Genomic DNA, 72089 nt, shown 5'->3' with positions numbered 1-72089 from the left:
AAGGAAAAAACTGTACTACATCGCTTCTACTCACAAAAGCTTGTTTTTGGGCAGATCTCGCTCAAGTATGTCACACCTTTCAGTTGAACGTTAAAGTAGTATCGTTGCAAGGAATTAAATCCTATATTCTTCTGTTACTAGTTCTCTGTTCTGTTTTCGATTATTGCAATGATCGACATTGCACTGTGATCCCATTGGCCGTTGCAGCCACAGTACCGTCTATAGCTGGAATTGGATTAACGTTTGTTCCAAGAGATACGGAAATTTAGAAATTTTGCGTCCGAGCGGGCGTGAAAATGCAACGCATTAAATAACAACGTCTCAGAGTGATTATTTCAATGATCGACGTTGCACCGTGATACCATTGGCCGTTGCAGCCACAGTACCGTCTATAGCTGGAATTGGATTAACGTTTGTTCCAAGAGATACGGAAATTTAGAAATTTTGCGTCCGAGCGGGCGTGAAAATGCAACGCATTAAATAACAACGTCTCAGAGTGATTATTTCAATGATCGACGTTGCACTGTGATACCATTGGCCGTTGCAGCCACAGTACCGTCTATAACTGTAATTGGATTAACGTTTGTTCCAAGGGATACGGAAATTTAGAAATTTTGCGTCCAAGCGGGCGTGAAAATGCAACGCATTAAATAACAACGTCTCAGAGTGATTATTTCAATGATCGACGTTGCACCGTGATACCATTGGCCGTTGCAGCCACAGTACCGTCTATAACTGTAATTGGATTAACGTTTGTTCCAAGGGATACGGAAATTTAGAAATTTTGCGTCCAAGCGGGCGTGAAAATGCAACGCATTAAATAACAACGTCTCAGAGTGATTATTTCAATGATCGACGTTGCACCGTGATCCCATTGGCCGTTGCAGCCACAGTGCCGTCTATAACTGTAATTGGATTAACGTTTGTTCTAAGGGATACGGAAATTTAGAAATTTTGCGTCCAAGCGGGCGTGAAAATGCAAAGCATTAAATAACAACGTCGCAGAGTGATAGATGGGTCGCATGCCGATCGTTCTTGTTGGCAAGGCGGCTCATTAAAGCGTGTGGGTCCAAGTCTTGGATCTGACTCGCTTTTACAGCCGCGAGCTCTGGCGTGGAAAGCCCGAGTGCGAGAGAGCCCGAGTTATCAACCGGGCCGAAGGAGAAAGGAGCAAACCTCGAGCCTTCGGGATCTTAGCTCGCAGTTAATTGCCAGCATTTAATGAGCGTTCTTTGACGCGCCGCGCGAACCGCCGCTGTAACACTCGTAATGGCCGGTGCTTTTGTAACGACTGCCTGTGTACCTGTGTACCAGTTCGAACTGCCAATGTACGTTCACCAAGCTGGCCACGTGGGCTGCATGGCCGGTAAATGAAAATGGCCACGTATTATCGGGCCGTACTCGTGTACTTACGTACTCGCATAGGTGGATGTCGAGGTACCGACGAAAACCACTCGGACGATTGAGATATTAGCCGACTATACCGCTGGAGGGAAAGAGAAGAAAGGACTGCGGAACAAGTCATTTCAACGAGCCACTTGGGTCAAGAGAACTCTCCACTGTTTTGTATCTTTTAGACCATCGGTTCAGCTTACGATCGGACAGTTCGTTTGGGCGCATCTATCGGACGGACGCGTTGAATTTAATTATTCATAAGCGGCGTGGAACGTAATATTAAGACAAAGTGTATTGCTGTACTTCTGCTTCATCAGAGATAGACGCATCCTAAAGAGGTTCTAGTAAACTGCTTTGAACAGTCCTGTGGACCGTTTTGGACTGTTTGGAATTATATATATGTATATGGAAACCAAATCTGAAATTATATTTATCTCGGAGACAAAATATCGTTATCCTGTTTATTGGAAAAATGACGACATTCGACCGTTTCCCGTTATTCAAATCATTACTCTACTTTGTAGATAGAAATAGCAATTTCAATTCCTGTTTATATAAAAAACTTTATAAAATTTAGTTAGTATTGGAAACAATGAGCAATTTACTTATGTAAGTTATTAATATATATCAGAGCGAGATATTACAATGGACGAAAGTTGTAGTATAAAGGCAAACTTGAGTGAAAACAATTTTTGCCATTCAAATGCCAGCAATTGGAACTAAATTTTATTTATTGTGCGAATCAAGTTCCGATATTATATTTCCAAATTATATACGCTAGAAATTATAAGTATTGTCTTAACCCTTATGGAATCATTATTACATAAAGAGTACTACATTACTATAATACATAATGACGGACAATTTCTATACCTTTTATTAAGGAACCAAACAGATATGTAAATAATACATAAACAAAGATAGAAGAAATCGAGAAGGTATTCCAAAAGCTATAAAAAAATTGGCTAGAAATAATATTGCATAATAGCATGTAGACGTAGGAAAATGTGTCTGATGAAATCAAAAGATAAAAAAGTACTTATACTTCTATCAACAGTACACAATTCCAATAAAATGGAAATACAAAAGAACAACAGAGTAAAATTTATTCCACAGATTATAAAAGACTGCGATGGTAAAATCAGTAAAACTGATCAAAATATGACCTAATATCTACAACACGAAAAAAATCAAAATACTAAACAAAATAGATGTCTAAAAAGTAATGCAAACGCCGTTTTGCTATTTAATATGTATATATGTACATATAGCAGATTAAAAAGGTATCCGTACGCTATATTATAAGAAAATTTTTCCTAGCTATAAGTCTGATTTTAATGAAAGTTTGTGTACGCGTAGAGCATATATGGAGAAATTTTTTTGTCGACAGAAAATTTCTTTAAGAAGGTGAAATCAAGTCTTCAAAGTTTCAATGTATTTTTTTTATCTTTAATTTCTTTAATGTAACTTTTCACAGGACGTTTTGCAACAGAATGATAGAGCACTAAGAGTTGAATATTTTTCATATGAAAAGCTTTGTTTCATTACGAAGTTGTATTTGAAAAATCGAAACTTGTAAAGACTTTCATTTTCTTTATAACTTCATAATCGTGCGAGATACAACCAAAATTTTCTTACAAAAAATATTCAGTTTTTAGTGCTCTATTGTTCTACTGTGAAAAAGTTCGAGAAAAGAATTGTATTATAAAAATTGAAAAAATGATTTTATTCCCTCAAGAACATTTTTTTTGACAAAAAATTATTTAATTAAAATCGGATTTGCAGGTTAAGGGAATTTCCTTATGTTATAATGTACGAATACTTTTTTGAGCCACTGCATATTTTTATTCTACCTTCAGTGTCAGTTTTAACTGAATTGAAATAATACGAACGATTTGGCAGTGAGTTTTACGAGAATGCGTTATAGTGACGCGTTACGAAAATGGTACAAGAAATTATTGAGCAGCGTTATGGGAATGAATTTTACAAACGCGACATAGGTTTTTGAGTACGATTAAAAATGAAACGATAAAGTGGAAAGTGGTATACAAATAACTTACCATGATAAAAATAAGGAAGAATGAGTAAATTGAAGATTAAATCAATGCTCATTTAATCTTGAGGCTCAAGAACACATTTGCAGTTTAAATTGGAATTAGTAAATATGTTAATATCAAAGTATCAATCGCATCAATCATTAGGAACCGCTCAAGTTAGCGAACCATTCGTTACTCTGACATCCCTGCGTTTAACAGATAGGCATTTTATAGAACTACATACTGAATCAAAAAGAATTCCAGGAAAACCATTGCCTACTGTGTTGTGCCAGACTAGTAGATGAAAACAAGTAAGAAAAGGTACAAGTATCATTGATACAATTGCCCGGACTGTAATGTTAATTTCTGCATACCTTGTTTCAAAATGTATCGTACTAAACTTAATTATTAAAAATTAATTAATGTAACAATTTCACTAAGTTTTGGATCATGTTAAGCAAAACTTTTAATCAAATAAATGCTCCTTGTCTATGAAAGGCAACAACTGGTGCTGATTAATCACATTTCTCAAGGCGATTACCTTAAAATAGCAATCTATTTTCATACGTACGCGCTGAAATATTAACGGTTATTTACCTTTCTAACGATTATTAGTATATTGTATTCGTTGTAGTCTAAATATGTTTGGATTAAATAAACGTGGTTTTAGAACCTACCTATTCCGTTATTTCATACACTCTAGATTATTTTCTTTCACATTTTTTTCTATTTATATTTATTTCTCTTTATTTTACTTTATCCATGGTTGTAGATTGCATTTAATAATATACTTTCAAAAAGAGGGGATATCATTGTCTTTAACAAATTTATTTTATATTATGTTCGACCTAAGAAAATTTTATTTTTGTAGAAAAGACTCCAAATAATCCAGTCACATGTTTTACGGATTTTTAAAAATGTGTTTTTGTTTCGAAACTTGAAAAATACAAATCTGTTTATAATCGTCACATGGTAGGAACTATTGTTTGATTTTTCTCGATGAAAGTAAACAAGAAAAATGAAATTACATTTGAATCTAATAACAATTTCTAATATCGGAAGCAAAATTTGCAACACTCTTTTGCCTCGCATAGGCATGATATTGAGGTAGGGACAGGTAAGGATGTGTTTTTTGGGCGTCAGTAAAATAAGATGGCGCATCAACTAATATGCGATGGTTTCGAAAGATTAGCCGTACGCGTGGCCAAGGCGGCGTAAATAATTCTAACCAATAGGACCCGCATAACTTCGAAGTTATAATTCATCGCTCCAAAATCTGAAATCAAGTGTTTTGCTCGTGAAATAAGTGAGAAAAATAGAGTTTGCAGCAAAAGTAATGACACGTCTTGGAAGCCTTACACAATACTTTGTTTGTAATACTTCAATTTATGTATATGTTTAACAAAATTATAAATATTCGTTGTACAAGAAAATGTATTCATTAATTATATTAGAACAGGTAAATACATACAATTGGCGCGACAAAATGATAATACTTTCTAGACGGTGTAATTTGATTTTAGATTACGGAATCTAAACATAGAAGTAGAATTTCATAATATTATATACGTATATTATTCGATCTGTCAATATATATTAAAAGCTCTTTACTATGAAATTAAAGTTTCAATATACATTGAAAGATCTTTAATATGAAATTAAAATTTCAGTATAGGTATATTGAAAAATTGAATAGTACATAGATTGTCTCATCAGGAATGGAAAAATTTAAACATTTAATTTTCTTTCTTAATCAGAGATCATTGTTCGCTTCTCTGTCTTTCTTCTTTTATCTGAGATATACATTGCTGAAAATTAGTAACTAGTAAATAAATACAGTAATAAAATAAAAAAATTAATAATAAATAAGAACAAAAATTTTATTCAGTATGTGACAGCGTAAAAGTATTCGGAAAACTGAAATTAAAACGTTTTTCGATGAGCAAAGATTTAGAAAACAATTCAAATTCGTTACGTTAAATACCGTTACAAACTGTACCTACATATTTTTTATATTTAATAGTAATTGTGAAAACGAAAATAACATTATATATACGTATACAAAATAAAAATTAGGGGAAGCAAACTTATTAAAAAGAAATTATAATCTTTTTGATCATGAGAGAAAATTCAATTCATTCTTTTATTTGTAACAAATCTACGACGTTTCGGTCATGTTTAGAGGTTTTTTATACAGTTATGTTCAAACAAATCATTGTTTCAGATTTCAAAAATAATAAGTTTTCAGTATTATCATTAATTTCATTTTAGTTTTATAATCGTTAGTGTATAAGCTTACGTAAGAATAACATTTTTCTTTCAATATTCGATTTGTGTTTTCTAGTGTTTGCAAAGTAATATTTTATTAAATAAACATTTGACACTCACGATCAGTGTCAATAATCGAACTTGCAGTTTCTGTGCATATTGTAAGTTTTAAACGAATTCTTCAATGTCCTAGTGATTTTTCCTTCTGGTTTAATAAATTTCCTTTTAATTGTCATTTTCTTTTTCTTTTTACACGTTCGTTTTTTCTTCTTATTCAGTCAATTAATCACTTATCTTCTAAGGTTACTTGTACGTAAAACTGAAATAAACTTGAAGAGAACCCAAAAAACATGATTGAAACGTCTTTTAAGTTATTACAAATAAAGAAATGAATTGAATTTGTTCTCAAACAAAAAATGCACAATTTCCTTCTTGATGTATCAAACTGATATCAAGAGAAAGAAAAAAACAAAAATAAAATATATCATACCTATCACTTAAACTTTAATAATTTGAAAGATCTCCATATTTTTCTAACGAAATATAACTCAGATTGTCGAGTTATAATTAATTTCAAGTTAATGTTCCATCGGCAATTATCATAATAGATCGATTCTTTCAACTATGTGTGTACAAACGTCTTATTCATATTCATTTATTAAAGCAGCCCGTACAAGTGAAGTTTCCAATATTTTCATTCCTTATTTTAAATTTTTTTTTTAAAGTATTCAATATAAATTAATTTAATAAGAAAAGGAATAACTAGAATTAGAAAATAGTAAAATTGATAGAAGGCCTTAATAATTAAATATCCTTAAAATAAAACTTACACGTTCAAAGTTATTTATTAAATCCATACTAAAGAAAAAATGTGTATAAATTTCATAACAAAGTTATATTGTACAGCGGAGCATATCTTACCTTAAATACTAACGAGTTCTTCCTATCCCAAAAAAAATGCAATAATCTAATTTAAATGAACAAATCTGTATAATAGAAACCTTTTTAGTCTGTATAAAACACAATAGTAACTTGTATCGATAAGTACCGTTATTGAGATTTAAAGAGAAACGAATGTTATTTGTTCTGAAAAGAAACGAATTGAAATCGAACAAATTGGAGATTTATAAGAACAGAATTTAGACGTCAATACAGTCCGAGTCATTTTCCTTTTTCAACTAGATAACGCAACAATCTTTCCGCGTTGATACTTCAACATCCGGTCCTTCTCCATCGCTAGTATTGTTGGATTCCCTTGGGATAAAGATCTTCGTTTCACTGTTTGAAATCTCGAGAAACGAAGTTTTGCTGCTCGTGGAAATGTTCCCGGGAGACGGTGATGTACCTAATTGTTGTCAATTCACCCCTTTTCTCACATCCGGGTGAGGTTCGTTCGTCTCCCATTTTTCTACGGCCTAACCTCGAAGAGGGAGCAAATACTATTACTCATGCATTGACGTATTTTGACAAGACTCTCGGTGTCATATAGTCGAGACAGTTTACCCTCCTACCGGCGCGGCCATAGTCCCGAACAATTTGCTCGCAAGGAGCCCATGGGCGTGATTTCGACGAGGATTAATTTTACGAGTTCCAGGATTTTGTCCAAAATCCCTGAGACGGAGCGTACATATCGGAACGCGGTGAAATATTCGAAAGATTAGCAGAAGAAAATATTCGAGGCGCGCGCAGCTTAGTGGGAAATTGTTTGAAATATTAATATCTCGATAGATTTAAGTACGAATAAATAGTTGTTCGTAATAAACGATAAATACAGAAATTGGTAATAACGGTGCGAATTATTAATGGAGAGGAATGAATAATAAATAACTGTTGCACGAATAAATACGCATAAGCATTTTTAGGAGTTTCTAATTGTTTGGTCATAGACCGATTGAAAAGATTTATTTCACTTTCTAAACAATCGAGTTTCTATCGGCAATGAAGTTTCTAGAAATAAACGGTATAAAGTGCAATGTTTGACAGATATGGTGAACATGGAGGTAACGACACAACAATGCCATTTGTAAATTGTTCTTTGCAATAGGGTACCTTTCATAAATATTAGATATCTGATTTATTGTTCCAGACGCACATTTTCTTTTCCCTTTTCAAAGAGAAGCATTTAGCGACAAAAAAGAAAAATGCTTATATATTATATATGGTCTAGCGTAATCGCAGTGGTCAAGAGTTTCTTTGTAATTTACTAATAATGGTCGTTTTTCCACTAAAACCTGTTTGTAGACGATCAAGCTATTCGTTGTAGGTATTTGCTGTCATAATTTGATTTTTATTTAAAAATTCAAAGTGAACGATACCTCTGATTTTCATTAGGTGATAATCCACTTTTCATTGCCAGTAATAATCCGATCGAGAAATGGACGATCGCTTTATCGGTCTCGTAGTCAAACACAAATGTGTAGACGTCGATAGTTCATTCGGTGACCATCTTTCAAGTTTCAATATTTTCTTCAGTTGTTTTAAATGTCTACATATTGTACCACTGCCACTATTCAATCTGTCTGCTGTTTCCGATAGTTAAACGAGGTTTTGTCTCGATTAAAGCCTTTAATGCATCAACATTAAACAGTACTGATCGACCTTGGTTCATCAGAATGATCTACTCAGTTCCGCAACTTTGAAAACCACCTTTGACACTTTCTAAAATTTAAAACATGTTCATCATATACTCTACAAATATTTTTTAATACTAACTGTAATTGTACTAGCTTTTTTGAACTCACACAGCGTGATGCAAGGTTGCAAATGGGTTTCGCTTACATTCGATTTAAAATGTTCTTTTGAATAAAAGATATCGATTTTTTTCTTCAAATGTATGTCGTCGAATTTCGAGACAACATTCTTTAAGGAATATAGGAAGAAGTCGTATGAACATTCGTATGAATATACATATATACATTTTCATCGACTTTCATTTGTTTCGACTTATTTAAATACTTTTCTTACGAATTGCTGTTTATTCCAATTTCTATCATTATTACGATATATCGAGCTCGTAGTCACGAAGTCGTCGAAATTTTATTATTTACCGACACGTGTTTTACACTTTCTAAATTGGTACACACCATAGGGTACACACGTCTATGGACATGTTTACATCGAATCGTAAAATAACGAACTCCGGATACGTTTTTTGGAAACTCTTGCCGAATCAATCCCGACAGACCAATTGATCATTCGAGCTGCAGGTGTCGGGAGATCTTGTCAGGTTGCGGGTTAGGTCTTCGCCAAGGTTCGTGGGACTCTTTGGAAGTCGCTCTTGGGACTGGCTGCCAAACTTCGAAATTGAAAGATGTTTGTTCATCGGTGATGGAACTTGCTCCGGAGAGTTCTACTCTGATTGTCCAGCATTTGACTAAATGGTCTTTTGTCCCACTATTGACTGCAAGAAAAGTTTCCAAAATCTTCTATAATAGCGATACTTGTAATCCTTCGAGACTCCGACATTATTTATGTCGTTAGGGTTTCGTTCTTCATTGAACCTCGATTTTACTGTCACATACTGATTATCTCGTATAACAGTAGGTATCGTCGGTTTTAATTTCGCCGAATTCATGCCGTCGCTCTTTATTTCACGGTGAAAGTATCCAACATCTATTTGCCAATAGTTGTAATTTTTTTTATCGTATTCGCGAATGTTTCCTTAATAAGGAACAATAGGAAACACCCTGAGAGTTTCGTGCTACGGATAAGTCTGTGATAGTTCGAATCAAGCTGATTGGTTAAGCGATACTGGAGTAATTTCAGGAACAGTCCAGTAGCAATTGGTCAACAGAAGTATTCATTTACGTCTACGTAATTTCGTGATAACCATTCTTTCGCAAACGCAAAATATTCGGATGGGATTTCGTCAATTGGACAGTTTTCATACAGCTGTGGATAAACCTGAAAAGCAAATGAAATTTTATTACCGTTCTGTGTAAAACGCTATTTTTTTAAATACAGGCTAGTAGAATAAAAAGATTTGCAATCAATAATTTATCATTTGCTGAGATTTGTGCAATAGTCGTAGAAATTTGAGTGTTGATCTCAGTGTAGATAATAGCAAGAAATTATACGCAATGTGTGCAATTCGTTTCAATAAGTGTGATAAAGAAACGCACAATTACAACAATCTATGCGGTAGTTCCGTAGATGTAAATACTTTATATTGTTTACCTCGTGTTGTTATTGTATGCTAATAACGAAACGTATTCGTATATGTTTATTTTAATTTTCAAGAAAAGAAATCAAAATACTGTTTAGTGTTACGAAATTATCCGGGTCGGCCCTACTTGAAAAAGTTTGTCAGACTAGCTTAGAAACACTCTGCCTAATAACAATAACATTGTGAACTGTTACTAAGCATCGGTAAATTTTTCAAGAAAAAAAGACCGAAATTTCTTCTCTCCTTCCTTCCATTTATTTTGGACGGAAAGGAATGTAACACTTCGAAACTTACAGAATTTTGCCAAGAAACGTGGAATAGTTGTCGCGGGTAACGAAATGGTCGTTGGGAAAGTAAAAATGAAGGGTAAGTATCGATACGGACCAATTAATTTTGTGGACGTACGCAGCACGGTTTCACTTGAATCAGAGCCGAGACTGAAGGAGCCTCGCGGAAGGGCATTTTACGTGAAATTTATGCGCCCTCTCGAAGAAGCGAGAACGAAGCGCGGAGTCCACGATCGGACACGCTATTGCACACCGCTGCTCGTCATTAGAGGGATAATGCATATCTTAATGATTACGAAACGAAACACTGACACTGCGGTGGATACGTAAGTGCGCCGGTGAATGGCGACGTGGCTAGCGACTGGGCCCATCCACAATCCTGCAACCGTCCCACGCTCTTGCAATCAGCTCCCCATAAACTACAATCACGACACGTGCTATCTCTCTGGTGCACCCTGCGCTCCCTATAAACAGACGATAGCTGCGAAGGATTAAATCCCCTGGGATATGAATTCAGAACGTTTGCGAAACACAGTGAACCGCGGTGAGTACGGTGACACCTTGGCATGCAATTAATAGCAATTCTGTGAACCCTTTGACAGTCTGATAAAAGGACAGAGTCCGATTCTAAGGACGCGTACTACGTTGGTGTTCTATTAGATGGACGTAAGCCTTAGCTGTTATGTTAAGTGTTAAATGCTAAATGCTAAATGCTAAATGCTAAATGCTAAATATTTTGTTTAACAGTTTTTCGTTCGTTTCATGTTTGCATTTTTTTCGTAACTTTTCTTATGGAATTGTTTTTATTGCGTTTCCCGCTTACTAGGTGTGGCTTAGGATACTACTGACCTACTATTTTTATATCATATATGTTTATGTATCTACCAATTATATTTATATTGTATTTCTAATTTATTATTTTGTTCAGTTACGTACACACGTAACGGTTAATTTATTTTCCTTTTTACCAAATCTTCGAAAAGTATTTAATATTCCGTGTACGATGGAAAATCTCTATGCGAAATGGTTCAAATTCAGTATCTTTCCCTTTAAGGTAACATTAGGACATATAACGTTTTTAAAACTTCATATATTTTATCCAAATAGTTTTCATGTGTTTTTACACATTCCTCAAAGATCACTTATCTACATTATACTAGTTTCATAAAAATCACTAATTTCGAAGGCCAAACACTCTTCAAATATTCTTAACTTTATATCGCAATTCCCCAAGAAAAGTCGATCCTCCGTTGTGACTTTTAGCTGGTGGAATATTTATTTTTACAGCGATTTCTCATTTAGAGATCAAGAATCGGCACCGCCAATTATCTTTAACCGTGAGTCGGTAGAGAACTTTTTCTTCTAATTTAAACGGATCACGTAAAGAGGACAATGAATAGCATGTCGTATAAAGAATGAGCGAGGTAAAACAATGAGAAGCGAGTTTTCGAAACTTTAAAATGATGCTGAACACACACTAGGATGTGAAGCCTAATGTAAATTTAAATTTATTGTATTTTTCATTATATCTTTAGAAGAGTAATATTATTTGATTATTGTTTTTTTTTCTCGTAGAAATAAGTTTAATCATGACCTCGTCCGTGCTACTTTTTAATTATAGTTCATGCGAATCGTTTGAATAAGTTTCAAGTATAAGAAAGATCGTGTTTGAATTCATTTTCATCGGGCAAACCTCGACAACCCTTTGATATAAGGATATAATGTAAAACACGCATCGATATGTGTGCAGTATCGCTTCGAAGTTTACTTGGTGGATTTTCAATTAAAAATATTAAAGTGATACAATTTCTTTAATACCGTGCTAAAATTTTATCTATAATCGAGGAATTGTGTAGCGTATTAAGGGCTTAATTTCATTGTTCTAGTCCTAGTCATTCTACTGTTTATACCGTACCAAATAATTAACTTACTCCACGTAATCAATGCCCTTCGTACATAAGTTTTTACGTTATCGTGCAACGAGACCGGCCCTTAATTACTTGGATTTTCTAATTCAAGAAGAAAGTTAACTTTCTGATCATTTTCAATTGGTTTCCAATGTATTTCTATTGCGATTCTCTTTCTCGGTATTAAAGTCTATAATAAATTCTGTACACAACTACTGCATGGTCAAATTTTGATAACAAATCGATTTTATTTCTTTTTCTTAATAAGATTTCGATTGCCACTCAACTCGTTTCAAACTCTCTTATCTATTTTTATCACTTTCACGTATGATGAACGATCGTTGATGAATAATCGATTCGCAAATTGATCGGATTAATAAAATGATAAAATTTTAAATGTCGTCACTGTATGCGCATTTAGAAATTTGTGTTGTATTGTACAAAATTTACTTTGGTAATATCAATTAGTTACGATTCAATTTTTTTGCACCGCTTGCGAGATTTCCTATTTCAAAATAAGTGTATAAATTTAGTATGTGCTTACATCGTGAGATAGGTACTGGTAATGACAAACACGGTAAATACAACTTCACTTTTCTTTTAAACACTATTTTCTCTCCATTTTTGTCAATACGGGATAAAAGTGTTAATATTGATTGGAAAAATATAAAAGAAAACAAAAAGCAGAAAGATGTCCATCTTCAGAGAAATAATTGAAACTCTAGAACCAATTATGAAAAAACCAGCTATCAGAAAGTCTGCATTAGAAGGAAGGCTGGATGACATTGGTAATGCTTATGTAAATGCTGGTAATGCTTGATAATGCTTAGATAAATAGAGGATGTCATTACCGGATAAGTAAAATATCTTGAAACGTGTATATACTGTAACCTAACCTGGCAACGCAATGTACATGATAAAATAAATGCAGCAATAAGGATCGTAGCGACCCTATTATCATTGATATACGAAAATACCATTTTACATTTCTATTATAATATTAAGAAAAGGACAAAATAAATTTTTAACATCCATTCTAGATAAATCTAGAGGCTAATCAACAAGCAGACTACACGAAACCAGATAAAATTAAATTATACAAAACTCTACGTAAACAAGCTTTTACAAAACCTCTATGTATGTAATCACCAAAATCTATGAACTGGTAATTTGCATTATGAAATTTAGAATAAGCGTTATCCAATTTAGAAGCATTTAGAATAAGATTTAAAATACAAACGACTAATGAGACGTAAGATATTAAACTTTCGAGAAAAAAAAGAAGTTCTCCCAAACTGAGATGAGACAAGAGAAGAAATCGAAGAAAAGAACAAAATATTTCAAATATTCTCTACCCACAAAAGTCAAAATTGTTTTTTACCTACCTTGAACTAACCTTGTTTTGGGAAAAGAATACGAACAATATCATTATGAATAATCAAACACGAACCGAAACTTTAACACAATTAAGAAATTTAAATTGCTTGTAAAACCAAGACTAAATACTTATTATAATTTTGCGTTAAAGAATATATTCAATTTAATTCCCATTACTATTGTGATAATAGTTCGTGTACTATCGTATCTTTAACATCTAAATTCTTTGTGTTTTCAATTTCCATTCAATATTTAAATATCGTATAAGTTACGATTATATTTGTGTCAATAATAACTAAAAATATGTTATTTTTACTATTACATAGTTTCTGTTCTGGATTAATTTATAATTTTGGTGTTCTTTGGTTTTAAATTTACTTGTAACTCTTTCAAAAATAATATTTATATAGTATAGCAGACATTTCTGCAGCATTTTCAATACTTTGTTAATAATGCAACGAATCAGTGTTACACGATAAAGATTAATGTATTGTTGGTAACGTGATGTTACTAATAATTTAAAGAATAAGTCGCTGTAAATTGCTTTGTACGAGCTTCATGTATTAACGCGGTTTTAAGGCCTATTGTGTTGGATTATGACGCTCGTCCAGACGAATTCAGCTTACTTTTCGGCTAATCTCCAAGGTGATTACACGCAAATCAGAGACGATGTCTTTGCCACAGCGGGGAATCGGCCCGAAATATCTAATGCCCTTTAAAAAAAAGGAAAGAGTAAAAAAGATTGATCGTTGACAAATTAAAACAACTTGTTACGAGAATTTGTTAAACTTATATCAACCTACGTATTGTGTATAAGATATCCCAAATAACAAAAATTCAAATTGATAATCAATTCATCAATTTTCTGTGACAAAAACAGGATGGTCTTGACAATTATTATTTAAAATTAGTGTTAAGAAGCCGTATTAAGAATAAATATTAGATTGTGCAATAGAAAGGGAATTAGTTCCTATAAATGGTCGATGTTGGGAACAACATTAGAAAAATCAGTTTTTATCAAGACCTTATAATCAACATACAACTTAATTAAAAAAAGAAAAGAAAGTGGAATAGAGTATGGACCATTATTAAAAGAACATAAACTTATTGCATAATACAAGAATTTCAACAAATAGTTAGGTGTTATAGAATCAAAATGTTTAGTTTCTATTGGTGATCAATATCTGGATCTAGTATTTAGGTTATTTTTTAAATTTGGCCATCTTGGTTAAATTATAATTCAAGCAACTTTTTATTATTTTACTCTTTTCATTTTTAGAATATATACTATATATATATATATATATATATATATATATATATCTGTACTACAATTCTGGCAGTTGTTTTAATGTTTTTATTTTATTTTATGATTGTAATACTATTTTCATTAAAAATGATATAATATTAATAGTTTTCTGTCTTTGAAAATACCTAATTATATTTCTAATTATATCTATCTAACTTATTTTATTATTTTAATAGACTGAGTGTTATTTACAACTTTATTTATTGAAATAAACAGTTTGTTTTTCAATATTACATATTTTGTTTATAGCTTTCCTCTAACACTGCACTAGATTAACTACTGAATCAGAAACAGGTCAAATGTTAATAATTTCATTTTAAGATTTTTACAAAAAACTAGAGTAATTATATATCATAGATACATTTTAGTATATTTTACGTTATTAATAATTTGTAATTATATAGAATAAATTTTGTAAAATAATATATAAAATTGAAACAACTTTGTTATAATCGTTTATATGAAGTTAATCAGAACTCGATATATTTGATGCTACATTTATCTTATACTACTGCATTATTTGGATACTTTTACATACTTGCTTTTTGCAGTTAGTATAGAATTGCTTTCCATTTGATAAGCTATATTTTATTCTTTCATGTGTTGCTTTCGTTACACACTTGTAATACCTTCCTCTTGTAGCCTTTCTCTAGATCCGTTACTTTTCACCAGTCTGCTTTCTAACTTCTTCCTTTTTACATATATTTTCTACAACATTCATTATACGTTTTTGTAGTTCAAATTTTCTCCTTTTTTAAACATTGATATATCCAGAGTTCAATTGATCGCTTAATCTAGTTTAGCTAAGACATATTCTGGTTCTTCTAATTATTGACCTTCTGTTTACACATTTTTTCTATTTCTCTGACCAGTATATATTGTATTTTGCGATATTCTCTTGGTACTTGCTATTATGTATGTCATTACTTGTTTTATTTTATATTGGAGCGTTATGTCTGATCTTTTGAGTATTATTGTTTTGTCTATGTGTCTGGTTTAATTTCAATTGAGTTTATATTCCTGATTTTCTAATGTTCTTGTGGATGTGTATTTGTAGCACGATGTGCTATCTCTTTTTATATGATGTTGTTTGTGTGCTATTGTTTCATGTACAATTTGGGTTACTGTTATGTCTATTTCAATATTGTATCACAGCGAGTATTTCGAATTCTTCTCTTATGTGGTTCACTGTTTCATGTTATTTGTACTTTTGGCATTGATCGCTTCGTATTGATACTTTGAGAATATATTTTCTGTATTTTCAGCTTCAATCACTTGGTCCGCTATTGCTATTACAACAACAACAACAGCAATAGATAATAATAATACGCTTTCTGTTTTGGAGAATAAGTGTCCGTTTATATGTGTGTTCTTTGTTTCTGTGTTCAATTATTATTGACATTGATATAGCGTCTACCACGTACCTCTTTTTGTGCCCACTTACTCTCTTTTTGCTGTCGCGTATGTGCTTCTATGCACATGTCACATGACATACTGTTAGATTGAGCAGAGTATACGTTTCGCCTACTTTTACTACTGCTTTTTATAATTCGGTGTCCTTGTTACGGGCGTATTTGTATAATAACTGGATCTGTGTAGTGATTGTATATTTATATGTCCTCGTTCTCCTTCTCTTCGATCCACTGATATTCTTCTTGCACGTGAGTTAAGGTAAATTGCTGAGTGAATAAGTTAGAAGCGATGTTACAAATGTGTTTATGACTTAAATAGGTTTCTTCCATTGAATTTTGGTTTTAATAATTTATCTAGTCGTTTTGCGTGTTGTTCCTTTAATCGGTCTTTTATATTTGCTTAATTGATTTTAGTGTTTTACTGAAATCCAATGTATTCTTATGTATCATATGCTTGCATATTGATTAAGATGTTACTATTTAAGGTTATTGTATTCTGTTTTCTCTTTCCATTTTCAGAGCGTTTTGCATTTGTTAATATCAAATTTCATACCTACGTCTGCGGTATTTGTTCCATGTTCGTTAGTAGTCCTGTCATATGGTTCATAACTTATTATATATTTTAATGTCGTCCATGTATAGCAGATGGTTAATTCTATAGTTTATTGTCTTATTGGTTTTTGTGTTAAATCTGTAGTTTGTCGCCTTGGAATATTCCTCTCTTAATATTTATTGCGTTTGTTTTTATTTCTGTTAGCGTTAGAAATATTTTTGTTCGATATGCTTCCATTATATGTGTTAAAAACCATTGTATCTATTTCTATAGGGTTTATTTTGTATAGCTCTAGTGTTTTCTTTAGCTAGGTTTGAAATTGAATGCTTCTTTATAATTTATATAACATACGTGCAAATTTTGTTGTTTCTTTTACTCGTTTCATTCTGGTGTTGTCTATTATTAATCATTCTTTATAGCCTTGTGTGTTTTTTTCTGCATTTTTCTGCTCTTTGATAATTATATTGTTCTTTATTAAATATTCGTTTATCTTGTTAGAGATTTTAGCTGTTATTATTTTGTACAGTGTTGGAAAACAGGTGATGTGTCTTTAGTTACTTGGGTTTTGTGTTTATGGTTCTTACGTTTTAAATACGTTCTATCCTCAGCCAAAAATTTAACAAATTGTTCTAGGTTTTTTACAGCATTTATCTGTCTTGTCTAGCATTCATATGTCAATCTGAACGGTTTATTATTATTACTATCTATCCATCATCATCACCATCATCGTTATCATCATTATCAACATTATCATCAGCATCATCAGCATCATCAGCATCAACATCATCACCATCATTACCATCAACATCATCATCATCATCATCATCATCATTATCGTCATTATTATTATCAATATTATTATTACCTATTGCTGTTGTTGCTGTTTTAACCGGATTTAATCAGTATATGATGAGAACAACGAATATTAACTTGAATAGATTCTCATTGCTATTAATAATTACGTTCGCTATGCACGTGATAAGATATTCATTCATATACAGAAATTTACCATATATCCACACATACTTAATAACGTCATCTAATTCTAAGCACATATTGTTTTCTCGAACGGAGATGCAACCATGATCTAAATGTCAATTCAAATAAAGACATGGGCTTAGTAACTTACATTAAACAAGATTAAAAATAATTTACGCGCTGCGACGTGGCAAAATCGTGGTTTGGTGGAATTTGTATAAACTTAGCGTGGCATTCAAAATGTATATAATACATATTTAAATAAGTATTTAATATTATGTCATTTCGTGAGTTTTTAGATATTTAACTAAGCGAATTTTCAGTCCAATGTGTGTCATTCATACCAACATATTGTTCTACCAATTTGAACAATGTCACATACATACATCGTTATCACGATCGTAATGTTTTTAAATAAAAACAAACGCAAAGAAGATTCATATTAGACATACTCTGTTTTTCGAATTCGATTACACGCTGTGCAAGATGCTACGAATAATGATAAAATAAACGTTATTCATTCTTGGCAATTATTTCGAAACTGAGAGAATACTTTGAAAATCGAAATTTGTTCGAACCAGAGTTATCGTGATTGACAAGTTTTTGCAAACGAACCGACCCATTTCTACGAAAGAGATATCGATAAATTGATTCAGCGATAGGAAAATATCATACAAGAAGAAGGGGCCATCCTGTAGACGATTGATGTCTTTTGTTTATCCGTACACATATTCCTCGAATACAATTCACTTAAACAACCCGATGCGTACAAGGAAATCAATTCCTGTTAATTTGTGTCGACCAATATGTCGAGTATTTCCCGATTCGAGTTTAAAACGGCAAAATAAAATTGTAGACGATACAGCCTAACTTGTTCCAATAATAGTGAAATTTTTCCTCGTTCCCTCGACCAGTCGCAGCAACGGTAAAATCTCTGTATCGATAAATTTAAGCGAACGAAATATACGGAATCCTCGATGCTGTAAATCGGACAATTGCAGCCGAGGCAATGGTCAATGTCGGTAAGGATAATGTGCGGTGTACGAGCATCAATCGCTGAACGTATAAACGATTAAACGCGATTAAACATATTTCGTTTAGCTACCGATCCTCTGGCAATCGAGGTTAAAAAAGACCGGACAGGGAAATGCGAGGGGGGTAAAGTGAAACCGAGCTGCGCTCACCAAGGAAAGGAGTCGTTCGGGCGGAGTCAGGGAAAAGACCACCTCCGCCTCTAGGGGACCACCTTTTAAGTGACCAATGCACCGCTCGACTAGAGCCATCAAGAATACTTTTGAACCCAGATATTCCCTCCTCGACAGGTCTCCAGGAGGAAGGCGGAGCCTTCTTTCCTTTCAGGTACCTGCCTTTCTTTTCTTTTCTTTTCGTTGCGTTCCCTTCCTTGCCAGTGTTCGTTCGATTCGGCAACCGAACAGTTCGAGCCGAGACCCCGAAGCAAACAGGTCTCACGATCGTCTCAGTTTGCATCCGGGTAAAGGCCGATGCTTCGTTTCTATCGTTTGCCTGATTCGTCTCGTGGCTATTCGACTAACGAGTACCGTTTCGGGACATTCCTCGACCTTGTACACATTCCGACGCGTTCTTCGGGACCGATCGAATCGTAACCCGCGACTTGCGATTCGGATAAGTGATCGGGGCTGATCGTGGCCACTGGGAATAAAGAACAATCTTGCTTGTTTGTTTTGCTTTTTTTTTTTCTTTCGTTTACGTTGCTTGTGGTGGCTCGGTGATCGAAGACCGTCGAGGACAGAAGGGCCTAGCTAGATGGCAGTCAGTACACTGAACATGGCACCGTACTTCACTGGATATCCTTTCCAAGGTAAGCCTTTCTTGTTTTTACACGGTGGCTAGTCGAGAACTGCAGAAAGTGTACAATCGGTGACATTTAACAAGATTTACCAACCAGTCAAAATCACTGCTTTCAACTGCTTTTACAAAGAAATTTTCTTTAAATTCTATAGCATAGTTTCAAAAGACTATAGCTATGACTTTTTCTATCTTATACATACGATCAATTCCACAAGTTCTTCTCTTTCCTCGATCATTGATTTTCCTGAGGCACGTACGGGGAACACCTTAATATACCGGAATCTATCGGTAATTCTAATGTTAATATTGAATTTACCAATTGGTTAAATCAATTGGTTCTAACTGCTTCCATAATGAATGTTTCTTTAAATTTCATAGCACGTTTTCTGAAGACGTTAGGACTTTTTCTATTCTACGCGTGTGATCCATTTCATAAATTCCTCTTTTTCCTCATCGATTGACTCTTTTGAGTTAAATATCAGATATATTTTAATATTCCGAAATCTGTCGGTAATTTTGGTGTTAAGTCACTGAGATCTCGAGCGCCAAGAAGCGCAATCGCTATTACTCTTTGTATATCGAAAATTGTTAGAGTAACACGGCCAAAGTGCCGTTTTACGTAGGGCTTAGGATCGCGTTGTTTAAAGTTAAATGTTAGCTTATCATAAGTATATATATATATATATATATATATATATATATATATATATATATATATATAAAACAATTACACAATACTCCTGTTTTAACTTGTAAAATGTGAATAAAGAAAAGTTTGCAGCTTCTTATGTTTACAGATGTGTAAAATTTCTCGTTTCGCCGCTCACGAATTTGGTAAACATGCCGTGCGAACGACGATACGTTTTAGATTTTAAACAGGTGTTGTTGTTAACAATATTTGAAAAATCAAAGCAATTCAACTTGGTGGATTATTTGATGTTTGATATGTTTGCGTTTGAAAGAATCCAACAGAGTTCTGAGACAAAATGGAGAGTGTTCGCGAAACCAATCCCAATCTAAATCTGTACTCGATTTCGAAATAACCTATTGAATAGGGTTTTAAAAATGTAAAGTAACTATAGTAGTGCGATATTGTAATATCAAAATAACAAATTTTCTGGAGACGAGCAACGAATATTGTGTCAATATTGAATGAAAATTTCGCGTGATGTATTAATTTAAACAACTGTAAATGACATATTTCATTTGATATACATAAATACATTTAAAAGCCGTAAATATACATTGACGCGTGTTTTCATATTCTGCTTTACTGAATCTTTGAGTAAATTTTACGATGAAAATAGTATCGCGGTTTTGTTAAAAGTTTAAAATTTAACATTCATTCTAGAACATAAAGAAATACCTATATTTATTGGGTCAGACCGATAGTTGAATATTTAGTATCATTTGCTTGCGTAATTTTCCAAGAAATTCGTTACAACACATTTTTCGAACGTAGAATATAGTTCAATCGATGTATAAAGTAATAACTGCGTATATTTATTTATTTGATTACTTTCAAGTATTAAAGAAATCGATCAGTTTGATAAGAAATTGAAATAACAGAAACTGACAGATAATGATTTTCACATAACGTTGTGACATATGTATCCATATGTAAACCAAGATAAATAATTAATTTAGAGAAACCGGTACAAAAGTTATAGAAATTACATTATACAGCTGGATAAAAATTTACATATTAAAAGAAGAAAACTAGAATGTCAAAGTCATCTTCAATATCAATGTATCGTAATGTAGATTATGTTACGTTCTTCGTTTTCATTTTTCTTTAAACTGTACACGTGTTTTATTGCATTTAACAGAATTCGTCCCAATTGTAATACTAATAACAATAATAATTATTATTAAAAACTCGTGTATAACATTGTAAAATATGCAATGTATCGAGTCCCGAGTATGTGCAAATTTGCGAAGTTGTTAAACATAATACACACCATTTTATACACTTTGATTCATCGGTTTAGACTTTCACCTCGTGTTCATATTATTTGTTATCACATTAACGCTAATATCAATTTAATTCAACGCTATTAAATACACTTTATTACCATATATTTGAATTATAATTTTATACAAATTATTCTCAATGTTACACTTTATGAATGTTATAATTTTTGAATTCTTATTTTACCAGCCATAAACAGGTCATCTTATTTTTACAAAATCATTAAATTTTTTTAGATTCATTTATGAAACTAGTTTGCATTTCACAAGCTTTTTATTTGATAATTTACATTTACATTGTACGCAATACAAATTCTATATTCGATCATTTGGATTTAAAAATTGTTCTTCGTTCGTGGTTAATTGTTTTTATCAAATATTTGTTTAAAATCAATCAACAGTTGAATATATTCTCCCTTATGATAAACAAATAAATGGAAATGGAGTTGAAATTGTGGAGCGAGAATGGAACATCGCGTAATTATCGTAATGCGATTCTACAATATTTTGTGAATATCTCTTATTTGAGAATTTCAATTTCAACATTTGTAGGATTACTTACTTGCCTTATTTGTGTATATTTCAGTAAATTTATATATGTCTAGCACGATATACAAAGTGGGGTGTGATTTGTAATATAGTCGAACAGGAAATGATTTTTTGCGAAGAAATAAACCGAAAGCGCAAGTTAAAAGTTTTCATATGAGGCTTCGTTTCGAAAACGATATAGATTGAACATTTTTGGGGTTCGTACACACTCTAAGAAATTACAAAAAAACATTGCTCTTACGTTTATCATTAGATTTATTCAGATATATTTCTGATCTTAAGTATTCATAGTAACATAGTGTGCTCGCTATCGATCCTATTATTTTGATATTCATCGAGTCGTTGACGCATTACCATTCAATTGAGATACTATCGAAATAGATTGACGAAACAAATGTGACACATATGAAATGATGGAAAAAGTAAATGTATAGACAGAGCTGTGGCAAGGTAGAGGCAGAAGAGACACGTGGCCCTACGGACCATATTACGGGAGCGCCAAAAGACACTCTCAGAAGAGAAACAAATTAAATTAATTATTTTGATACTTTATTGTCCGCATGATTTACGTAAAACATTTTTCCAACAACAATGCGAAACACTTGTGTATTTACTGTAACGTGAATGGCCGAGAGGCGTTGCATTCCATTATTGCCGTGGGCTTCAAAATATCCAGGTACGACCGAAATTGTGTGTAGAAAATGGAAAGGATACATTAACATCGGTTTCTACGTTTCAGAACTGCGATGTGAAAAATTTTTGGTAACAATTAGTAAAAGAAAAGTATCGCAAAAATTAGGTTTGAAGCGAACGAAGAGATTATAATAATCCAGACCCATAATTTCATTAATGTGTCAATTTTATTAATACAATATGCAAATCCGAACAGAAACAGTGCATTGGGTTGTACGAATTCAAACTTATCATAGGCAGAGCTTTGTATGAAAATGTTATAGTTAATCCTTTGAATTTAGTTTTCCACGAGAAATAATTTTCTGTTTGGTTATACATATCAGTAGTAATTCGCTTATATATATATATATTATATTAAATGCCTGTATAAATGATTCGCATGTAGAACTGGTATTAGTACATATTTTATGTAATTATTTTTGTTAAATAATTTAAAGCATTAAGTGGATTGGACGTCGAATGTGACGGAGTGTGGACTACGGTATCAGAAATAATGTTTTAAAACGGCCTATAGAGAAAATAGGCAATTTAGAAACGAAATAAGGATATAAATTTGTGAATCAGAAAATTTAAAACAATTTTGAGTAACGAGTAAGCTCTTTACACGACATTCATGCATTTAGTTAACAATAGTAATTAATCAGTACTCCTTGAATATTGAAAACAATTGTTTTCCTTATTTATGCATTATTTTTGTTCTTAAGTATCGCTTCAATGACTCACTGTTACTGTATGTCACTAAATCGATGAAAAAAATCATTTTAAGAAAAATTGGAAGCGTCGCATCTACAGTGTGGATTTTGTCATTGGTTATGCGTTTATGTTTTTAAACCGATAAAGAGTATTTTAATAAACAGGAATCAACTTTCGTTGTATCTTACAAGAAAGGAAAATTGCAATAAATTTGTAATTAAAACGTTTGTATCCACCGATAATTTCAGTGAATGTACGACATCGTGTGATGGACTTAAGAATTTATTCAAGAAATACGAAGAACTTTGAAAGATTTCTGAAACACCTTTACATTCGCAATAAAAAATACTTTAAAGAGCTCCACGTTTCTATAGCAAAGACCGTGGCTTGAACAATAATTATACCTAGAATCAATTTGTAATTGTACAATCAAGATGCATGTGACGATATGATCAGCAGCTAAGAAATTTAACAAGTATATGTAAGAGCTCTCAACTCTAAGTTTTAATAATACAGCTCTAAGTTATAATAATGGGAAAACACAATTTCTCTAGACAGCATCAACATTTTTTTCGGAATTGAGAACTTTCAGCAAACAAAGGATCGATAGTTTATATTTATATGGTTAATGATGACAAGTTTGCAATATTATCAGCTTCAAAAAGTGTATCTATAGACGTTCGTGATTTCTCTTTTTCTCAACATCCGAGAAGAATGTTTGATACGTGAAAAAATCCAGACAAAAATAATCAATTGAAGCATATTGATAAAATCAAATAAGACCGAAAGACAATAAGATTGTCGGTACGTGAGAGCAAAATCCGTTCACCGGCATTGTATTTGCACGCAATAACGAACAATGTTTGACAAAAGCGCTCATCGAAAGAATAAAATTGTTACGAATGATTCATGTTTTACTTTACAATTAAAACTGTCCGCTATTTACCTCTGTAATGAGAAATACAATCATAATAGATACATTGGTTCGAAAGTCCTTCCGCTAAAGATTAATGTTCGTTATCATAGGATAAGTTCGTCTTTTTTGACATTGAAACGATAAAACTCAATATTATTTATTACCAAGTTGTAACTAAATAAATTTGTAGATCGTATCTATCATTATTACGTGCGCTCATACATTAATGGAACATCGTACTACACTAGTATCGGACGAAATTTATTATTTTTATACACAGAAGCTGGAATTTCGCGTTCCAACTTACTGTAGCCATAAACACCGGGATGTAATTGAGTTTACGATGGTCGTGTACCCGGATGAGTATACTTCACTTATATTTAAGCTTCGTACTTTGGAAGTAAAAGTAATCTTTTCATGTTAAAGGATATCTTGCAGACTGATCTATATAAAAACAATCCAAAGCCGGTTTTCCTAGGTGATCACTATTTTTGGGATCCCATAAATGAAGTTTTCAGACGAAGGTATATGCATTGGATGAACGGTGAAAGAAATTAACATAATGGGTAAATCAGTCCCAATTTGTAAACAAAATTCGGTACATTTTTGAAGTGATCGACGAATACATAAAATCGCTTGTATTTCAACTAGTCGTCACACCTGAACTTAAGTGATTTATAAGTGATAAACTTATTCTTTGAATATGAGTAGGTAACTCAAACGTACCTACTTAAGTAGAAAATTATAAATTTTTCCCTGAACAAAGTATTAGTAATTTGTGCGATGTATATTCTTTAGCGACAGGCTCAGATTCGAGGGTGTGTTTCGAAAAAAAGAAACAGTACTTTGAAGTAGACTCGAGTCTTTTAAATCTTAAAAAACTACTTGTAAGAAGATTCGAACATTGGTTGATTAGATTCGAAATTTTACGAGTAGTCTCCTGAAACTCTTCGTTCTTTTAAAATCATTTTTCTTGGCTATTATTGTAAGTTTTATACATAATTTAATTATTATACATTAAAATTGTACATTATCACGTTTTTAACGAAATCTGCGACATATCTGTTACATAGGTATAACTTATTCTCACGTATGTTACACAACACATTACAATTTGGTGAAATAAACATACATATTTGTTTTCTAAATATTTTAAACTTGTTAAATATAGAATAAAGTTTATAAGAATCTTGTTTATCGTCTATGATTCTGTATAAGTTTCTTAAAATTGTCAAACGATAATGCCATCACGACTCTCATGATTCGATTAGTATCTACTTGTTACAGAATCGATTTGTTCTAATATTGAAGTACTTACAAGTAGATTTTCAAAACTTACCAGTAGGTATTTGTTCCAAGATTCGGAACCAGATTGCCAATGTCGAATATTTTACAAATACGAAGTATAATCTCAAAATAGAGAAATCCCAAATATGATTTATAAATAAGGTATTGAATTTGGTTACGTTACTAATACTTTTAGAACATATCAACTTGAACAAGCTTCTGAATATTATGTTGATCGCGTAAATAAAAATGGTAATTTTAAACTTTGAGTTGTAACAACATCTTAGTTTGTTAATTATAAGTATTACGGAATTGAAATTGAACCTTTTGACAGTATATTAATCAAAATTCGGATAGATTCATGTTCTTCGAACATTGGTAAATATTTCAACCCTAAGTTACCAGAAATTTGTTTGCTGATTTCCTTGCAATGATTATTTCGCATGTGAATTACAATTCGGGGAAGACAACGATGAAATTCATTAATTAATTCAATTCTATCGACTACGAGTTTATAATTTCTTATAACTTTACCATTACATAATGGTTAAATAATTATGCATTTCGAATTCCTTCGAATCTCTACGTACAGATTTTGTAAACACTATTTGTATACACTATTGGCGAAGTCGGAAATTAGCTATTTTCTGGCATTGTTCTATAGTGTTAGGTCAACAATAAATAACCTTCTCCGTGATGTGACATAAAATAACAAATAATAATGATAAAGTTCCAATAACAGTCGCATCGGGAGAAATGCCATAAACGCATTACACCGATCGTAATGAAGTTAGACTCGAAACAAATGTATCTATACAAAATTATGCAAAATATAGTGATCGAAACATGTGGAATGTGTAAAATTATTTGTTGTTACAAATGAAATTTACAATTTCTTGTGTATACGTTGCATTCAAAAAACCATGACTAAATGTGACTCGTACGAATTTAACGCGACAAACTAAATGTAAATCTTTGCGAGGGCATTTTGGAGCATAAACATTGAACAGGCTTGAACTGTTTTGGAGTAGATTGCAGAAAGTAATCGCATGACTAAAATTATTTTCATTCAGCGAATTGTTACATATTTAATATCGGGATATCTTGTAAGTTTTTCATATGTAACTATGTGAACTTTCAGCCAGTTTGAATCATGTCACGTACGTACATCGCTACTTTGTATTCACACTTCTGGTAGTCGTTAATGGCAATTTTACGATGGTAATGTTTTTTACACAAAAACGAAGGCAAGGAATATTCATATTAGGCATACTTTATTTCACGAATTTGGTTACAGCTGCGTAAGCTGAGACGGATAACGATAAAATTAATGATTGCAATTGTTCCAAAATTGAGAAAATATTTCGAAGATAAAAACCTTGATCGACCCAGACTTATTACAATTGGCGAGTTCTTGCAAACAAACTGATCAATTTGTAGATGATCAATCTCTTTTGCGTATCCATACATATTTTCTTCGAATACAATTTTATGCAAGGAAAAGTATAAAAATAAAGCTTGCATTTCTGACGAAGCAACACTGAAAGATATAATCAAACATGCAAGAGAATAACAATAATAATAATTTCGATGATGTTGTACAGTGTTACGTGTTATTTTTGTTTCGGTACAACTTATACCAAGTGCCTTATTATACGTATATCCTATGCAAAAAGTATTTTGTACAACGAACTTGTTACTCGAGCGGTAAAATATTTTAAACTTTTCAAATATTTATTTCACGCACCGACGTCAAACTTACAACCTCCCGAAGTTCTTAAAAACAGCAAGAGGAACTTTTGCAGCCAACGTTAATGGTTTTACGATGCGCTTTGAGTGAATTATTGTTCCCTACCTGTTAAACGTCTCGCTTGCGCCTACTTCTCGGATGACCTTCTTCGAAGGCGTTTCGTCTTTGCGTTACGCAAACCGTCGAATTCAACTCTACAAGAGGGAATTAATTCGAGAAGATTTTCAACGAATGTACGAATGAGAAACGAATTCAAACATCGAAACATTCAAGTACTCATTCTTAGTATTTTAATTCACAGTTGCAAATATATTTTTAACACTTTATACGACGAAAACATTAGAGACATTATACCCTTTTATTTTATCGATAAAAGTACGCCACAGTTACATCGTATGACGTATTGATGCAAGTAAGATTCTTTTAATTATGCAATTTATTTATTAATTAGTAATTTAGTAAATCCTTGAATAGTATGATAAAATAATGTAAGTAGTCTGGCGTTTTACAAGGTCGCTTATATGGAATGCCTTTTTTCAAATAAAAATTAGTGGTATGTAATTTTTTCGTACATTTTATTCAAATACATAACTGTTGTATGCTTCTATCGCACGAATCCCAAAGAATAACTATTTCCATTGTTACAGTTTGATACAAATCAGAATTCGTAGAAATTAAAAGCTCTTCGAAACTCATCTTACATACTTATTTTCTGTTCCACAGGGTGTCCCAATCATCATCGGTCGATTTGAATTTCGCGCTATTTTTAAAACGTTAAACCGATTAACCTGAAACTTGACATACATAATCTAGACAGATGGGGAATTAACCGTGGAAAAGTACACGGTGAAAGAATGCGTGTAAGTTATTCAAGCGATATTACGAAATGTTCATGGCGTTTTTTCGACAAAATTATCTTCAGTGATGAAACGCATTTTCACCTCGGTGGCCACGTGAATAAATAAAATTGTCGTATATGGGGCTCGAAAAATCCACGACAGGTTGAACAATTGCCAATGTATCCAAAGCGAGTTACTGTTTGGTACGGTTTTTGGTCAAAAGGCGTGATTGGGCCATTTTTTTTTTGAAAATGATGATATCGAAGTGGTTACAATGAATGGGAAACGATATCGCGACACGTTGACCGGCTATTTCTGGCGTCAATTGGAAGGTCTTGACTTGGCCGATATTTGGTTTCAGCAAAATGGTGTTCCTTGCCACACAGCGAATGAAACAATGGTACTTTTGCAAACAAAATTTCCGCAACGGGTAGTTTCTCGAAGAGGTGATGTCAATTGGCCACCAAGATCACGCGATTTGACACCTTTGGATTTTTTTCTTTGGGGTCGCGTCAAAGGTAAGATTTATGTCGACAATCCAGAGACAATTGCAGAGCTGAAAGACATCGTCATTTGTAAAATTGAGCACGAGTTTACGTGAAAACGCCATGAAAAATTTTGAGGAAAGATTAGCGGTCTGTAAAAACGGTCGAGGCAGCCATTCGGAAGGTATCTTATTCCATTATTAACTCCTAAGATTGTATTTTTAAATCAAAAAAAAATATCAAGATTACTTAAATCGTTTAAATTTTATTCAAAAGATAAATCGACCGGTGACGATTGGGACACCCTCTATTCTGTAAAACGACATAATTGTTCTTAAAGACATGAAATTCTGTTGATGAAAGGTCAGGCGAATAAAACAATTATTCTGTACAATGTTACGTTAGAAATCAGTTTTCTATCGTTATCCTTCCTACGCAGGATGGCGTCCTTGGCGGTACAAGCTTTTAATCGTCGCTCAGCTTCTACAGAACTTAAACGATAAACGGTCGTAGAATGACCAACGTTCATAGTTTACAGTTTCCTCGGAGTTTTCTGTTTGCCAGATTTTGTAAACCAACTACTTCTCGCATTAACGCGCATAACCTTTCTGAAAGACGGTATTCATTTTTTCAACTTTGAATTCACGAAGGAATATCACTTGGACATTTTGATCTATCATGATGCAAAATAGTAGACGTTTCATAACAAGCTCTTCTCGAAAGTTAATACGAACAGATTGTAAAGCACAATGCGACAATAGAAACGATAGCTCTACAAATAGTTTTTGCGATGGAAAAGATGATATCCTCGAAATTATTTAGAGATCTTAATTATTAATACGTGTATACTTTATCGTCGATTGGGAAATATGTTCGTAGTATTTTTATGCGATATACATAGATTGTGATGTAATTATGTTACTGTTCCAATATTACGCTTCATTTTAAAATCACACAATAACAATAGAACTGAGCGAATTATAATTTTTATTTAGGTCTCGGAGAAGAGAAATGTTAAAACTCATTTGGTTGCTAACGTTGTATTATACAACGTACCTTAACGAAGCGTTGACCAATGTATTGTAAATTGGGCTACTATAAAACAAGTAAGAAATATCGTCGTCGTTGATTAATTAGAATCGATTTCAACGGTTAATAAAGGAAGAAAGATTTTTCAAAACAGTCATCATGCGCAGTAATGCTATTTATTTACAATCGGTTGATCGCATCGTTTACAGGTCTGTATCGTCGCAAGAAGAAAATATTGTTGAATAGTATCGGTACTTTCTTTTCGTTTTTAACCATACAAATCAATTTTGATCTCTGAAAACCGTTGATGTTTCTGGATCGCTTTACAATAACTCGCTGTACATATGTATATATAAAACAGAACTTATAGCACGACTATATAAGTATACGATATTAATAATGATATGTATCAATTCTACAGTATCGCGTTCTGCGGGATACCAGATCGAAAGCATCGAACTAATTTATCGTCGATACAACAAGAGAATTTTATTGACATTTTATTTCTTGTTGACCATTTCACGTTACACAGGTACGTTACGCTCACACTTTGTGAATCACTTCCGTTACAATCCCGCGATAAATAATAATTATCGTTGAATCGATTTAAACTCTAAAATCTGTTAGAATATAACAATTAAATCAAAATACGAAACAAATCTTGGATATGAAAACATCGCTGTATTTATGAAAGACAAAACGTCGTGTGTAAAATTCTTGCTAAAAGAATTTATAGGTCAAGCGTATTACCAAGATAAACGAACAAATTAAAAGAACAATGCGTTTATATGGTGTCCATAAATATGTAGTATATCTATTTCTAAAATACAGAAAGAATGCATTAAACTTTTGTTCAGAGAATGTTATCGAATATATAAACTTTTCTATATTTATCTAAAATAGGAAAACAATATGGTTAATTCTGTGCAGATAATCGTTTCTAAATCTAATATTCTCATCGAGGAGGAACCAAGTTAACTCAACAATGAAGGGCAGAGACAATTACTGTTTAAACAGTTACAGCAGATGCATAGTTACGAGCATAGTTAAAATATAATATATTACGTTGTTAAGAAGTGTTTACTCCGATTCCACTTTACTAAACAAAGTTATTTGGAAATCCCTTACTCGCCGTGCCCTTTAATAAACTACGTACGACAGAACGTAAGCAGAAATTAATTTATGCGTATAAATATGATACTAGCTCATGCGTCCCAATATATCTAGCGTTTGAAAAGTACGTAGGCTCACATAGAAAACAAATATTTACTTTTTTTGTTTATCTTATTCTTCCATATAACACTTCTTAGAACTGTCCGCAATGTCGTTATGGCTGTTTATAATCCGCTGCATCCACCGTTTCTTTTCTCGATGAAAATTGATGGCTAGTCAAAAAATTATTCAGTTTAAGGAATGATGTTCGTAGTCATCAATAATCAATTGGGATTATCAATCTTATCGATAAAATGTCAATTTCATCGGCCCAAATATTTTGGCCGTCATAGATATCAATGTGTATTGTTGTTATAAAGAAACACTTTTTCTCTTGATCGGTCGGGTTTTATTTTGATCGGTTATTTTACAATTTTTACTTATTCTTACAAGACCTAAATTTTTCAAACTTCTGCAAGCACTAAATTGGACATACTTTGCAAACATGCTTTAAGACGAATTGATATAAACAAACGTGAATATTGAATAAAATCAAATAAATATCAGTAATCCAGTGCTTAGTTGCAAACAAATTACATCACTCGTTGCGGTTGTCCCATCTTCTATTTTCAACATCGTTAAAAGTCGTTATACGCTATACTATATACATATGTATATTCTCGAACACGGAGTACCGGTTTACTTTTATATCGACATTCAAACTCGAATACCAGTTCATTCTCTAAATCGACGTTTAACCTCCGTGTCTCCCCCAAATGTTGTACCTTTGCATCTAGTTTGAATTCCGGTTCGTTGCGAAGAAGAAAATGATTTCGTTCGGTTCGCAGCGTAAACGTATAGACGAGATATTGTTATCGAAAATCACTCCTTACCGGAAGAAACAAATCTACAATAGATTTACAAGTCTCGGCTTGCTCCTAAAATATTTGGATTTGATAAAGGAATCGATATTTTATTTACTCGTACAGTGGCTACATATACGAACTCCTCGAGTGGAGATTACGAATCTCGTTCGACTGAGTTCTCTGTGTTAAATTCTACTTTGACGGGTTACTCCCGCCGCAATATTTAAAGCGTGTAGTTACTATATTGGGGAATAGTATCCGGTAATTCGTACAAACAAAGTATTTAAAGAAAATTATAGAGTAATTCTACAACCCGTTTCTCGTTTTAAACGACGTTTTCGTATCATTTACCAAGGCCAAGAGCGACTATACAAATATTTGTGGCCCCGAAGAATGGAGCAACTGCACGCGTTCGGTGACATAAATTCGTAACTGGTCTTCGAACGTTTATCGAGATTTTTCTTTCATCGATCGCTTACAGAAAAGGTGAAGGCTTGCTACTATCTCCGATAATCGACGTTTTACCGCGATACGTTTAAAGTCCTTTCTCGAAGAATGCATCCGAGAATAAGAGAAGTTCGGTTCCGTGGCGAGACAGGGGTCTCGTGGGCGTCGGTACGTGAAAGAGTTGAAGTACGTAGCCGGAGCCGTGGGTACCTAATGTCTGATATCGGATAGGCCCCGAGCGACGGCACGTTGATTGAAGCCTTCGCAACTCGGAACTCACACCGAACGTTAAATACATGCATCCCCTTTCGCCCATACGGATATTCCAGCTCAGGTACGCGCACGGCTCTTCCTCTCTCGGTTCTCTCGTCCTTCCCCTTGGCTTTTCATCGAGCCGCCTGCGCGGGATCGATCGGGACACGTACGGTTCCATCGACCCGATTGTTTGCGCAATTCCTCATTTATCATGCAGTTACGAAGACCATTCGGAACGAACAGAATTGGTGATTGATTCTCGATTGCACGATCTTGCTAGTTAACGAGCGGTTTGTTTTAGCGAGGCCGCATTTAAAAATCGAACCGTTGCGGAACGTAAAGAGTTATGTGCCGAATAGTACATTTTTCAGGGTCAAGGGAAAATTCAGCCGATTTCTAATCACTTGCAAATTTCAGTTTATTTTTATTCCAATATACGACCAAGGTTCGATTAATTGAAACGCATAATGGAATTTTCTGTTCCTTGTATTAATTTGGCCGAAATTCTGTAAAAATTTGTCGATGTTTAGTTTGTAGAAAAAACTCTATCTACGATTCACGTAAGTTTGCAAAAACTATACGTGTCGATCGTTTAAATTTGCAAACCCTGTAAGTGCAAATCCAAATTGTGTTTGGAACTTTTTTTCGTATTTCTTAGATTTTTACGATAGGAATTAAAACGAATGGAAAAATAAACAACCAACGTGTAACCTAAAATCATGGGCGGAAGTAAGTAACAGGTAACAGTAACAGTAAACGAACAAAGAAACAAAGATGAACGATTAATACCTTAACTGGTACGTGCGATATGTTTTACAAAAGCAATGTGCGATATACCAGCAGTGCCATTATTTTACGCTCTCATAAATTATTACAAAAACGAAATTGGACTCGGATTACGTACGATGATGTTATCATCGACACCCAGAACATTACTTTATCAAAAAGTAAAGTTTTTCATTTTGGCACTCGCGTTACTTTCTACAAGAATACGCTGATTGTTACGTGGCCTGGGCGACTGTTGCCAAAATTTATAGAACAAGGACAATGCGTTATGCCATATTTGTGTCTACTAAAATAAATTTAGCACAAGTCGTGCGTTACTGGCCAACGTTTGGTTCCTTTGTGCAGATCAAGGTTTTAGATTTCTATGAAAATTTAAGTTCCAAATATTCTCATGGAGTTACGTTTCGCGAAAATTCGCTTCTTCCAGGGAAATGAGAGTTTACAAGATCTTTGCGTTAAAAATAAATTTGATAAGCATCGACATTATGAAAGATGTATCGCTCCAAAGTTGTTAAGAATTCTTAACGAGACACTTAAAGGGACAATACCGTTTTCGAGTCGCTTATTTAAATTTTCATAATTTTGTACACATTTCCTAATGACCCGGCTGGATAATATCAGTCTGCTTCTCAGGAAATGACGTGACCTAAGTTTAACAATATTTAACGAATCATAGGTCTACAATGTAACGAAAAAGAATTAATGTCACAGAAACGGTTTTCGTCGCGCAGGACGATTGGATCGGATCTTGTTGGCGTTACACAAAGGAGAAACAGCCAATTATCATTTGTATTGACATGCTTGCTAGCCCCTGGATAAGTATAATTTACCACTGGTAAATTGACAGTCGGAAGGAATGTGGGTATTTGGTATTGTACCGATTGGTCGTAAGAAAGTAAGTTGGTCTATTCGATTCGAACGCAAACGTAAGATCGGATCACGTATTTCCGCTATTGGCTGAATTGGTCGCGTCTACTGATCCAGATTTTGTGATAGCGTGTGGATAGGTGGAGCGAGCGCTTACTCCTCCTGTGGCGTCCCGGTTGTCAACTTACCAACGGTGAACTGTACGTGTTTCTCCGCGCATGGTAGGAGGAAGCTTGAACTTGGCCAAATAGAACAGAGTTCGATAAAAAGTAACCGGAATATTGTCAGATTTCAATCACATCGCAACATTACAATCTCTGATTGGCACATTCGAATACTTTTGGATTTGCAAGCCTACAAACGGTACATTCGAATACTTACGAATTTATAAGCCCGCGAACGTCACGGACTTTCTTCACATCAAATGGACTTTTTTATCGGGTAAACATATACAGAGTGTTCGTTTTGAAAACAGTGACCAATTCTTACAATCGTTCGGACTCATTGTATAGAAAAATTGTTACACAACGATCCTATTGATCGTTGAATGTACATAGATCAAGGCAGGATAAATTTAATTTTTTGCAAACGTAATATATTTTGTTCCGTCATCGATGTGACATTTCTCAGTATTACTTTCTATGATACTTTAAACTTTTTAACGATATCGAAAAATTCTTAATAACGTATTACGAGGAAACAAATCGGTACAATTTGTTTCAGATAAAGCACAGATAAAGCACATAAAAATAAAAATGTAACCAATTGAAATTCGAGCAAGAGAACTACGAAAGCGTGTAAGTGATACTCTTTGTATTGAATATATCATATTTTCATATTTATTTCAAACTAAATATCATTACCATTACTCTTGAAAGCGTTGCCTCGAGGATAAAATTTAATCATGCGAGTTACGTCGAACGAATTCAAATCGGGGAAGCCCCTATCGCGTCATATCGGTACGATCATGGATATTAGCGTGATCGCCCACAATCAATTATCTGTTATCAATAATTCATGTTGAAAATTATTTTCTCAATCATTCCAAGCACCTTAACCCCCTTTTATTTCTGCTACAGGGTGGTCCTCTCTTTTCGAACGTGTAGTTATTTTATTCCTTTTCCTGGATGAATTACTGTCACTGATTTTACATAGAATGATCATTTTCAAAAGTTCGGGAATAAAATATCAAGGACTATTTTAGCGGTATAGAGTCTAATAAAGAAAAAGCAAAACGGTGTAAACGAGTATATAATTAAACGTAATTATATACTCGTATCAAACTGAATTGCGTTATTCTGGTTTCGAACATTTTACTCTAGATTTTGAATATTTTATTTCTTTTTATCTACGTATTGTCTCGACAAAAGCATTTGTTGTTTCTTATAAATCTCTTTCATTAACTTCGACCAAATCTTATTTTACGTGTTCGAAACACTAATCTAAAAATATTTCCAAAACGTTTTACTCGTAAATCGTATGTTTAAAAATGTCGCGAAGTAGCGAATAACACATACTCGACAATATCGTAAAAACTTTTTAAAATTCTGATATACAAGAGTTATTATTTTAAATTATATGTAAATTATATACATGTATCTACGTTTTATCTGTATCTAAATTACACGAACCCCAATATTATCGACCAAGTAATATTTTATCATTTTACAGAAACAAACGCAGGGCAAACTTAAAGAAATCAATTTCACGAATAAAACCAACTGAAAGGAAAATTTCACACAGATTTTGCAATAATCTCGTGATCTAAGTATTTAATAATTGTGCTTCATTTGGAATATTCAAGAAAGGATTGCTAATTACATTTTTACATCTAAGAGACGGGTGTTGCGTCACGTACATTCACTTTTGTTAATATCGGTAGATTTGATAAACTTCTTCTCGTTGAACTTTTTATAAACGAATAGTTAGAGAAAGGAGATCGTAAATTAAAACGTTAAAGTACTTTTGCAGTGTATAACGCGATAGAAAGTAAGCGAATTAAACAAATTGAAATAAATTAACAAAATAGCTAATTGTTACGTAGGAGGTATCCGTGTTAGCAGATACGAACGACTCTTTGTGTTCTCGTTATTAGGAAATAAAATGTAACGTGTTGTTGTTGTTGCTAACTAATCTGTTGGAAGAATATTGTGTCTGCACGAATTAACAGACGCGGATGAAATTGCAAGGTATAATTTAATAGCGAATGAAATATTTAATATGTAAATATAAATTTTAGCAAACGATAAATACGAGGTTCTTTGTGTCTTTGTTAATCTTTTACTAAAAATAAATATAGAATATTTTACAAACGGCATAAGAACGTAGAAAGTGATACGAGAAATAGACAAGACCAGTTTTCGGTACGATATTTAAATTATTTGTGTTCCTAAATGAGAAATATAGGAATAATAAATTCACATTTAATTGCGAATATTAACACGTTGACTGGTATGGTGGTCACTGGTAACCGACGCTTCAAATTTACAGTATTCTTTAAAAGCCTACAACGTACGGACCCTAATTACTCGTAAACTTATAAATAACGTCGCTGTTTTTAGGAATTAGCTGTCAAGTAATTACATTATTGAACTGCCAAATATTTCCATTTTTCGCACTATAATTTAAAAATACGAGAAGCTTTGTTTCCTCGGTGTTTTCAAGTAACGACGAGTACCGATTTTCGTATAAGTATGGCATAAATAATGTCGATTGGTTGTAACGCGTAAAGTAATTCGCAAGGACACTCTAATGGGCCTTCGTAGTCAACGTTTACTACGAAGAGGAAGAAAAACAGAGCTAAAATTCCTGTTCTCACGGTTATGTGACGAACATTCGGATCCTTGACTTGAGCGACAATCATCGTCAAAGTCCATAAAACTGCGTTCAGCGCAAGTAATGAATAATGTCCCGAAAAATGCATGCATACGCTCCGTAGAGCTTTGAAACTCGTGGTCAGCGTAATAAATGAGAATTTTACATTCTATTCGTTCCTATCGCGCGCGCTTATGATTCTTTCGCATTACATTATCGGAATACGCCCGTCACGATGTTGTTGGCGAATAACTAAGCAAATACCGGCCATAGTTCCTTTCGTATTCGTTTAATAAAGTCGTACGTGTACGTATAATTACAGCTTGAACTTTGTAGTTACAAATTCACAAGATGGCGAACTTTCGGTGTCGCTCTACGTAGAAAATATTTGTTTCAGAAATGTCCGTGTGCGTACTTTTCATATACGAAGAATGTAATTGAAATAAAAAAGAAAGAAAGAATTATTTACGTATATTGTCGTAGAAATCTGCTATAATTGTAGGTATATAAACAGTAGATGTAATTTTCGTACTTACGTGCGATTTTCAGAATATACGAATTTTGGGCATAATGTTCACGGAACAAAGAGAATTACGTTTTTTTTCTTTTGTATTCAATTCGTTCTCGTACGTCTCATACAGTTGCACTTTGGCTGTATAAAGTGTCGTTCCATTCTAAATGAAAATATCTACACTCTAAACCTGCTACAATGTACACGGTTTCCGTATAGCACGGTTTAATAAACTTGGACAATCCTCGTCCAGCATGTACAAAATGTTTCGTATTGGTTCTAGGATTGCGCTTTACCCGGGACGAACGAACCGTGTTATACGAGGGCCGAGTGTATCTAGTCTAGAAAAATTTCACCCAACACGATGAATGCGCGACCTCGTCGGTTTCCGATTTCGATCGCACCGAAAGAACATCTTCGAAATTACTTTCTCCGGTCAGAAATTGAACAAAGTTCTCCACGACTTGAGCTTGAAATCAGTTTTTCGTGAGATCTTGCAAGGCACTAACGCGACATCAATTAAGCCCCACGACGTGTATTTTTCAATCGCTGCGTGGTCCCTGGTCGGCCAACGAAACCATTAAAAGATCCGAGCGCGAGGACGAGGACGAGGACGAGGACGAGGACGAGGACGGGCCACCGACCACGGATTAATCCGTTTGTTCGCGTTTCCAGCGTTTCGTAATGGAGCACGGGGGTCGGTTACGTAGAATTTCACGTATTGTCGCGCAAGAAGTCGAGTCCTGACGAAGAACGGGCCACCCTGTGACTATATAGGTCCTTTCGCTTCGAACCCGTTTGGGGCCCGTGCGACTCTCCTCGCACCCACTGGGAGTGCAAGAGAGAGAGAGAGGAAGAGTGATCGAGTCGGCGGCGGCGGCGGTCGGCGCCTTTTGATCTTGCCTGTAATCCCGTCGGGCCCCGCGGCCTGACTGACGTCATGAAAGGTGTCCGAGGGCCTCGCGTACGCGACGAACCCACGTGAGTGTGCGATGCGTGTTTGTGGATATGTCTTTACGGGCCATTGGGATTCCAGGGGGTAGGGGGATGTAAATCTTGTGGATTTGATGAATGACGAAACGGGACTACTTTGGCAGCACCGGGGAACCGGGCAGAGGAGCGGTCCGGGGTTGTCCGTTTTTGAATTATACCGTGGTAATTAGCAGAAGTTTTCATAGCAGGTGTTACGAGGGACTCGTGTAACGACAGGCCCATTACTTCGTCGCGATGATTACCAATTTTTCGCGTAGCTGAATTTACATGTTCGAAACGGTTACTTTTTTCACTTTGTAATATCGGTTTCATTTTGTAGAGTACCCGATACGATATCTCGTGCCTCGAACCGCGTTTTTCTCGTATCGAGGAAACTCGAATACGTCGTTGCGCGAACGATCGCTATTTTCGAGCATCCACATTTATCGATTCGAATCGAGTTCAATGTATCTATGTACGTATATATACACGTGTATTGTATAGTTCGTCGAGCTTCGATCCGAATTACGAAATGTCATATTCCAGAAGACTCGCAACAGCTCTTGCCGGAGCACTACCTCCAGCCATGTGTCGGAAACAATGGTTCTTTATCGCATCCAATTACCTTTGTGCGTCGTAAAGTTTATATCACGGGTAATTCCTTTCGGGTGATTCCTTTTCAAATATACGGGGAATATACGAATTTACGGCTACCCTAAATAAAATTACGAAATCACAGAAATAAAGGTAATTCTTATCGAATGCACGATACCATCTTTATCGTTGCATAAATTCATTAATTGAGTATTATCGATTCAATAATCGTAATTAATTTACAGGCAGAATTTTCCCATGGAGTTTGAATGTTCTGCATCGATTCGTAAATTAAATTTAATAACGAAAAGTTAAAATTTCATAAGTAAACGTTCGTTGGAAAATTAAACTTCGAGTAACGACGGTATCGTCAAAGATGGGTAAAATTTTATTCGAACAAAAGATGGCTATGGTTCCATTTTTATTCGTTTACCGAGATATATGTATTTCGTTCTATAATTTAAATTCTCACCGAGCATTGGTTAAAAAGTTGTTTATTTTTTATTCGTGTTTTGTTTTGTACACGAAAGTATTCTCATTGGAAGAAGGACGAATAGCGATTCTTTCAATAAGATTTTCTGAAAGTTTAATGTTTCAAAAATATGTTCTTAAAATATTATATCAGAATTGGACAATGTGTCGTATTAAGAGACTTTTAAAATCAAAATAAAATTCTTAAACTACGTTGTAAATAATTTACTCCAACGCGGCCAAAGCTCAAAAGATTGTATTTCGAATTATTATATTTGTAAGATTGCTATAAATATCTGTCTACAGTGAACGACAAGGCGTTGGGTCGAATTAACTTTAAAAAAAGCTTCGCTAATTCGTTTGCGAGGATATCGGCGAGATATAATAAAAAATCATTTTTATTAGCGAATATCAAACGGAGGTAATTTTCTCGTTGATCTGAAGATGGAACAGGTAAATTCTTGAAATAAAAACGTTACTTTTCCCGGACTAATAACCATAAACTAACAGACATTTACACGAGGATTATTGTACTTCGTGTCTCGGTAAAAGGCAAACGACAAATTATATTTATGCGGTCCGATAAACTTTTAACTTGTCAGAAATATACTCTTAATACGGTGACAATTTGTTGTTATTTTAAATTAGGTACAGACCGCGATATTTTTAGATACCTTGTATAAATACAATTTGTTGTACATATTGAAATATACGTAGGTACATAATGTTACAGTTAAACGCCAATCCTAGATAATTATCGTATTGTGGTAGAATGTCGGACCGTCAGTATTTGTCATTCTATTTTAAAAACCTCAAGTCCAGTCGGCTTGGAAATTATTACCTACTTAGCTGTACTTTGAGTAAATTAACAAGGGACTACATTTTTTGCTGAACTTAAAACGAAATTACGATTTATATTGTTCAGAAATATTATATGTTCTTCCATCGTTATATACAACTATGTCTTTGTAATAATAGCAGTTACTAATAGGATATTATGATTTATTCTTATATCTGTCACAGAAATAATTTTACGCTTGCAATATATGTTTCGTGAATTTGCAATACCATTAAATAATAGAAAGAACAATGTTACGTAATATAATTTTTGTTATTCTTATCAATCGATCACCCCGTAATAAAATTATTAACGAGGATAATGTTCTTTAAAGTTTGATACAAGCTGTAAACTTACGAATGGTGACGTGTTCAATAGATAAATTTAAACAAGAAAAATTACTTATGAAGTATACTATCGCGGATGAAATTACAACTCGGTGATGGCAGACACTTGAAAGAAAAAGACAAGAATGCTTTCGCAATTTCGTAATATATTTTTACATTTTCAACGAGATTTCATTACATTATCTTACTGTAATTGTAACATTATCGTATATAATCGTCAATTCCAGAGAATCTTAAAATCTACAGAGATTAATTACTATATACGTAAATACGCATATGTTAATCCCTCTGGTGTAAAATATCTACTGAATTGTATTTACGATAAATTCGTCGTACAAAATGGGAGAATATAAACTAAAATTGGGATCCTTGTAATCCGCTAAGAAGGACGTGTAATAGTAATACAAGACCGACTTGGAAGGAACTCATCTTATCGGTGCAAATGTGCAAAAGCGTTTCGACTTCCGATTGGTGGAACACGATTCACGGGAGATGACTCCACGAGATGACCATTGATACGCGTAAGCTTTTTCGCGAGCGGTGTGTAACTTGTATCGTTTGGCGAAGAAAATCACATTAAAAGACTTTACGCGGGAAAAATTTGCCGTAGCGCACGCAACCGTGGATTTGCGCGTGCAAAGCAACGCACGCACAAATCGCGATTCTTATGCAAACTGTCTTTTATGTAAATACGAAATGATGGTCATTGTTCCAGGCGAGCGTGTCTCGAAGGAAGTTTGTTTTACGTGCTTGAGTTTTCAGGAGAAGAGATCCATTCGGTCGAGCCCCGTTACCAGGCCCCGCTGAGTTTTACTGCTCGACGCAAAACCGGTGCCGTAACTCGTGACACCTCCTTTTCGTAGTGCCAGAGTCTCTGTTTTACGCAAAGTTCCTCCTTCACGGAGTCGTAAGGTGGACATCATAAAAGGGTACGAGTCCAACTACCACTGAGACGCATCTCATTCCGCTTCTTTCCTTCTTCTGGAGTATCCTCCTTCTGGGCCTTTTTCAGAGTGCCGCTCCCTTCCTCGGGACCCTTTTTCCCTTAGATTTTGCTGCCGCTCGTGTGACGCCGTTTGTTCAACTTCGTGATTATAATTAAGTTAATTAAAACGGGGGACCAATTACCGGTAATTAGCGGCGTTTGAGCGGTAGATTGCGTGTTACCGAGCTTTCTGATCTTTACAGTCCTATCCTGAAAAATATTCCTCCGGCTGAACGCACGAGTTCGAAGCTCCTTTTGGAAGACTGTGCAATGCTTGGTGTAATATCGTCAGGGAAGTTGCGTCGTTTTTTGTAGAATTTCTTCAATTCTTTTTGGCATAAAATTTTCAAAGATGTACACTATCGCTCACAATTACTCGAACATAAACTTTACGGTTTACTTCTATTTTTAAGCGTTGACAAATTATCTTCGCTAATATCGGCACAGATAATTTTTCCTTCTGTTAGAGAATATTATATTAATTGTGCTACACGATAGTCATGTCTACAGAAAACCATTGTTACGGGATTATTACCCCTCGTTAAATCTGTGATTATTCTCGGGTCGCTATTGTTTAGAGTATTTTCCATTACATTATTCTCTTCAACTGCGTTTCTTTACAATCAATGCTCCGCTTTATCGTTCTGTATTCATAACCGTGTGAAAGATACCGAATTCTGTGATCCCGAGTTTGTGCAAATGACGAGACTCGTTGTTTGCCATAACAATCAACGTTTGTGTATAATAGCGGAAAGTTAAGAATACAAAATGCTTTCTCTCTCTCTCTCTCCCCCCTAATTATGAGTATTTTTAATATTCTTTCAACTCCTTTTTTGAATTTTAGTATTACATATGTGAAAATAAAAAGCTATCTTAGTTTTCCTTAAAATATTATTCATTCGAATTAATCTTTCCGAATATCTTTTATTTTCTTAAAAACCATAATTCAATGTGCATTTTCAACGTTGTTTAATTTTCGAAAATTTGCAAGTGCCCCGGATTCGTTACGACGCTTCAAATCTGTGAGATTTAAATTCTACTTTTAATCGTGTATAAACGTTCAATTCTCCATATTTCTTTAAACTTCGTTAAATTTAATCTCTTCGATACTATACGTTACTACAAAAGTACTTATTATTTACAGCCTTGAAAAAAACACCCTTGAATCGTGAGTCTGATAAGAAATTAATAAAAATTATAGGAACAATACCAATACGTTTATTCATTTCACAAATCGAATCATAATTATTGGAAAAAGTGATTACTTTATATTGCCTGATCAAAACACGTGTCTAATTCTACTAAATAATTTTATATTGTCTATAATCGATCGATATAACATGTTACGTTCTTAAGTTAAGAGAGAATTAATTAATCGACCAATTATAGACGACGGCAAAGCATATAATGTTTTAAATTAATAATACAATACGTACATACTTTAGGTACAGTTTCAAATGCATGGAAAATCGTTTTACACAAATACTGTATAAAACGAGAAAATTCGCACCATAATTACTTCGACATAATTCGCATCGTAAATTAAAATACAATTCATTTTCACGAGAAAACTAATTGCAAGTGAACGAATGTACATTTCGATCGAAGATATTCAAATATTTTTTGCTGCATTTCCATGGGTGTGTTTAGCAAAAAATGTAGCCTGGTTTTTTTTTTCCTTCCAGGACAAGGACGTGTAAATCAACTCGGTGGTGTGTTCATTAACGGGCGCCCTCTGCCGAATCACATTCGTCTAAAAATCGTAGAAATGGCAGCAGCCGGTGTCAGACCGTGCGTAATCTCGAGGCAGCTGAGAGTTTCGCATGGCTGCGTATCGAAAATCTTGAATCGATATCAAGAAACAGGGTCGATCAGGCCTGGCGTGATCGGTGGCAGTAAACCACGAGTCGCCACACCCGAGGTTGAAGCGAAAATCGAAGATATGAAGAAACAAAATCCCGGTATATTCAGCTGGGAAATTCGAGAGAAGCTGATAAAGGTCTGTTGATGTCGTTTATATAATAATAATCGTCCGTCATTCCCGATTTTCCGAACGAAAACAGTTCCTTTACTCGTTACATCCGTTGGTGCCTATAATGTCGAACGTTCCATTTGTTTAAGACATTTTTTTAAATACAATGAAACCTTCCATAGCCGAATACTCGGACGTTCGATTATTTATGTAAGTATAGTTGTCACAAAGATATAAGATCTCTAAATATCGGAACAAATTGTCAAGTCTCTTCGTTTTCGTTTGAATGAATAAAGTTTAATATCGGAAAAGTGTTCCATTATCCGAACATCTTATACTGTGTCTTTTTATCGGTTTATATATAATACTTCACCTATACCGGTTATAGGGTACGGGAGGTTCTATTGTATTGCTCGAGAAGTTGTCGCAACCGAGTTTCTTTATCCGTAACATTCGCTGGTGTCCGCAGCGTTGAAAATTTCAATTCGCTTACAAGATTTTGAAAATACTGTACCGCTGAGAAGTTGTCGCAAATTTATCCCACTATCATTTCCTGATACCGTGTTAATTGTGTCTCGCTTGCTCTCACAGTCGCACACTTTCACCACTGGTATACACAAAGGCGAGCGAGTCGGAGAGATAAAAGCGATCACGGCTGCATCAGGCCATCCCTTAAATATCGCGTTGCTCAAGATGCAAACAAACAGCTACGTACTTGTCAATGAGTAAGCAAGTATACGATTTTTTTCGTTTTCTATGATCGTTTACCGTTTCTCTCTGTTTTTTGACAAAATTCTTCCAACTTTCCCTTCAAGAGACGTTCGATCGCACCGTTGACATCGTATTTTGTCATCGACAAAGTTCTTTACCCAAATAATTTTGAAGAAGTCGCTATACATGAACATTGGACAAGACAATCTACAGTGGATCAAAAAAGTATTCGAACGATATATTATAAGGAAATTCCTCTAACCTACAAGTCTGATTTTAATGAAAATTTATGTTGGTGTAAAGTATACTAGGCCGCATACGACAATTTTTTTTGTCGACAAAAACTGTTCTCGAGACGATAAGGTCAACATAAATGCAAAATTCGTGAAAAGAATTAAAAAAAAAATATATTAAAACCTTTGATGCTTGATTTCACTATTTTAATGAAATTTATTGTGGATAATCAAATTTCTTTATAAATACACTGTTATGCTCTATATGTGCACAAACTTTCATTAAAATTGGTCTTACAGGTAAGAATAATATCCTTATAGTATGGCGTATACTTTTTCGAGCAACTGTAAACCGAAAATCATGTGTAATTTCTTAAATAAAGCATCTCGGAGATCCCTAATGATTTAATTAGCCGTGATGAACCTGTTTGTTTATTGTCCGATTACGGTGCTTGGATATGTATGGCATCGGCAACGAAGCTGTCAACATGTCTAGGTATTCTTAGTTTATCCGTGACACTGTAGAATCATCGTTATCAACAAACAGCGCTGCTTTTACCGTTTAACATTACTACATCCATTTTTCATTCCTAGTAACAATTTGGTTTACAGTGAAACTCCGTTTATACATACTTCGTTTACACGAAGTCAAATATTTGAGTTGTCATTTTTCCAAATTTCCTGTGACCAATTTGGGTGCGTCGTATCTGTTTTATAAAATAAATGAATTATTTCATCGAGCGCTACATAATTTTTGTACCCGCAAATATCTAAATTCTTTACATTTTTAGAATTATAATATTATTATATTTACGAGAGAATGTTTCTAGGAATCCGCTTGTATCAATACTAGATTCACTAACCAGTCAAAATGACTGGTTGCAACTGCTTTTATAAAGAAATTTACTTTAAATTCCGTAGAAAATTTTTAAAAGACGTCATGATTTTTTCTACTTTACACATATAATCAATTTCGTAAGTTCCTCCTTTTCCTCGATCGTCAATTTTTCTGAAAGATATATACGAAGAACACCTTAATATATTGAAATTTGTCGGTAGTTCTAGGGCTAATGTAATCTCCAATTATAAAAACGAAGTATATAAGTGGCGGGGAGAATTAGGTGAGCTCCTATTATATGAACGGTTTGGTTAATTCGATTTGTTTCCCAAGAGGTTCGTATAAACGGAGTTCTATTCTATTTCCCTGTCTATAAAATAGAACTGAGCGCGCTATCCTTTACCGATGACCGACTGCTGATTGTTCGTATTTGCAAGAATTTTGAACATTTCTCAAACAACAGTGGGTTGTACATACATAGGTATATTCACAGGTCTCTAGGGACGAGGCTCACTTTTGATGCTCTATTTCGCCGATCGAATTATTTTAAATCATCTTTCACGTTGTTTGATTTTAACACGAGACATCGAGTAGTAGATGTTGGCAATATTACAAATGATTAAAAATCAAGAAAGTAATGTTTACAAGAGTATTATAAACAGTCGACGAATCATTTAACGAGAATTTATCAATATCCAAAAAGAAACAAGCACTTTATGTAGAAATACGAGAATAACTAACATAAAATGCAGTCAACAATATTAAATTTAGTCGTTTGACGTACCATTTATTGTTTCTTACTCTTCTCGATGCAACGAAATCGAATACATCTCTTCATCGTTTTCATTTTAAATTCTCGAAGTAAGCAAAAATATTTATTTCAATCTGCACACAATATCTAACATAAGAGAAGTATGTATTTTCGTTAGTATATATAAAAAATAGATTATTGTACATTGTGACCAGCTATGTTGTTTCATTCCACGATCGATCTTCGAAAAACTGTATTTCTTGCGGGTAATACGTAAGTTACAGAATTTCGTTTAACCAAAATAAAATGTTTGTTTAAAATCGTTAACGAATCTATGTGTTGTTATTATTATGATACGATAAACAAAGATTCAATTGTTAGATATGTTAAGATTATTATATATTTTAGTTATTTCATTACATAACTTCTACGGACATTCAGCAGTTGTGTCACGTTTGTATACTTTTTTCGTTTTTACTCGAAATTTAATCCAATCGAGCGATTGTGAAATGTTTACAATTTGCGTAGTCGCATTTTACGAGCAATAAATTCACGTAATTTACAAACACGTACAGTAATTTTTGTTTTCTGGTGACAATTTATGCGCCGACTCACCGTTTACGTTTATTCTCAACAGAATAGAATTTGTATATTTTTCCATTGCATTTTTAGGATAATAGTACCAACGAAATGGCGCGACATTTTCGATTAAAGTAAATTCAAACACGACTATATTCCGATTACCGTTAGTAATGCATGAAACAAATCGCTTCTGAATTCCGCAAATACGCGCATTTACGAACAAGGTCGTGTTTCAATTCATTTTCATCGAGACAATTTCGCCGATCCATTAATAATACTTTCATAAAAATATAACGAGGAATAAAAAGATTTTTATTCCTCATTGGTGGTTGACGTACCAACGTACGCGCGGCGTCGCTTTGAAGTTTCGAGCGTCCGTAATGCGAAACTTACTCGTTGTTTCATCTCGTTCGCTCTCGGTGTATTCCATTTCTCGGACATTTTAAGCGCGGCTGAGCCTCAGCAGGAGACCAAAATTACTAAATATATATCTGGTTTTGTCATTTAAAGAAAAGGGAATCACCGTACGAACGACCATTCGAAAGAATGCTTGATTTTATCTTTTCCGAACGATAGAGATCAATTATATCGATAGATATAAATCGAATACGAAATCGTAGGAATTTTTCGTACGCATCGGATAAAGGAACATATTGTACATTTATTGATTTGATTGTGACAAAAAGGTTACGTAGAGAACAAAGTTACGCTAGTTCTCATTGTTATACTAACTAGTCCAATGTGGTTCTGCCAGCAGGATGGTGTCTGCGATAAGGCGTCAGCGCCATCGGTTTCCAGTATCTCGAGGCTCCTTCGTGGACCTACGAATCAAACTCGTCCCGGAGACGATCCCCGAAGAAATCATTCTATCGATGGAATACTCGGTGAGTTTAGCCCGATTCCCTTCGTGGAACACGTATATCAGCAACGTTCTAATACGTAAAGAAATAAGTAAACGCATCGCGATGAGAATCTGCTCGCTTGATTTTTTCCATTATTTTCTCGAATATTAGCTTAGATATTCGTTGAATGGAGAAATGTATGGTAGCTACGGAGGCTTCCAATCATTTTATTTATCAATGTATTTCTTTTAAAACAATTAACGCAATGCAATTTTCGATTATTTCTTGACTTGTAAATTTAAAACGCGAACTCGTTATTCGATGCGAATAATTTGAATTTATTATTCGGAATGAACATTGTCCTTACGCTTTACTCGTATCGATATTATTGAAATTAAGAGTACAATAGTATACAAATCTTTAGTTATGCCAATTGGATCATTTTTCTTCACCCTGGTGATTATGTTTCGAATCGCAAAATACGATTTAAAAACATTGATCTATTTCTATTATATTTCGGAGTAGGAATATTTATAATTCTCTTAAAATATAGAAAGCAATAATTTCACACAAACCATTAGCCAACTCCTGACTTTCGCGCAAAATGATGGAAGATCCTTTAAAAAATTGCTGCGGTGACCGCGTTCGTGCGATCCGTGTAATCTACTTGAAAGAATTAAGGACAGCAGAATCAATGAGCTGCCGGTTAAAGAGATTTTTAAGAACGATACATGCAAAATTTGCGAACAGCGTCGTCGTTTTAGCACCGCATAAACCATTAGGTGGGTGTAAATGAAACGCTCGAGGTAATCGTGCGATAAGCGTAATTATAGCGTGCAGCAACGTTAAGTTAATTAAGTTAAGGTAACCGTAACGATAAATGCTGCGTGCATATTGGCAGTATTTCTCGTTGGGTAAGAAAGGACTACGATTTTCAGTTTCTTTCGTACATTGTAAATATTGATTTCTTCAATCACGCTCTCATCGACGAATTATATTATTATAAGAGCGAGAACACGATCATTTTTCGTTTTTGGTTATAATATAAATTTTCTTGTTTAGTTTAATACTATTATCGGAAGAAATACTCGGACCGATGTTCGTTTAAGATTTTCTTTTTAAAAACCATGCGGCGATGCGTGCACGATACGCTATCGTATTTCTTTGCTCTGGTGTTTGTTTTTGATTTTTGATTCCTTTTTCTATTCTTTTCATCATTCGCTACAAAAACGTTTCGTTTGATCCTAGTTTATTTCTTGGGTTTTTTTTTTCAATCGATCGCGCCTTCGTAATACAAAAATAGTTTTCTTTTACGATTAAAGCTATCACAATAGATGCGACAGTATACGTGTTCCATATATTTGGCGCATATTTTACTCAAAGAGTTTGAATGTATCATCGAACAAAATAACGTTGATATAGGTTACATTAACCATATAATCGTTTATACATTTGTTTAAATAAACATTCGTTACGATAAGATCACGATAATCAATCGTATAAGAAAAGTCCGATAACTATTTCACACGATTCCAATGTATCGATTAAACCGGGTGGCGGAAGAACGTTGTTTACGAAATGTTGGTTGTAATTGTTGTAATTGAAAATTCACAATTTCAAAACTATAATTTTGACAATAAATATATATAACGAAAATGAAGCAAAAATAAGTAAAATTACACATAATATTCTGCATATTGAGCAATTGAACTGAAAATAATGCCGAACAGATTTATACAAACTTTGAGAGATTCAAACGTCTCGAGCAAACTTACGAAATCAATGGAATGTATTATATTACCCACCGATTAAAGAAGATCAACGTTAACTGTGGAACGAACCATTCGTTATAGGATAATAGTTATACAAAAGAGACAAAATATTTTTACCTCGAGTAACAATGTATAAAAATATTCTAATTTTATCGCCAAGTTATTTAAAAATCCGTATAATTTATACAATAAGGAAATAGGTTCGTGCACGAAGAATTTGTGTCAGTTCTTGAGCATATTTTCAGTTTCACGGCAACGACAATCCCGGGTCGAGAAATGTTCGCTTGTTGGATAGCCGAATACTTTGGCATTGGTATCGAAGAATTTTGACTTGTTCGAAAGCTGAATACTTCGGGAATGGCATCGAGGAATTTTGGCTTGTTTGAAAGCTGAATGGTTTGGAGGGCAGGAAGAGATTAACTGGAATATAGGTCCAGTCGGCGGACGTAAAAGGGGTTCCTTTTTTTTTCTATTTATTAGCTGCAGTGAAGCCCACGAAGAAATATTAGGCGTCCCGTGGTGCGTAGATGTGTCGAGTTTATTACCACGTCGAGAAGATTTAGTTTTGATTAGATGTACGCCGGGAATTGCAACTCGATCCAAGAACGCGAATACGACCTACCTGTTGATCAGTTTGCACCATTTGTTGCACAAATTTTCATCTCGTAGTTGATCAGATTGTGGTATAATATAATTTACTTTCTTGGTGCTTTGATGCAAAATCACGAGGGCACGTTATCACGTTCGCGGTAGCCACGAGTTTAATACAACGAAAACGTGTTTCTTCATATAAAGATGTAATCGAACGTTAAAGTTATTTGGGCATTATAGCAATATTTATTTTTTATCCGTTGCTACGAATGTTTCATAATAACTTGATTTTTCATAGCTTACATCACGTACATATGTATATAAACATTGTTTTGGAATCTATGATAATACGAATACTTAATATCGTTGGAAATCAAGATTTTAAATTATTCATTAATGTCGCGCAAGAAATAATACCGCGTGCACATTTGCATCTACGATGCTTTTGCTTTTTAATTTCTACAGGAGTATAAAACTTATTTATACGATTTTCTCAATATTTCGAATAATTCTTTTTATATTTCAAATGCTAAAGTGATGTGTACTTTATCGATTTATTCGGTAAACGTTAGAAATTTCTGACTCTTTTGTAACGAAAAAATGAAATTTTATTTAACACCAAGAGCGTTGGACAATAATTGTAAGCGAATGTTCTTTATATAATTCAAATTATCTGTGTAACTTTGTTTGTGAACCCAAATCAATGATACAGAGCGTATAGATACCGTTAATTAAGTGCCATGTGTGTCAATGCAAGAAAAAGATGAAACAAAATAATACGGTAATTCCCGTTTTCATCATTATATTAATGCGCATACAGTCAATGTCATGTTACGTAGGACGAAGAAGGTCCATTTCTAATGCGTATTTCGACAGACATAAAATTTTATTTTAACCGTATTTCGGTGTCGAATTAACAAAGTCTGTTGAAAGTTTATGGATAAATAACGTTATATGAGAAAAAAAAAGGAAACGAACAAAGAAAGGAAAAGAACTACCTTCTTTGCCCATTTTTCGAATTTTATACTTGGAATTTATTACATAAAAACTATTGGAATTATTACTAGACGGTATTAAACGTATAATATACACGAGATTTCGCATTGTTAGCTGCGCATATGTGGCAGATATGAAATATCTCAACGACACTGTGTAAGGAATTCATAAGTACTCTTGCGCTAGTGTAAAATCACCGTAAAGATAACGTAAGTTCGATGAAATTTATTACAAAATATCCTTGTCGTCTGTGTTCACCTCTTTTTAGTAGTATTCTACATAGTTTTGATATGCTTATTTTTAGATAACGTTTTCGATACGGTTATTCTTGTTTTTAAGTTACAATTTGTACACCAGATTCAAGTAACGGAATCATCCCCGTAACTGTTTATGTTCACTCGACGAGAGTGACTCCTCGAGCCGAGTGACCGACGGTTCCAGGCGAGAGCGATAAGATACGGGCGTGAGATCGAATTTCGTCCACCAATGAAAATTAAAAGTTTTAGTGTCGTCTGCTAATATGCAATACAGTTTTGTTGTATTTTTCGTTGTATCTCTATGAAAATATTATCAGTAAAATGATAAGGGTTTTCCGGTAGAAATGAATTTCAAATGTAACATTATTCTTCAAGTCTCATATTTTACCCCTGCCTCTTAATTTTTCTCCCTATACGTTTTACGTATAATTAAAAATAATCCGAATACGATGATATTTGGATTCATTTTTATCTGGAAGTCCTACCAATCCATTGATAATATTCTCGTAAAGATACAATGAAAACATAAATTTGATTATGCATCAGTGGTTGACACACCGATGTTAACGCGAGACCGATTTCAAGCTAATTGACGGTCTAGATTTTGTCACTCGAAGGCGGGAATATTGCATGTAATGTTCCGTTTATACATACGCATACTTTTCAACAACTTCTGATTTTCATAAAAATGTTCTGACACTTTTACATATACACTTGTTCAATAAGTTTTGTCGTTCGATAAAACTTATTAAACAGTATAGTATTAGGTTGCTCAATAAGTTTTGTCATTCGATAAAACTTATCGAACAACCTATTACTGTTAGGAAAGGTACTCTGCAGAGTTGAAATTTCCGTAATGGACATCTATAGTGGTTGAGAGGTTTTCTTGATATTTTGTATAATTAATTTCACAGTCATGGCAATTATTCTCTTTTTTCCTTTTATATGGTGCGAAAGTAACCTTAAAACATTCTTTCGTTCGACTTGGTACTCGACATTTTTTTGGTAAGAAATGGTCCGAATATATGGAATTTGTGTTTTTAATTTTATAATACGCTGAGAGAACTAAGAAGTACAAGAACATCCAGGAGCATTATTGCAAAGTAATACATTATGAGGATGCAATAGATCGAAAAAGGCCCAAGGAATGCACTAAGATTAAGAAATGGTCAAAGAATTTACACTTGAAAGTTGAGGTAATGTAGGTACACTATCGTCTTTAAATGTTTAGATTCTATAATGTTCTTATTATTAATTATTGAAAGTAGCTCTACGAAGAAACGTGGCTCTGAAGAAATAAAATAAATATAACAAATAGGCAAGGGAGTATTAGAATTCAATGATCGAAACATTTTTGGGGAAAGTAATATAAGTGTTACAATTTAAAAATGTTGTCTTTTTGATAAAAAAAATGTTCGATATGCCAATGGTAATACTGTGATATGTAATTTGAGCGCAATTTCATTTTTATAATAATTTAAAACAGTTTAAAATAATGGCACTATAGGTATGCCGCATGTTGCTTTCGTGGAAAACGCAACATATACCACTTCAAGGGTTAATCATTTATTATTATTTCTTGATTTATTTGTATCACCTTTGACTTATGGTCACCCGTGATTCTGTGTTATATTTTAGTTGTTTTCTGTTCTTTATTTTTCAATTTGTTTCAATCTCTACCGTGGAAATGTAAGAATGGAAGAAATTCCAAAAACAGTTCAGATTGGTATTTTTAGTGTTTGTAAATTTAAATGATCGGTGCATACAATCTTCTCTGCAAACTAAAATGTGTCGTAACTAGGTTTTCTACAAAATCGAATTACTTTTTGTAAAATTTTGACCGTATTAATTCGGAAAATAGACAATTCCGTTATGCATTTCAGTGATCCTATCCTTAGTCATATATTTGAGTAAAAATAAACAAAAATTTTCAAGTATAGTGGAATTTCGATATACTGTGGTCTCATTTTCTCCTACTTCAATTAACCAAGGTCTAACCAATTAGACTGTCACTTTTTAAAGCAATCGGAACAAAGTTGTTAAATATGTATCTACATACAGACCATTGTGTTAGAACAGATCCCATTGAAAACGTAGTAAAAATAATAAAAATATGACGCCTAAAACGATAGTCTATATAAAAGTGATGTATCGAGACGACATATAAACGCGCTTTTCTCGAAACCATGTTTCTCATTTTGGCATCGATAATAACTTGAATATTGTTAAACTGATTTTAATGAAATATGGCATTATATTTTCAATCATATTGCCATGTCACTTTCGATTTTCTTTTACTTTCAATTAGTTTCAAAAGTATGATAAAATCATATCTGATAAAAGGGATAGATTTTTTTTCAAGTACCATAATTTGTAAAATTTAATGAAATTTTCAAATTGTATGCATCACACAACCTGAATAACACAAATAATTTGCGCGTGAAACATTTAATTTTCAAACTTATTGTAATGTTTTTTCCTGATGCAAAATGTATTCAAAAATTTTCCGTAGTAAATAATGGAAAGACAAAGATTACCAAAGTTTGGATTTTGAAACCCGAATGTAAAATATAAACGGACATTTCATTATTACTTGAGGGTAAATCACAATTAGCCATGTCCAAAGTATTGAAAGAAGGTGAAAATTTCAAAGCAAAAAAGCGTATCGGAAGAAAAAGAAGATATCGACGAGAATGGATAGGTAATTCTGGATTTTAAGTAGCACGTAAATTTTAAAAGAAGTGAATAAAAATTTAATCTTGAAAAAAGTATCTCCAAATTTAACTCCTGAGAAAAGATTTTTTGACGGTTCTTCGAAGGATAAGGTATTAAAAAGTAAGTAAGCATACAGAATTATGATGATTACCTAGATTTAAAAAAACTCACAAAAATATTACTTGGATGGGATTAAAAATCGCACGAAAGCGCAAGAAAAATGAGTGCTCGTAAATCACGATTTTCAATTATAAGATACAATGCTTAAATTTAGATGATTCGTGTAACTGGAGATATTAGAATCTAAAATATATTTTAAGAAACACTTGAAAACTAGTGAAATCATGATTTAGTCAGCTATTTAAAGTTCAAAATTTTCAAATTACTACCTATCGGTAACATTAACAATACTTCGGCTTATCGATAAAATATATGTATTATTATTTCTTGTATCGATACCTTTTCGGTAAAAGTTTAATAAGTAATATAAGAATACGGCTGTTATTACAGGCCACTGTATTAAGTGCAATAGTGATACGTTGCGAAGAACGCGATTACAAATTTAATTCCAATACGATGCATACAAAATAACGCTCAGGTCTTGCTCTAAATTTATTATTTGGATTTTTAATTTTCAAATTGCATGCACCATACGATCGAGAATATATACAAAAGTAAATCCATTTTATGAAAAAAGGAATAAAAGAAAAGAATTATTCATCTTGTATTTTATGCAGATTTACGTAAACATTCTAGGTTGAAATGGTTGCCGAAGAGAGAAAGAGACAGAGCGCGTAAGTAGGTACTTGTGCACGCGGGGTGTGGTCTCCCGTGGTTTTACGCTGCCTCTAATCTTATAAACCGCAATACCGAAGCCAACCTGTTGTTTCCTTCAAGGAACAATGAATCGCTCGATTGATTTAGATAATCCTTTGATCTAAAGTGTTACCCTAGCTGATAATTGTTTACACGCCTTTCCATGATTAATTCCTCGCAATTTTGTTTGGCGGTATGCTTATTCATATTTATCACGAGTTACAAAAGTACATGGGGCGTTCGAGTTCAATTACTCAGCATAGTAATTGATCTCAGAAATGTGCCAATAGTATAAAAGCAAGATTAATTGTAAAATTAAATTTCCTTAGTTCAAATAGATGTATCATTTTTTTTTAATTGTCGGTAATACCATTTATTTCTGAAGAGAGATCCTAAAATAATTACCCTAAAATTGAGTTTACAATTACATCTTACAATTATATCTCGTTGTAATTTTGTTTTGATTGCTAAAGGGTTTCTGAAAATTCAAAACAAAAAAGAAATGCGATATGAAACATGTACTGTTCGTCCGCGACAAGAAGGCAGACGAGTGTTTGCATCTGCACTATGATGTCGATTTTCTATGATGTTTAGAAAGTTAGTGGATTGTAATTCGAGTACAGATGTAAACATTATGTAAACGTAAACTCGTCTACCTCCTTCTCGCGAACGAACGGCAATAGTATGTAAACGTTGGTGTATACTGTTTCCAAGATCTCCGCTCTTCTATCAAGAAAACTCAAAGAAATTAAGAGATTAACATTATAACTGCAAAACGTGAATTTAAAATCGTAGCGCCATAAAAACGTTAATTTTTTTAATCACCGGTAAGTGCTCCGGTTACAAAAGGTATAGATGCAATCGATAGATTACATTGGTTTAAACTTCGATGTGCTTGTGCCTCAATGGTTCGTTCGAATTGATCTAACTAAAGGTTGAAATTAGGAAAACCGTGCGTAAAAGATTCAAAGATCAATTTGAGACGTTATACGTTCTCTAAAGCCCCTTGTTGAAATCGAAAATAACGCCCTGTTGGACAAATTTGTTTGTTGATGGTCGAATCGAGGTTAACTTGCGAGATATCGGAATATATACATGTGGTCGTTCGTCAAAAGAAAGCGCGATATTATCGAGTATCGATTGATCGTGAAAAGCGTTAAGGCTTCAAGAAGTGGTTAAGGTGGTCTACTCGGACCATCGCAACCCGAAGATTTACGGCTGCGGCAAGGTCTTTAATCTCGAAAAAACCGCTACGCACTTCGTAGCCCTCGACTTCGTGAATTCGAGCTGACGTTCGCGCAGGTAATATTGATTTAGACATTTATTCTTATCGGGCGAACGACTTACTTCGGAAATCAACGCGTAACCTTTCAAATTAATGGTAAAACGGGGGCAAAGTTAAAGGGATATACTTTGCTTTCATATACAAGGCATGTATATTTAATTGCAGCGGTACCAATTTTTATAACGAGAGATACAATGTTTCAATTTCTCAAGATCGCATATATACTCTTGACCGTATTAGGAGCAAAAAGAAGCGTTTCTTTACGAAAGCGTTAAGAAATTTTAACGATATTAAAAGATACACTAATAGAAAGAGATATTTACGTTATTCACGTTTCCCTAAAATTAACAATTTTTTGTCGCGTCTCCCTCGAGTTATGACACGTTCCCCAATTTGAGGAACATTCTCTTAGATTCAACAACACCGTAGATGCATACGTTGCGAAGAAAATTGATTATTTTTGCAATACTAAATGGTTCTCGTGACTTTTCAAATCGAGTCTAGAGAAGCTTTTCGCTGTAGTGCACGGTAATTGCAGATAAAATTTCCGTACGCGGACCGATACGTTGGAAAAATTCAAAGCGATCGAATGCCACGCGGATCAGTGACAGCGTATTGAGATTTAATCGATTGCGTAGAGCAGATACTATACCATTATCTTGTCGTAAAACTCGACATCGATCGGAGAGATGAAAAGTTCTCGATCACGGAACGAAAACTCGCGACGGTGAACGAAAATATGGATCCCGGAGACGCAGGACGGGCTTTCGTTTAGCTCGTGTGGGACGGGACATGTCAAAGAACTTAATTTCTTCGCAGCGAACCCTAATTTTGCCAGTGTTTTAGTTTAGTATAGGTTCGGCTGGCACGGCTGTAATCAGAAGGGTCTTAATGGTGGGTTGCCGAGTCCGGCGTGTGAACTGTGGGCGGGAACGACTCGCTTCCTACCTTCGGTATCTGACGTGCAGCACGTGCTGGACTGGAAGACCTTCTTGCTGCTATTAAGAAGCGTGCTCCGTAACATCTCTTGGATCTCTTAGACCTTACCGTCGATTTCTTTCCACGATAACAGGTCCCGCTTGCGTGTATTAAGGAATTTCCAATTCCTGTTCTCTGCACGGCACAAAACCGTTCGATTTCCGTAATTAATTTTACGATGCGTTTGTTAATCACTTGGGAATATTTTTTAACGATAGAACTCTTCGTACGCGAGAAAATGTCTCGTTGTACAAACGTTTCGTTATACGATGAGAATAAGCACTTGGGTATAAAACGAGGATGCCGATTATTTTCGAAAAGGTCGATTTTTCGAATCGATATGGATCGGAAATTGGAAGATCGATTTGCTGAAAGATCGAACACAAGAGATTGTTACAAAACCAAAATGTATCTGTGATTTAATCTCGTGTATATGCACGGTTAGATTTTCTTACACGTGTTTCGATGTAAAAATAAAAAAAGTTTTTCAATTAGGAAGAGGAAACTGCGTGTGTCTATCTTTTTAAAAGATTGATACAAAAACTCGATCTAATGGTGTAAAAAAAATCGATCTTTCGAGAAATTGATTCAAGATCAACGCCTCTGGTATGGAGTTCCTTGTTTTAACGAAACACTTTTCAATAGGTTGTCATAAACAAATCTTGCGCGCGTACATACTATTCAATCAAATACGAGAAAGTAAGGAAAATGCACGTTTCTTTTCAATTTTTGTCACGTACATCTAGCAACAGCAAGTATTGTTTGCATCATCATACGGATTATAAAGGAATTCGAACAATTATATCATAATACAGAATACGGCATAAATAATTAATTCTACGTGACAGATTTCTACTCTGGTTTTCGTCTTCTCCGTAAAAGTATCGAATAATAAATTAATCTAATAAAAGAAAAAATAAGTACAAAATGTGGTGAATCGCGGTACAACTATATTTGAAAAACGATAAAATTGATGAAATACCTTAGTAACTAAACCTTTTTAAAATAAAATGTACATATCTATAATTCTTTGTGGATATATTTGCTCCTCCTATTTTTGTAATTGTTAACTCGTGTGCTTTCTTTTATTAGATTGTATGGAGCAGCGATATAAAATAAACCCTTTTCACATTGTTGAAAAGGGAGAACTTGAAAACTATTTGTTCTATCAGCTACACTTTTTGGATACATATAAAACACACATCTCTCGTAGAGTGATCCTCTTTTTATTGAAAATATAAGCTTCGGTGAACACATATATTTCTGATCCTTTCCATTTTGTCTTTGTCAATTGGTTTAAATATGATTTCATAAAGATGCGAGTTGTTAATACGCATAGAACAAGTCTAACGACAACAAGGTGAAATACTCTTTTATGCGATACTACCGCGGTAATTTCAACATTTAAAACCTTTTTCTCTATCCTAGGCTCAATTTACACAATCGATAGACGCGAATAAGAGCGATCTTGTTGCTCAAAGTTTAAGACAAAAATCGCTAGCTAACGATTTAGGAGCTTGGAGCATAATCGTATCACCAATTTCGGAAGCATCGCTCGGAGAAAATTTTCGAGCAGGTGCAAGATGAGTAACGACCGCTATGTGACACTTATTCTTCATTTTTGTAAACAACAGGTGCACCGATGACCGAGGAAACAAAAAAGAAATTAAGATAAAAACCTCTGTAGACTTTATAGTTACTAAACTTTGTAACAATTTGTAACAAAATTTTTCAACCGGAACAATATTTTCGATGTAACAAATCTTGTCTTCGTACTTTTTATCTACTGAATCTCAATAAAATGTGATAACTAAAATATCTACACGGGATAAATATATAGTTTATACCAAAATAGTTTCTCAAGCTTAAAACGAATAACAATATGCGAGTTTAAAACGAAGAAAATTTGTTACGATAACATTTTTTTAACAAGTGTCTAAATAATTATTGTAAACAGACATGTCGAAAAAATAATACTTCATATATCATACAAATAGAAATCGGCTATCGAAATGATAGAAATTTCTCAAAACAACGATAAAACTGTTGTATCAAAAATTATGGTTTACCGTTCTTATTTTAAGATAGTTTACATCTTTGGAGTTTTTTCTAGAATTTAAGGTCCTGATTGTGGAAGATCGTAATCAAAAAATAGTTATTTATTTATTTTTAATCGTTCATTTATAACTGTTTAAAAAACAAAGAAAAAAACGCAAACTTTAAGATGTGAAATGGAATTTATAATTCAGACCGATGAAAAAGTTAACATCAATTTGTTTAAAATCAAATTATTTCTTTTTACTCGTTCACCCGTTATTCTTGTTCACCATCGATTACTTTATATACGTTTGTTTAAAGTTTCTTGCGTTACTCATAAAAACAATTGTATTTCATGTTTCAGGTGGAAGCAGCGGTGACGATTCAGAAACCGAAAGCGAGCCAGGAATTGCCTTGAAGAGGAAACAACGCAGAAGCAGAACAACGTTCACCGGTGAACAACTTGAACAATTGGAAGCAGCTTTTCATCGAACACAATATCCAGATGTTTATACCAGAGAAGAATTGGCTCAAAAGTAAGCAATGATCTGTAGTTTGCTCCATTTCATTGATTTGTATCCTCTTGATAAAACGGTAAATCGAATAGTATAGTTGTGGTGTCCTTGTACAATATAATTCGAAGAAAAAATATTACTCGAAGTCAATATTTATCGATAGTACGGAACGATTTTCTCAAACTAAAAGTGTAAAAGGACCGAATTAAAGAACAAAAATTTTAATTATTTTCGTAAACAAGCTTGAAAATTGACAAAGTATGTGCAAAACGATGGTAAAATACTTGATCTATGAATGACTTCGTTTTGAACGCAAAAAGGCTTTTCATTATTAAATTCATTGAATAAACTACACATTGTATATATACATCGAAGAATAAGCCAAGTTAAGAACCAAATAAACTATTATTCAATTCACGGGAAAGGATAACGTCATAATACTGTTTAATCGTTATTAATATCATACCGAAACCTATATCAATTCTATTTCTAGAAATCCACCTAATTTAAAATTACTTTTTATTGTTGCAGAACAAATCTGACAGAAGCACGTGTGCAAGTCTGGTTCAGCAATAGACGGGCTAGATTTCGCAAGCAGTTAAACAGTCAACAATTGGATGCTCTCAACACAATGAGTTTGCAGTCCTTTCAGACTCAGTACTACAGTAGTGCTGAAACTTATCAGACCTACGGTCAAGCATCGGTAGCTGCGGCCGCAACAACCACTGCTGGTTATCCTCAGCACTACAACTACAGTGAGAATTACTATGCCGCTCAGCAACAATGGCCAAGGCCAACTGGGGAGAACTATGGGTAAGTTATCAGTTAAGTTTTTGTTCTTTTGTTTTTGTTTAGGCGCGGTTCTCGAGCGAGTTTCACCAACCGATAATGTTTTTATATTAATTTTGACAAATTGCGAATATAAGGTGTAAAATATATCGGGAAAAATATATGTACAGTTCTATAACCGTATTATTTAAAATATATTATCCATCATAAAATTATCGATTTTAAAGGATTTTAAACGTGTAAAATTACTCACGCTAAAGATCAACCATTACATAAATGAAAGTAGTTTAAAATCAACAGTGAAATATTTCGTTTCTGTTATTACAATTTCGAAGTGCAATAGAAAATAAATGGTGATTACATAGAAATATTAACTTCATACTTTATAGAATTTCCTTTGTTGTTTTCTATTGTTTTCTAGCGGATTTACTGTAAATTTATTTTATTAAATTTTCACTGCATGGTACAATCACCGCATACTTGCATTCATTTTATAAAGCCAATTTTAACTGGTTTTTGTTTACCATACGATCTCGTTGTTACAGGTAAATTCATATATTAATTATTTAAATGTGATTTTTTCAACCTCACTTTAAGTTGTATCTTAATATGATGAAAAATAAATATATTCCATTTGTTCATTATAGTTTGATTCTTTCTGTCTTCAATTTTAGTACAAATATTAAAAATATGTAACGTAATGATATAATGCGAACAAAATGCGTTCACGTGGTGTTTAACATGCGATAAGTTTAAAATATAAAAAGATTGACATGTTTTAGTTTAGACTATCTTCAGATTTTTTCCACATGTAGATACATATATCTGCATATAAATCCTTCTTTGATATTTTACAAAATGTTACATTACTCTTTGTATTCAATCGTGAAACAATATAGCTTAATGGTTTCCAAACATTACAAAGAAAAGAAAAAAAATGTCAGCATTTGAAATAAGTATTAAATTGTTACAAGAAAAATATAATCCTATTGTTGAATTTCGATGACCAATGTGTTGATAAAACGAAATATTTAATTGTATAAGTTATACACATTTCTCTACTTTACAAAATTTTACCTTCGCTCCCACCTCCTCTAGGATTCACACTGCCAATATTCGAAAACGCATAGTTAAAATACTTTAACAATTACTGCAAAAGTATGCTACATATACATTGTATTTTACGAACAACGGTAGAAGGGAGAAATCACTATCAGGTGTGAAAAACTTGCACAATTATTTTAATCAATTTGTAGTATCGTGCAACGTCGAAATGTAGAAAATCATTACGTTTAACAATTAATAGTATGGGCGACTATTAAGATTTTGTCGTCGTGAGACATACTAGTGGGATTTCGATGAGCCAAACATAAACGTCGGTAAAAGTAGTAATACGTGAACATTTTCAGTGATTGGAATAATTGTGATCGTTTAAAAAACTTACAAATATCACTCGTATACTATCGCCGTTCGTTCATCGATAATGTTTCCAATCGATATTGAAAAAGTGTGAAATAATTATGAAGATACTAAAAACTGTATCAAAGTAAAAATGCTACAAATATAATATTACTGTATTAAAGAAAATACGATACGGAGAATAATTTTGATTCGATTTGTTGAAAAATTTTAATTCGAGGGATTTAATTTGTTTTTTTTTTTTCGAATCGGGTTATAATTTTTATTCAATTGTAAGCATGAATAAAAATGGGAATGTTAGGTACAGAGAAACGTTTCACCATGGTGTGACGAACTATAGCTTTCTTCAAATACATTCTCCTCAACAGATGATTTTACGTAAATACTATTTATATAAGAGGCGTCTATACTTTCTTGCGATTGAAATATTTTTATATTCCGCGTATAAAAGTATTACACTGCAGGCATTAGACCGTGAATTCTGTACAAGATATGCAGCTCGGTTAACAACGTGAAACAGTTGTTCAATTTAGTACAAACAAGATAAGGTTCGACCCAGTTTCTGTGATCAACTTGTATATTTTATTAAACCGGATAAAATGGTATACATTCTTCGATGCACATGTTTTGCAGTCAAGTTTTCAAAGAAGACTACTTTTTGCATCTTTATCGGTTAATTTTCTGCTTGTTTTCTTTGAGAATATAACTATGGTAACGGAAATTGTGATTCGGAGTATTAAATGAAATTCGTTTCTATCGATATTTTGAGTGCACTAATTGTGTTCCTTTTCATAAACCTTTTTAGAGGAATCGGCATTGATAATAAGAGTATTACAATAATAATCGCCAGATTACTTACGTTAACTGTTTGTGATATAGTGAGTTAAAAAATGTCATATATTTTTAATATTCTGACAAGCATGATGGGATAGTTGTTAACCCACTATGAAAAATTAACATAACTCCATACAAGTTGCATGGCGAGACTGTTAATACTTCATCTCATAATTAAATATCTAATTAATCTATTTTTTAGTTTTCGTTATTTTATACCATTAAACGAAGGACGTTTAATAACTGTCCTTCAAAGAGTTAAGTTGATAAATCAAAATCTATGTATTTCTTTTCTATAAAAGAAAATTCTGCTTAAGGTTGTTAAGTATACTTAATTGGTCTTCTCCTGGATAAGTATTCCGATGTTTTATCAGCATTACGGCCGAGTAGCTTCTTTAGAGGTACACTGACATACATGACTTATATTCAGAAGCGTTAGCAGTATCTGGTGTAAGAATTGTTCAAGTGTCTTCGTTTAAAAATTATTCGGTTTACACGCCCTTATCTGAAAAGTCTGTTCTTCTTATATAATTGATACAATTTAAAATAAAATTATATCGAACGACAAGTAAGTATTAAAAGAAAATATATGGATGAAAAGCCAAAAAATGTATACACCTTTAATAACGAATCAAATTATTTACTTTTTTCTTTGATAATTAACAAATAAAGATTAATATGACACAGCACAATACATGATATCAGAATGTAGTGTCTACCTTGTGTAACATAGGTACTCTTGAATGATTGCACACGATCAAAGAACAAATTCAAATTATGCGCCTAAAATGTTTCCTAAAATCTAGGTGGTCTGTGAAAGTTAATTTTTAAATGCACAATTTAAAGAATATTTCAGAAATATTAGATACATGTTAGATATACTTATGCGTTTATGTATTTTTTCAAGGATATGTAATTATCATAACACAATGACTTTATAAATGGATGCAGAAAGAATATAGAAGACATATTCCTTCGTTAAATTAATCGACAAGAATTATTTTGACTGAAAAATTGTTGCATCGAACAATAAAAGATCGTTTTTATTTCCCACATTAATCGCACATGTTTTCGAATCTAGATATTTCTTCGTGAAATCAGTAAACACAGACAATAAAATCTTTCATTGATGGGCAGCGTCATTAGAATTCTGAAATTGGCTTCAATATTTACTATTGTAGGTTAGAACGATATTTAACGCGTTAATAAAGTTTGGTTTACGAGAATGGTATAAAAATGCGTTCAAATAGTATGATACTACTTCCTTTGACTATATCGTGGAACAAACTGATAGTGCGTTAAAAAAAAATAACTTATATCTTAAAATAAACACAAAATAACTTGCTTTTTATTCACTTTATACGTTTTACGCATTTATAACACAATGTGTGCTAAAGACTAGTTTTGTACGCTGATATTGAAATATTTCTTAAAAGAAAACGTAGACACTACAGGCTATTACGATTCGGATAAAATGATAGCACACTTATAATATTTTCGTCGTAGTTGAGCTGTTGATTGAAAGAAAGAGGTACAGAGTTAGTGTTTCAATATCGTTTACTGTTTGGGTAAATACAAAATTCCAGTCGGTACGAGAAAAACAAAAATAAGGAATGGCCATGTGTCGTCTTACGAAATGCTTAAAGTTTCAAAGACTACAGTGTTGAAACTGATACTGACAATGTTGGACGTATTCAGCAACAAGCTGAAAATATTAAGAGGTAGAGATTAAAGCAATCACCACCTTTAACGGGAAAAGACAAACACGATTATACGATACTATTATTTCCTTCCATACTGTATATAACAAAATAGTGGTATACACCAGCAATTAATAGGCTTTATTTGTGCAAAAATTTGATAGACTTACGAAATATGTAGTTTGTGAAATTTATGGAGATCCTAACTTTCCTAAGAATATATCGGCTTTCGAAAATTCAACAGACGTATTGCAGAAACAATGGCAAAACGATCAGGGGGTCGATTGCGTAAAAATTAAAACCACAAAGTGAGACCCTCCACGAGGCAACGCCGGTATAGGAGTAAAGTGTACGTTGTCGAGGTAGAAATACATTATCTCGAACGTTTAAACCGGACGAATCACTCAGGGGGTAAACCGTGTATGGGAGAAGAAGAGAAAGTGAAGTGGTACACGGTCGAGAGTAAGAGCGGGCACCTTCTGTACTCGTAGGGTGTTTGGAACAATTAATTCAGCCATTGTAGCGTAATAACAGGTTGGCGAAATGCTCAACCTGGCGCAGTATGCTGTTACAGACCGAGTACAGAGGCCGGTCCGCTCGAGCCCGGACTGCAAACGAAGAAAGTGCAAGAATATGGACGAAGAGTACCCTTACGTATTTGGGGAGAGAAGTCTTCATCGTGGAAGAAAGAAAGAAAGAAAGAAAGAAAGAAAGAAAGAAAGAAAGAAAGAAAGAAAGAAAGAAAGAAAGAAAGAGAGAAAGAGAGAAAAAAAGAAAGAAAGAGAGAAAAAAAGAAAGAAAGAGAGAAAGAAAGAAAGAAATGACGAGAAACGGGGATGAAAACTGAAGGAAAAGAACGATAGATGCAGAGTGAGACACACACAGCGCGAACGGGCGCAGAAAGGTGAGAGTAAAAGGAGAGCGAACTGGTAGAGAGAACAGGTGAGATCGAAGGAACCGTCGGAGGGAAAAAGAGAAACGAGGAAGAGAAGGAGAGTTGTGGGTTCAGCGCGGCGAAGCACTCGAGGAGGCCCCACCGACACGTTTTCTGTGTGGTCCTCAATTATGTTGTTTCTTCGGCCCCCGTAATGAAACGCTACCGGCTAATCTTCCACGATGATCCAGCTTTAACCGGCAACTGCGTGGCCTATCTTTCACCCCGGAAGCGATACGACCTCAACACTCGGTGCCTCTAAAAATTCTTATAGACGTTATCGCGAATGTTTTTTATTCTATTTAACGCGTTCTTCGATTCCTGCACAGGAATGTTATAAACGAAGCAGTTTCGTAGCTAATACGATATAATTGCAGCACAGTATCTCCAAGCTCCCGCTTTTAAAACGAGTTCGATTTACATTTTACAAGCGATCGTTTCTCCACCTTTTCCTCTCAACGTTCCAGAGATATTCAATTTCGAATAAACAAATAAAGAATACTGGATTTCGTTTTTGAATTTAGTATTCCTATGTATGGTATAGCGAAAGAATTTTTTATGTACAGAAGGTGGATTTGTATAATAGTTACAGTAGTCTTTTAAGAAAATTCGTAGCAATATGAAAAGTATGTTCAATTGGAACGAATAAAAGAAAGAGAAAACAAAAACGATGCAAATATTTTCAAATATCAGATGTTGAGAGAAATTAGATATTACTTATTTAATAAAGCGAATAATTTGTTTTATATATATATATATATATATATATATATATATATATATATATATATATATATATATAAATTTTTACGGAATGTATTATCAATGTACAACTATTTGACTTTTTTACTTTTCTGGCAAATATAGGTTTCTGACTTTATCGCGTGGTCGTATCTCAAATAATAAATTATAACGTTGCCAATATGAAAAATTTTAAGTACGCAGTTTACTATAAAATTAAGCACGGTTAGAGGATCGAATATAAATTATTTTCTATAATTGTGACAAGAGTAATGATTATTTTATTTACAAAGCAGCTAATTAATACAATTGTAATTATCCTACATATAATCTTAAATGTATCAATTATTATAAAAAATTTTCATCCATTATTCATATGCAATCATAATATTAACGTTAAATTATTTAAATTATCATTCGTATCTATTTCGTATGTATTTAAATCACATTTATAATTAGGTTTTCTAATGCAATTTTAAAAGTTCATGTACGTCACATTTCCTTCTTATCTGTACTGTTAAATTGAGAATTTATTAGATACTATTGCGTTAGTACAGCAAACAAGGACTATAAAATTCAACTGTAGAAATAATAAACTAACAAAAGGAATTCATCGTTATACATATTTTATATGTAATTCTAAAGAGATACAGTTAAAAAATGTACATAGATTTTTCGAAGGAGAGGGGGGACGAGAAGTTATTTACGAACTTGATAGAAAATTATTTACCAAACAAGTAATATTAGCAGAAAGAATAAACTGTAAAAAACAAGGATCAAATGTCGTTTTTGCCAACATGTTCGCTATTCAGTTAGAAGTAACACACCCAATGTGCCACTTTTATACAAGGTATAGTTTATAAGTAGTCTCAAAATGGAAAGAAAAATCATCGACGTCGTTCTCGCGTAACGCTTTTCCTTGAAAATATTTTAAAACTAGAAAATATTGTACAACTTTGTTGAAATATTAATAACACCGCGTATTAATTTGCAGCTATTCGTACAGTCGGGTACGAGAACGAAATATTTTTATCCATTCAAAAGCTCTTAATTAAACTCATAGAAATGCTAACCGCTTCCTTTTTCTCGCGGCATAGGGATTCTTTAATTTTAAGCAGCGCCGATATAAATTGTTCTTCCCTAGCCAGGATTCTCAAGAATTCATTAACACTTCTATAGAAACGAATTTGATTTGTAGCCACGCACGACTAGGAGAAAATAGATTTGTAGACCGGTCACGGGGACAGTCGATAAATCCTCGAGCTTCCGCCACTTCTGCACTCGTTCGCAAAAGAAATTAAGAGGAGAGGAGAAAGGTCAAAGCCAGAAAGGAAGGCAAGAGAGAGAGAGAGAGAGAGAGAGAGAGAGAGAGAGAGAGAGAGAGAGAGAGAGAGAGGAAGAGAGGAATTAAATGGTTTCAGCATCGGTACGTTTCAGGGTTCTTAACCGTGCTGCTGTGCCGAAACGGTCAAAAGGACCGCTACTCCGTTTTGAAATCGGTTGTTGGCAGCCTCGACACGCCCTAAACGATTCGTGTTCGTCTGTATGCGAGCGTGAAAGTTTCTCGCGCTTACGTGTGCGTGCGGTATCGGCTTGCAAACGAGCAGTGAACTTTGATTGCACGGCAAAACGAGAGAGAAGTTGTCGGCGGTTACTTTGAGAATCGCGAAACGGAAAAAGAATTTCATCCCGAGGTTATGGAGGTAAAACTGCCCCGCATTAATATTTTAATACATGTCCCTCTACACGGGGGACGTAACATCGTCAACCTGCTTTATATTCGGTATAAAATGCGCATAAATTTGTAACTTTTTACGCTGGTGATCTTCGAGAGGTACCCAAACGTTCGGTTACACTTGTCGAGCGGTTGCTCAAACTTCGGGGAGACAATTCTGTCGCGTAACCGACAATTTCGAGCAGAGTTAGCCGATCAGTTTGACTCCGAATTCTTCTTGGATGAGTGAAACTGAAGGGTTTCGTTGCCAGAAAATAACATTGGTCTGGAAAATTTGACTCGTTCTCTGTTACACAAAGTTTAATATGCGATTTTGTCACGCCATGTTTAATCACCTTCATCTTCCAAACATTCATTAATGCGTTTAATGAGTGATCGATGTACAGAGGGCGAATCACAAATGCCTGTTTAAGTATCAGGAGAGAGATTTTCGAGAGAAGTTTTCAACTATCGTGCAGTTTAATATTTAATAACTTGTATAATTCCATATATTTACAAAGTGTAAAACATTACCTAAAATGTGCTACTTGTTGATTTCTGTGAATGTTGTACTTCAAGAACATTCTCTTCAAGAATCCAGTTACTGTTAGTAAAGCGATACCAGGTCAAATAGAGCGGTAATATACTCTGGTATTATTTTTCCAAACGTTAAATGTCGCGAGAATTACTAAGATAGAATTATAAAAAAAATAAAAATATTCTCTCTAATAAAATTGTGTTTATCAGTGAAACCGAAAAGCGTTTTCTTTTTACGATACGATAAATTGATACCTCGGTAAGAACGAAATCGATTGCTTATTTCTTAACAATTATTGTGCAGCGTGTTCTAAAGTGTAGTAGTTAAAGGAAGACTGGTAACCTCAGACAGCGGATATCTCCAGTATTTTTGTTTCATTAATTTCAGTATTGATAATTAAAATCCGCAAGTTTTTTTTATTTATTTATTTATTTTTTATACTGCAAGAATAATTAACGAAAATGTTGGATAACGTCGGCGGTTAAACCCGGGTTTTAAAATTTTAAATAATATAAATAGTTGTTATTTTAGAAACGATTAAAGGACGCAAAAATTTGAAAAACAAACAAACACAGTAAATGGGATGTTATGATACAAAAAAGCGAATTTGTATTTGGAAAAATTCTTTCAAAATGAAAATTCAATATCTAAGAAAGGATCCTTGTTCGAATCAGCATCGTACGTTTGATTGTAAGTAAATAATACCACACCTTTCGCATTGGCGTCATTAATAATACGGACATCATTAAGTAGATTTTGACAAAATTCTACAGTGTCTATAGCACAATGAACGATTTTCAAAATTTGTAATTACCTTCGGAAATATATAAACAACACGTGTAATGAAATAGACTTATTTTCTTTTACGCGCTAAAACTTCTGAATATTTTTGAATTTTTAAATTCCATACTTCATACAATAGGGAATATATTTTAGAAGAGGAATATTCCTTGACTTTAGATTTTCAAATACTGTTGGAGTCACTCACCGACGAGATACCGAGGTACATATGTATGTATGTATATCTTTATTACTATCGTGTTACAAGATACCAATATTAATGCATTAAGTTTGTACATTTACAAACGCGGTACAATGAACATAAATAATGACATTTTGAATTTATATTTACTAAAAATCTAGAAAATGTTAATTATATTTTCCTACATTAGGAAAAATCTAGTTTGAAGAGGACTCTTAAAGATAACGCAAATGTAATAAAAAATGTAAACTGCAAATACGTAAGAAAATTGTTTTGACTATTTTCTTGCTTCCGTTGTAGGTATTAATAATAATATGTCTTTATTACACTAGAACTGTATATAAAAAGAAACGAAGCGCTGATTATAAAAAGGAAAACGAATCATAAAGATTTACAAAAATCTATAAAATATCGTTAGAAACGAGTGTTCGATTTTTTAAAAATTCAGTTATTCTCGATTAGTTCCGATATTGAAATGTTCCGCTGGATTAAATTGTTATTCATCGAATAATCATCCTTTTTAATAAGCAATTTTATTTATATTTCAGTTGAACAATTAAACCGAACCTGTTCCATTTTTGAATACAAATGAGAAAGTACTGTTCTCAGAGATGTATTATTTTTCTGTTGCAGATTATTCAATGCAGCTCATTACAGTAGCAGCAATCTCGCTTCGAATTTAACCAGCAACAACTTGAATCTGGGTGGTCTCGGTAGTAGCGTCAGTTCCACTGCATCGAATATGAATACATGCATGGCTCAGGGTGCAACTTCGGGGGTACCAGCTCCCACAGGAATGAGCCACCACGTTACGCCGCACAGTCCCAGTGAGGCCAAAAGCGGTTATCCTTATTTAGGTGGAATAGAGTCTCAGGTCTGTGGTAGAGTTCACTGAATCGTGAAATATAGTAAAATTAACAACGTTACAATTTCGAGGGTCTCGTTGATGTGATAAAATTCTAAATAGACGAAAAGAATTTTCAGATTACCAAAACGCAAGAAAAAGATAGAAATTATTTGAACGTTAAACGTAATCGACTCGATCGAAACAATTACTTGCGAAATAAGATGAGAACCTAACTTTTCGAAACGTTGGAAACTGCTCGTTAATTGTTTCCCTAAAAAGGGTAAAAATTACGTCACAAGTGCCTTCTTGACCAGAATACACAAAAGTTTTCGATACATTAAAAATGATTAAATCGTGAGAATAATTCGTAATGTAAAATTTTATTTTCAATACGAACTTGTGTTCACTCTGCTTGCGTGTTTTGAGCGATACGTGCCTAATACGGGACTGTAAGTCCTAAGTCGTGCCTATGTCTATTACGGTAAACGATACTTTTAGGAAAATAATGTGGCAACATTTTCAACGAATCAGTGTTTTACCATCTTTTAATAAATGCAAGAGACGGTGAAAAGAAATTCAAACTTTCACTTTTAAATCGTAAATTATGATTTTACTGTTACTCCATTGCAAATATGTACATAAATTAAAGATTCTTTTATCGCGTTACTATTTTAAGTTCTTAAGTTTCTTGTGAATACGAAGTGTATAATACATACATAGCTACTATGAGCATCGAAATACCTTAACCCTTTTAGACGTTTTGATATGTATATGTTTTCTTCCAAAGGAACAAGAATAAAGTCATACACGGTAAAGGAGTAATTATTACTATTTTGATGGTATATTTCTATACTAATTTTACTATCGAAAGATAAAACAACCTTAGCTTTCACTTGCGACGATCAACAATTATAATCGTTACTCTAAACGGGTTAAGAATACCTATACATATAATGTTAAGTATCGTTAATTACCAGTGTCTGTAATACTAAAATCGTGTGCCTTAAATTATTGTTACAAAATACTAGAAACGTTTTCTACACTCGTTGTAACAAAATCTGATACTTCGTTAATAATATTATTGTCGTTGGTAAAATCTAGAATTAGTATTCTGTACAAATTGAATTCGGACAATTAAAAGTAATCACAATTTAATAAGTTATTTGCTAGTATCGTGATGGCAACAGATCTTATTCTAAAGTACAATAAATTCTTGAAAATTGCCTTGTTGCGAATAGGGATATTGAAAGGCTTTTAATTTGTTACACTTTTCGTGTACGTCAAACGAATTAAAAAATGAAAACGAAAGTTGGGAAATAATTTGCAGAAATGAAATTTATCGGAGCGAGATAATATGAAATATTACTTTGGATTCGTTTCTAATACGTGAAATTATTTCTGCCAATGATAGCGGTTTCGAATTTCATTTCTTCTATCAGAAGGGTGTGAACACGTTGTAAATGTTTCTTGTGCAATTTTTTATTTCAAAGCATTACACGTGTCTGATTCCAATGTGTCATTGGTGTAGACTGATTGTATTTAAGAATGTACGTATAGCTGTAGAACGTTAAATTTTGCAGTTTACCGTTTACAATGTTTTTCAGATTGATCGTACCTTTAAAATGCACTCTATTGCGACTGTAAACTCACCTATTAGGTACGGTAGATCCAGCAGTGGATGATCCATGCTGGAATGATTTACCTTTGGTTGAATTTATATCAAATGTAACAGGCAAAGATATTTAATTTTACCTTTTTGGTGCTACAAGCGAACGAAATTTCTAACTAGATAAAAGTCTCGAGCAACGAATAAAAGATAAACAACCGTTTATCCGTTAAACGTTGAATAAACATTCACAACGGACAAATAAAAATTTAACCGTTCAATAGTACAAGGTTACGGTATTCGCCATATTTTGTTCGAATCAAATTTTATCCATCTTTGTATGCGGTCAATTAAGCGCAATCAATTTCACATTTCTGCTACAATACTATACACGTATTTTTAATATTTTCTTCGATAACGAAACGTCGTGGAAGCGCTTACTTAAATTGACACGCGTTAC

General features: G+C 33.6%; 1 protein-coding gene across 1 annotated transcript; it reads left to right on the top strand.

Annotated features, from left to right (window-relative positions):
- Positions 1-19472: 19472 nt before the first annotated feature.
- LOC143145779 (protein gooseberry) lies at positions 19473-70071 on the top strand. Its single transcript, XM_076309495.1, has 6 exons — positions 19473-19527; positions 43320-43633; positions 47476-47605; positions 59375-59546; positions 60057-60338; positions 69810-70071. The coding sequence occupies exons 1-6, from the start codon at positions 19473-19475 to the stop codon at positions 70069-70071; spliced, it is 1215 nt and encodes a 404-aa protein (XP_076165610.1).
- Positions 70072-72089: the final 2018 nt, after the last annotated feature.

Source organism: Ptiloglossa arizonensis, chromosome 1 (genome assembly GCF_051014685.1).
Source record: "Ptiloglossa arizonensis isolate GNS036 chromosome 1, iyPtiAriz1_principal, whole genome shotgun sequence".
Classification (NCBI taxonomy): domain Eukaryota; kingdom Metazoa; phylum Arthropoda; class Insecta; order Hymenoptera; family Colletidae; genus Ptiloglossa; species Ptiloglossa arizonensis.
This window is presented reverse-complemented; position numbering and strand designations above follow the sequence as displayed.

What these genes read in the sequence shown, in the direction of transcription:
- LOC143145779 (XM_076309495.1), top strand. Translation starts at nt 19,473, where the DNA reads ATGGCAGTCAGTACACTGAACATGGCACCGTACTTCACTGGATATCCT. An exon ending in TTCTATCGATGGAATACTCG is followed by an intron (nt 47,606 to 59,374) that starts GTGAGTTTAGCC and finishes TTCATGTTTCAG; the next exon opens with GTGGAAGCAGCGGTGACGAT. An exon ending in CCAACTGGGGAGAACTATGG is followed by an intron (nt 60,339 to 69,809) that starts GTAAGTTATCAG and finishes TTTCTGTTGCAG; the next exon opens with ATTATTCAATGCAGCTCATT.